General features: G+C 53.8%; 3 protein-coding genes across 10 annotated transcripts; 2 read left to right on the plus strand and 1 right to left on the minus strand.

Moving 5' to 3' along the window:
* Positions 1-5,327: 5,327 nt before the first annotated feature.
* On the plus strand, positions 5,328-25,585 carry LOC119112445 (uncharacterized). 7 transcript variants are annotated; one of them, XM_037236634.1, is made up of 3 exons: positions 5,330-5,387; positions 15,883-16,019; positions 16,810-25,585. In XM_037236634.1, exon 3 carries the CDS (start codon positions 16,816-16,818, stop codon positions 25,051-25,053), a length of 8,238 nt encoding a protein of 2,745 aa, XP_037092529.1. In that variant the 5' UTR covers positions 5,330-5,387; positions 15,883-16,019; positions 16,810-16,815; the 3' UTR covers positions 25,054-25,585. The 7 variants fall into 7 exon arrangements, with proteins under 7 accessions (XP_037092533.1, XP_037092529.1, XP_037092530.1 ...); XM_037236635.1 differs by lacking the exon at positions 5,330-5,387 and adding an exon at positions 6,049-6,291; XM_037236636.1 differs by lacking the exon at positions 5,330-5,387 and adding an exon at positions 10,533-10,704.
* Positions 25,586-26,228: 643 nt separating this feature from the next.
* Positions 26,229-33,836, minus strand: LOC119112259 (uncharacterized). 2 transcript variants are annotated; one of them, XM_037236362.1, is made up of 7 exons: positions 33,739-33,836; positions 33,493-33,574; positions 31,125-31,335; positions 30,637-30,709; positions 29,883-29,979; positions 29,394-29,505; positions 26,229-29,045 (listed from the first exon to the last, which is right to left on the minus strand). In XM_037236362.1, the coding sequence occupies exons 2-7, from the start codon at positions 33,556-33,558 to the stop codon at positions 28,993-28,995; spliced, it is 612 nt and encodes a 203-aa protein (XP_037092257.1). In that variant the 5' UTR covers positions 33,559-33,574; positions 33,739-33,836; the 3' UTR covers positions 26,229-28,992. The 2 variants fall into 2 exon arrangements, with proteins under 2 accessions (XP_037092257.1, XP_037092258.1); XM_037236363.1 differs by having other exon boundaries at positions 33,760-33,823.
* A 785-nt stretch (positions 33,837-34,621) lies between these two features.
* Positions 34,622-45,486, plus strand: LOC119111655 (uncharacterized). The gene is made up of 10 exons (XM_037235461.1): positions 34,622-34,709; positions 35,427-35,503; positions 36,394-36,494; positions 37,094-37,323; positions 37,679-37,869; positions 38,502-38,581; positions 39,781-39,926; positions 40,465-40,606; positions 41,025-41,138; positions 44,227-45,486. The coding sequence occupies exons 3-10, from the start codon at positions 36,417-36,419 to the stop codon at positions 44,485-44,487; spliced, it is 1,242 nt and encodes a 413-aa protein (XP_037091356.1). The 5' UTR covers positions 34,622-34,709; positions 35,427-35,503; positions 36,394-36,416; the 3' UTR covers positions 44,488-45,486.
* Positions 45,487-50,824: the final 5,338 nt, after the last annotated feature.

Genomic DNA, 50,824 nt, shown 5'->3' on the forward strand with positions numbered 1-50,824 from the left:
ACACACACACACACACACACCACACACACACACACACACACACACACACACACACACACCCCACCACACACACCCACACACACACACACACACACACACATATATATATATATATATATATATATATATATATATATATATATATATGGCTGGAATCGCTAGCCCCTTGCATTTCCCAATTTTGTTCGCGGGGACGTCAAAACATGTAGGACCCACGGCCCCCACAAATTGCATGTTATCATTGTGACAACCACACACAACAACGACACCATCCACCACACCACAACACACACACAACACACACACACACACACACACACCACACAACACCACACACACACACACACACACACACACACACACACCCCACAACACACACACACACACCCACACCACACACACCACATATATATACATAATATCATATATATATATATATATATATATATATATATATATATATATATATATATACGCCTTGGAGCTAACCTCAGGACACAGATGGATAATGATGCTAGTTATTCTACGACAGCAGAACAGTGTACGCGCGCCGCATGAATGATCCGGTCACTGATGCAAGGGCGCAGCATGCTTATCACGCTCTAATTCACTCCGAATAAAACCGCAAAGTTGTGCCTGTCACTTGCATGCTGTCGTGAGCCCCCGTGTCAATAGCTGAGTATGTGTCGTGCTGCCAGTCTCTTTCTGCGGTCACACATGCACAAGCTTTTGTTTGGTGGTTGTTCACCGATGCTTCCTTCATATTTGACTGCTAGCACTGGGTCTACTTGACAAACAGCAGCAACAAATTCTTGCCAGACTGTTGCCCACGCGGCACCTCTCCGAGCAGATAAGTGAGAATACGCGCACGAAAATAGTCGAATTCTGCTTCGCGCATGTGCAGACCGACCCCGTCGAGGCCGGGACAAAGCGGCACGGCATGTCTGCTCACCAGTGACCTTGCAAGGTCAGGGGAGGCACCGCGCTGTTCATTGCTCTACCTGTCCGCCGCTTGGGGAGGTGCAACTGCTCCTTATCAATTCATCGCTTTAGCTGCAACACGTGTGACGCTGGGTCCGTGCTGATGCAAGACCAGATGGAGCGTGAGTTGATATCGCCTCGCTGGGTCCTGGGAAGACTGTGACCGCACCGTGATGCTTATGAGGTCTATGAGCTGTGACTTGCCAATTTGTGATTTCTCCGTAGCTGAGAAGACCTCAAGCGTCCCTGCCACGATGTTGTCGAAGCTCGATACGTGATCTAGCATTTTCATGAATATCATTTCACTCGCCACGTTCATTTTTGACATTGGCTCGGAAGGTCCCGGGCACGCAGCGTTACAGCTGCATGCTCGGCCGGCCTTGTCGTCATCAGTGAAAACAGCTGGGTGCAGGCACCCGACGCCGACGATCTACAGGCGTGTCACTTTTTGCCGTTGTCCTCTCCTCGCTCTCCGACATACAGACAGAAAATGGTCAACACCCGTCAGTCATTCTTCCGTCTACACAAACGAACGCCTGTTGGTCTACTCCGGTCTACAGCTGCATTGTCCTGTTTCCTGAGGTTTTTTTGTCTGGGTACCTATATGGTACGACTAGAATCAAAATTTGAATGCTGGCAAATCTGGTAGTAGCTGTGCAATTTTGCTCAGAGTGCAGGTGTGGCTGTGGGCTGTAAGTCTTCGCACTAAAGAACCCGTGAGTAGCAGACTCGAAGATGGAACCGAAGTTCGGCACGCTAACGGCAGATGTCTGGTAAAACACCACATCGTTCAAAAGGCTTCCGTCCCTCTACACATCCCCAAATCACTGCACTTCTCCAGTTCCTGTTTTGTCACTAGATGGCAGGCAGCGTCAGCAGCCCGCTCGCCGACTGTTCCATCAGCTGACCGGGCCGGACCTAACGTCGGCTCTCAGGCCCAGCGCCTCCGTCGGCCAACGCGCGGCGCGCCGCCGTCTGTCGCGCTCGCACGCGCCGCCGCCGCCGGCTAATCACCTCCCCGCGCGCCGAGCCCAGCCGGTCGGCCCGCGCCGGTGCCGGCGCCGGCCGCCGGTCGTCACCTCCCCGCCGCCGCCGGCTGGTCGTCACCTCCGACGCCGGCCGTCGGTCGCCGCCGTCCGCTGCGCGCTGCACAGTCGCCGTTTATTTATATCCTGGCCTGCAGACGGCCGCTGCGCCGGCGAGAAGCCTGCTTCCGGAGTGGCGCCGCTAGAGGGCGCCTGTCGGCCGCTCTATTTTCGGCGGCGGCACCGGCGCCTATCGGTCGCCCCGCGTCCCCCACCACCAATACCTGCAGCCGCGGACAGACCACCCAGCCGGGAGCGCCCGCACCGAGTCGGACCGCATGGGGCCGTCAGTGACGTCACTAAGGCGACAAGACGAGGGGGCCGGTGGATGCGGCGCTTTGCATGGATGAGTACGGCCGGCTCGCTGGCTGCGGTGGCAGTTTGGCAGGTACATACAGCGCACGGTGCGGTTTTTGGAGCGGCCAACTGTGGACGGCTGGTCTGGGTTCGTACCCTCCCTCAAGGCTGAGCTCTGTGTGTCGTGAGGTGTCTGGCCTTGGCAGGCCACTGTCTTTTCCCATGTAACTCTGGCATAGCTCGTTACTTTCCGTGTTTGAATAAAGAAGATGAAGAGCAGCGAAACTAAGTGTGATTAGCCCGCAAGCAAAATCACTGGGACCCATGACAAAGAAAATTTGCTCAGCTTCACGTAAGCACACAGTTTGGAAATATCGCGTTGCGTACATGCCTATGCTTATGTTTGTGGCCGACCTGATGCAATTTAAACACAACATGCCGTTTTAATTTACATATGTCATCGCCGAACAATCTTAGAACTAAGAGAATGTCATCGCCATGTTCCAGTAACGCAAGTGGATGCGGATGATTGAAAATCCCCACCCTCAAAACAGTCGATTTACGATGCAAAAACCTGCACGCAAATTTGTCTACCAACATTCAGGATTTCATACGCGTATAATCCCACATGTCATCACCCTGATGAAATGTTTTCTGTGGCAGAACGCATTCAGATAATACCTGCATCGATAATGGGGTCAAGGAGCGGCAGTGGTGCCGTGGTATTTGTCGTCGCACCAGACAATGTGCATAACCTTCATATTCATGCACCAGACAACTCACATCGCATATCACCTAGCGGCATACATCAGATAGTACATACACACACGCATACACACACACACACACACACACACACACACACACACACACACACACACACACACACACACACACACACACACACACACACACACACACACACACACACACACACACACACGTACGCACGCAACCAGCGTACAGACAGACAGCGCAGCCAGCTGACACATACGCCAGACAGCTCACACGGCTAAAAGGCGCCAGACATGTCACACAGTCGGCACGAGAGGACTTCACGGGCTCGGCAAAATCATGGGTGGCAATACGGGACTGGTAGCAGGCTGGGTTGGGACAGATTTGGGAACGATTTTCGGTAAGGGTAAGGGCATGAGTAATAAGGTTCCTACGAAACATCGGGTAGGCACTACAGGGCATACTACACAATGTTACTGCTTGCACTTTAGCTCCGTTCAACATAGTTTTGCAATTATCAAAGTAAAAAGGCATCTTTGGGCACAAAGAGCATTTTTCCCGAAACTCTCCGATAATTTCAAACTAAAGTGCTTTGGGATGCAAACGGGTGGGGGACAGGTAGGTACAACTGATTAGGCCCAGGTAGTGGGTGGGTACAGGCACAGCCCCATGGGTAGCTCAGTTAGGGCACCATGCCGCTGCCTCCCAGACAGCTCATCCAGCCGACAAACGTCAGACAGCAGCTCACCCAGCCGACAAACATCAAACAGCATCTCAGCCAGCTGACAAACGTCAGACAGCAGCACCTCAGCCAGCCGACAAACGCCAGACACCACCTCAGCCAGCCGACAAACGCCAGACAGCAGCTCAGCCAGCCGACAAACGCCAGACAGCAGCTCAGAGAGCCAACAAGCACCAGGTAAGACAACATGCCACCGACTCCCAGACAGCTCACATAGCCGACACATACTATAACATACCGAGCCAACAAACACGGACGGCTGCCTGCACACACCGGCCAGTTCACTGAGCCGACACACGTCACTCACCGCGCCTGGCGGCGCGGCCGCCGGACTGGTGCGGCCCGGCGGCGGTCGTTGATCTGATGGCGCACAATGGGAATGACCTGGTGAAATCCCCACCCATTCCTGGCGGCGAATCCAGCCACGACAATGGGCATCCGACTCCTTACATGCACAGGCAGACCGGAACAGCGGTGCGTCCGCGGAATTCAGAGCGATGGCGGAGCGCTGGCGGTGAAATGGCTCGCGCCTCGATGAAGTAAAGGCACGATCTGAGGCAACCGCCCAGCTGGCATCGACGGCGCACGCGCCCCGCGCGTCGTGTCCCGTCTCGCCCCCCCCCCCCCAACCTGCCCTAAAACAGCGTGCCGACCGCTACACTGACCAACAATGATGGACGGTGTGTCGTACCTCCAGGGAACCTGTTGTTAGATTGTGTCACTGAGAAGAGCCAGAAAGATCCTGCCATTAAATTTTCGTTTGAATTCTCAGGGGCCGTTAATCTACTCCGGTGAGTAGATTGACGGTCCCTGAGGATGTCCCTGAGAACGCACGTACTTGCTTAATGGCAAGCGCGCGCGTTACTGAGCGGTACAAGATCGATGTAACAGCAGAGGGATCGTGGCAAGGCTAATCACTATACACTGATGCTGTTTACATGTCATCAGCCCATGAACTGAGCTACTGTCATTTGATCACCCGCTTGCCTTCAGCATAGCAGAAGTTATTGTCAGAGCAATTGCTGCTAACTAGCCTGATATCGACTCGGCATCGGCACCCCGCTGACGTAATCGACTTCCCAATGTTGACCTCGTGACCTGACCCAATCTGTATTTTCACCCGACCTACCCCTCGTCATTTTAACTCATTGGAGGCTGAACGACAGCGGGTCAAGTTGGAGGTCACGTGTAAACAGGGAGTGGCGTTCCTCCGCCCAGCCCCGTCGACACGGCTGACCTGTCCGGGCTGACCCGGTCCGGACCGGCCCGCCGCCCGGCCGGTCACCGTCGGCCGTCACTTCCGGCGGTGGTGACACGGCCCGTGCCCGGCGGCTGTAATTGGCGGGCGGCGGCGGCGGCGGCGGCGACGGCTGCGGCCGCGCGGCCACCAGTGCCAGGTGTGGAGGCCAGGCGGCCGGCGGTTCGCGCAGCCAGCCGGCAGGCGGCGCGGACAGCGGCGGCGACCGCGACGTACGGCGCACCGCGCCAGCAGCGGCCAACACCCGGCGGTCAGCGCTGACGAGAGGAGCGACGAGCGGCGCCGGCACGTGAGTCGGGACCGACAGCGGAGAGCGCAGCGCGCTGTGCGTGTCGGCGGGGTGCGACATACGAGGCGTGTGTGGTGCCGGAGCCGGCGGACGGGAACCGCGTGTCCCGCCATGTGTCCTGCACTGAGCTGTCGCGTCAGGCGTGGGTCTGGTGGAAACCTATGCGATCTCTTCGCACTAGCAGATGTACTTGCTGATGATCTGTCGATATGCCATGACCACTGAGCACGCATGCTAGTGGTATGCATGGTATACATGCTGACAGCACACATAGTGCACGGGACATTTTGCCATATCTGACACACGTTGCCGATAAATACACCTACGAAAGGAATTTGGTCGAGGCAGCACATGAAAGCAGCTCGTCCCATCCAAACTAACCGCCACGGAAAGCTCGCGACCCTAGACACATTCCCTAATCTGCCGTCTCATCGGCGCAAACCAGTCTACACCGCCGAAAAGTCTGTTAACAAAGCGTCTGTGCCACACTCCGTCTGTCAGCACGTCATGGCCACACTCCGTCTGTCAGCACGTCATGGCCACACTCCGTCTGTCAGCACGTCATGGTCGGGTGGGAAGCTTGCTCAGCTCGTGATCACGCCGCTATGTGCCGGCACGGCCCCGCTGAGCACGCCGATTCATGTCGCAAGCGAACCCGGCTGCATGGCCTCCGTTCGGTAGTGTGGCGCCTGCGCGCCGGCCGGCTGGTGTCATGGGGTCGTGCAGAAGGGGTTCGGGCGGCGCCCGTGCAGCTGCTCAGTTGCGCGCCGGGTTGTTGGTGTTGTGACTCACATGGGACAGAGACGCGCCCAGGACCCGTGAACAGGAGACATCGAGTGTCCAGTCGCGGACAATTGAGCGGTTCACGGATATTCAGTGAAACGTAAGATCGAGCAGTGCCCAGGTAACTGTGATTGAGTGATGTGATGTGCTGTGATGGCTGGATTTACTGTGATGAAGCTGGCACATCACCCTATGGCAGATTGCCGTCTATTCCAGGCCCTAGGCCATGTTAATCCGAATTCCGTTCAGTCCAAAATCTGCCAATACTGCGGTAACCATATTGGAGGAGAGAACAATGACACGATGCCAGCCGAGCCGACCTTGCCCTCAAAGCCTCATGGCTCCACCCACTGAGCCAACTGGGGTGGGCTAACAGACGGGAACATATTTGGAAAAGTGAGCGCTCTTAAATTAGCTCTCAGGTATGCTTATGGGGATTACCAAAACGCACGGACCATGTAGTCGTACCCCCGAGGTCAAAGAAACAAAAACGGCCGACATTGCATTCAGTGGCATTACAATGTCATTTCGGGATCGCACAAAAGAATGCTATCACCGGACTTGCTCCATCATCTGGATGCCAAGCGTGCGTCGAGCATTGTCCACGGAAAACGGCATCCGATTCAAATCCGAAAAAGCGTCATCTGCGCGCTTCGAAGCGCTCCTCCAGCCGCTGAGAGTCGCAGATATCCCAGATTACGCAGCTAACCCCGCCAATCGATATTCGGCTGGATAAGCCCGCGCCTATCGCATCGAAATGCGCACTTGTATGAGCCGGACGTGGTGCTCAGCTGTTTGCATTTGTTACCAATCGGTCCGATACCCGAGTTGCCATTTTTCACTTGATATGAGCCACTTGATGCGAATGCGTCATCGCTCGCGATTTCCCAAGGCTGTTTGATGTGTCAGCAGTAGTCTAAAGAGCCAGGATGACAAGATGGCAGCTTGTCCTTTCGGAGCGCAGCTTCATCCATTGTGTATGCCTCCCTGGCATGATGACCTTGGCCGTATATGTAGATAGGGTTTCACAAGGCCGGAAAGGGGTGGAAGAGGAAAGGGGTGGAAGGGGGGAAAGGGGTGGAAGCTTTGGAAAGGGGTGGAAGTTCGCAACGGAAAAGGGGTGGAAGTTTGTTTGAGGTTCCCACCAACATGGCTGGTCTCAAAGTGTTGCTTATGGCCCTGAAATTAGTCTTTTTTGTGAGCAGCCCACTCCTTCTACCGCATTAGTCCCAATTTATGTCAGCGGAGGCCTCATGTCTAGTCCAGGGGCCCTGGACTTTTTTGGAAACATTGCTAAAGCTCGTTTATCATTGTTGCAATACCATTTCTCCAGTAAGGTGTGCAATGCGAAATCGCCCCGTACGTAGTGAAAAAATTTTGGCCCAGGGGGTAACGGGCATGGACCCCTTGGCTCCCCTTGGCTACGTTCCTGAGCAAGGTGGGCTTTGCACACCCACCTCTTAAATGAAAGCGGGCGACGTCGCAACCCCTTCCTTTGGCTACGTCACTCAAGCTGGCTATCGTTGGACGATGACCCAGCTACCTCCAAACAAGCCTTACTGAATTAAACGCAGAGGTCGCAGCATCTGAAGATGACAGACAATCTGAAATGATGAAATTTCGCACATAGCACGTTTCATTCAAATTATTGTTAGTTCACTTAAGCTCGCTGTAAAGTCATTGGGCCCTACCAAAGAGGTTTCCTTTTTTGTGAACTCAGCAGGAGATTCCTATTCAAACCGTTATCTTTTCAAACGCAACGAATCCCAAGCAACCCAAATCCAGATGCACACGTCCGGATGCCGGTCGTTTAAGTGCGTACTAAAACACTGCCATAATGAAAACACCATTGTCATCTGCTCACCTCCCGTAGGACCCATGCAAAGGCCAAAACGCTGCGAAATTATTACATTGGGAATTGCAAACCTCTAGCAAAAACAAAAGCCAGAAAATGAACACAAGAGTATCCCTAGGTGTTCCACCTAACTGACTCGCGACCGATATGTTTGTAGACCCGGTGTTAATTATCTAGGCTTTAGAGCGCATCGACTGCGCTCATACCAATGAAGTGCACTATGGGACAGGGTGCAAATGGCGTGAATTATAAAAGAACATTGTCGACCTGAAAGATTCCGGAAGGTGAGCACAGTATTATGGTGAACAGTTTCAGGAGTACTTGCATAAAAAACAGTCATTTAGGTTCTAGGTCTAAGTTATCAAATTTGTCTCACCTTTACACCATCTGTAAAGCGCATCACGCCCGCGTTACGTGTTTTCTTCGCATGCCTACGTAGATACTCCCTTGGAATGTCAGATCCTTGGCAGTCCCATTTGGTACGCAATCGTCCAGCTTGAAGAGCATGAAGGGCGAGATGCTCGCCCATTCCCTCTGTACACCGCCTGCAGCTCCGTGGCACTCTTGCATGGTCCATTTCGCTGAGGCCCGCTTGTAACGTGTCCCACGTATTTTCAATGAGGTTCAGTGTAGGGCAGCTCCCGGGCCATACCGAATTTCTCCTTTCTGTTCCACCACCTTCACATGCGGACTTGTTTTGATATTATCCAGTCATAGTACCGCTATGCTGACATTGGTTTGAAGCCATGTGCGCGCTCCCCATCCCCTTTCGTAAAGCCTGAACACGCCTTTGTCCCCGTGCGTATCAACATTTTTCTCTAGGCACTGGATGAAGTGCACGCTTTTGCTTATAGATACCGGGCAGTATCTCTTGTATGTCTGCATTGGCGACCCGTACAGCACTCTGCACTGTATCGGAATTCCAAATATCGTATTCAAAGAAAGCACCAGTCACTACTTTAACGCGCGCTCGGGTAAATTTGCCCGCCCAAAACACGTTTACAGAACAATTTCCATCATCCACCATCAGCGTAGCCGCACCAAACTTTGCACAGCTGTAGGCAACTAAATGATAGATATTTCATATAAAAACATTGGATGTATCTTGTAAGGTTGCTGGCCGAGGAGAGGTCAGAGTCAGGCTGCGACTGTCAGCGAAGGCAATGTCTAGGAAATCGTTCAACATGATGCTACAACGGAGTGTCAGATAAAGCCATCCATCGCTGAAGTGGTTTCTTAGACAAACGGACAATTGAATTCAGGACTAAAACGATTTTAATTGATCTTGGGCCAGGTATGAAGATCAAACTAAGGTCAAAACCAGCCTGTTTTCACTAGATAGTTTGCTTTATGGGGTAGTTTCGGCTGCTAAATTTCGATTTTCGTGATAACAGGGACAAATACAGCATCTTTCATGGACTTTTTAAAGATCAGAGCAGGTAACTGGCCTAACATTACCCACAGCATCCTTTTGTCTTAGGAAAGTGCCGCCTGACATAATCGCTTATTGAATTTCAATAATCAAAATAATGTCGTAGGTTTTTGGTCACCATGACCTCTTTGAGATCAAAAAAGGTCAATGACTTAAACTGAGCAGCAAAATTATGCTTAGAACAGGTTTGTAGATTCAAGTCGATAGCAAGAGAAGGTCAAATCTCGCCAAAAAAACTGTCTCGCCAAATTTGACCGGATGTCCCTGCCAACACCGATAAACGAGACTGAACGACCCTTGCGCATGTCATGTGCCTGATCGTAGCAAAAAGTATTTCGGAAAAGTTAGAAGCTTGAATGACCTGCTCCAGCCCTTTCGGATAACCAAGGGAGCCTGCTCCGCCGTCCACTGTCGGGAATAGGGTTAAACGATGGAAAATTTGAAATTTCCACATTGCCAGGCGCGCACATAAAACAACAGATTGCTTCTCGTTGCCCGCACAACGAATGAGCTGTCAAAACGTGGTACAAATGGGCTGACAGCAAAAATACACGCCCTGGAAACGACCACACCTACATAGCTAATTGAGGCTGCACGATACCCGTAAGCGGCCGAACATCTCTTTCGGAGCCTGTGAGCGACGACCAACGGGCCGCCGGCCATGCGTGGTCAAAACTGATCGGCAGGCACGCCACAGCGCCGGAGGGGTGGTGTGGGACTCAGCCCGCCCGGTCCTCGTCACGGCCCGCTTTCGACAGATGGTCTGGGTAGCAGCGCCCGACGGCAGGGACCCAGGCGAGGGGCGTGTGTCGGTGTCATGGAGTTGACCGGTCCGGTCACGGTTGGTGCCTAGACTGGTTACGAGAACGCGGTACCGGTGGGACGCGAGGGCGCGAAGGCCTACTTAATAGGACGACTGATTTTATACGACGCCTGCCATCCCGGTGGGCCGGTGTCAGTGGTCACAAAGCCCGAATGCCCGACCTGCCAGTGCCCGTGCTGTTTAAGTCCCGCACGCCTCGGCCTGGGAGGTGCTGATCTGACCACGTGGTCAGCGGCGCAGCGTGGCGCCAGCTGACGGCGGCAGGCCTATTTTCAACCGCACGAGCCGGGGGGCTTGTGCGACGCCCAGCTGTGACGTCACACACGTCCGCTGAAGAGGCGGTCTGGAGGAGAGCGTTCGAGAGTCGGCCAGAAGTTAGCTGTGTGTATTTGAGCTTCCTCAAGAGACAGCACACCAGTTCAAGGTGAGGGAGTGCCAGCATATTCGTTTTCACTCCAGAAGAAACCTTGATCATATGTGTTTGGTGACCTTCAGGGGCGTATCCGGGTTTTATACCAACACAAGCCCACAGCCATGCATACAGTCTAGATGCATGTCTGGACATGACAGTGCGAATATGATGAAACGTGCTGTTTTCCTGTCTTCTGCCGACTTCGCCGATTGCCAGCGGGTTGAAGATCTGCTTTGACACTCAGGTGTAGATCTTGCTCAGCGAGCGAACATGGAAAGGTGGGACACACGATCACTGTCGACTGACAGTGCAGCACATTACACTCAGCCGTCTGGCCTAGCCGGTGTTTGCAAACCATTCTAGCAGCGTTCGCCACTGCCGACTAATCACGCCACGTGACACCCTGTGCCATAAGGTCAGGTCTCGGAGTCTTGCGCTGGCCACAAACGTCCATATATTTTCGTAACGGGCACGGATTTACGGGACGGAACAGAAAGCTTGGGTGCCGGGCCGCCTCGTTGGCACAGTTCCAATTCGCCCTACGGAAGCACCGGTTATTTTCTTTGGCAGACGAGGGCCTTTCTCAGTCCAGGAGAAGGTAAGAATATCTCGCGGTCATCGGTATTGCGGTACATAGGCTCAAGTTTCATGCACATCCAATCGCTGCAGCGGTTGTTTTACGAGGCAAAGATATGTTGAAGCCTGCCGACGTAACGCTAACAACATCGATAACAAAAATTTCAGCAACATAACAGGGTTCAAGATTCCACGGTTCGTCTAATCTAGCATTAGCATGCTTTCTTCTTCAATGATATGCTTGCGGTTGGCCCGGATCATTTCTTGTTATAGCAAAGCAGTGCATCAGCTCATTGTATGAAGCATTCACCGATAGCCCAAAGGCCCGGCAATGCGTGTCGTATTGTTCCGCGCGTCTCACTCGGCCCGGCAGGTCCGTGCCGCACAGGTGGTGCGGTCATTGGACGGAGCACGCCAGCGCTCCGGCTGCATGCGAGATTCTCATCGTGCAGACGCCCGTTGTGGGTTTGGCGGGCCTGTGTAGGTCTGTGCTTGTGTGAGACAGCCCGGCCCAGTCAGCGGCGCGACCCCTCCTGCCACGCCGATCGCTCCGTGACTCGGACTCAGGTTCGCGTGGCGGGTGCCGTGGCCATGTCGATACCCAGAAGCAGCCGTCCATCGGAGCGAGCCTGAGCCCGCCTCTGCCGCGCTTGGAGGCGGCAGAGAAGGGCAGCAACAGCCCCGCACTCCGTCTCGGGTCGGCCAGGGCTGATACATCAGGCCTGAGGCGCCAACGCCGGCGGCCAGTCAGCCGGGGCCCCGGGGTCGGAGGCCCGTCAGCCGGGGCCCGGGGTCGGAGGCCCTGCCGCTGACGCCGGGGCGCGCTGACGGACCACACACGAGCCAGCCGACCCAGACCGGCCGACTGACTGGACCAACCACGCCGCTCCTATCTCCTGGAGGTGACATCACCCGTCTATGATCGCGCTGACGTCATGGCATGAGTCACTGGGAGCCGGTACACGGCCGGCAGTTGCACGGTCACGGCCAGGTGTCCGTGGCGGGCCTGCAGCGGACTGCACACCGCTCAACCACAGCCAAGCACGGCCACGGTCAGGTGTCCGTGGCGGGCCTGCAGCGGACTGCACACCGCTCAACTAATGCCAAGCACGGCCACGGTCAGGTGTCCGTGGCGGACCTGTAGCGGACTGCACGCCGCTCAACCACAGCCAAGCCGCGCGGCGCGAGGCCCGCCGGCCAGGGACCTTGCCAAGAAACAGGGCGGACGGTAATAAAATAGCGAGCACTCGGGTAGAAAGCATAGTTCCATAACTTTTGGTTTATGCCGGGGTGCTTTGATTATTGGTTGGAAAGTATAGGGCTTGATTCTCAATCACCAGAACCGCTCAGAAGCCCTGGGATTTTTTTACCACGGTAGAGTGAACTTTCCTGCCATTTTTCCCGTTTAAGTGTCCGTGTGGGCTTAAGCTTTTTGTGACCAGGCGTGAGCGCTTTAACGTTCTGTGCCTTTGACCGGGGATTGTCTGGTCTATTGTCCGTCAAGGTCCTCCCTGACACCTGTCATGCAAAAGGCCCCCCAAAAAATTTTGGAGTGAAATTTTGGCGCGATTTCCTAACTGCCAATTGCTAGTCGACCCAGTCGATACAGACACGCGTAAGGAACACGGGCCATTGTGAAATGGGGTGGGGCGGACTTGGCTACTTTCATGGCACTGCTGACATATTTCATGGCCATTTTATGTCAGCTAACGTGCATCTGCCCAAGGTAGCACTGTTGCCTTTAAAGAAAGCTCGTCTTAGGCCTTACAGCTCCTCTGGCCTTGTAGCTCCTCTCATGCTGTTGGGACGCCTCCATATTTCGTATGGAAGCACAACAGATGACATCAAAACACTCAAAAGGGGTTCCGGCATTCGACAAGCATGCCCAGCCTGTGTCGGTGACAGCCCGCTGCCGAGCCGTTATCTCTCTTGAAACAACGCACTGGGGCGTTTACTTTAAACAAAGCTTACCTCACCTTACCTTACTTCTAACGACGCGCTTACCTCATTTCAAACAACACACACCCAGTTTCCGTATGTTGGATATGTGCCGCGAAAACAATGCGTGGTGTTGACTGGACTCTAAAATCAACACATCCTTTTTTGGGACGGTTGGACGCGACGTTGGAATACTTGACCCGCGCCAGCAGACGTCTGAATCTCTGGCGGGCAGAGCTGCTGACGCGTCCGGGCGCGGCATCGGCCCACGCCACACTCCCGCTCGGCACGGCGTCCGTCGGTTCGGGACCTGGCTCGTCATGCTTCGGACGGCCACCTGCAGCTTGATACCGGCCTAACAGCTTGGGCTTGGGGATAAATATTGCAGGTCATGCCAACACATGACTCAGTGAGGATAAATGTCTCGGGAATGCGAGTTACCAGCAATGAACGGCGGCCTATGCAGCACTCACGGTTATCGCGTTATCTTCCCCACATCACGGTATCAATGGCACACACGATGACATCACGTCCGTATCAAGCTCCACGTCTCTGCTCGCCTCTCGGATAGCCGCCACACCCTCAGCGGCCGAGTGGGTGCCGTAAAGTAGCGCGGTCCCAAGTGCTGTGCTATGACATTCAGCTATGAAGAAGACGTGCCCATTCATTTGCGTGTAACACATCATGGATGTAAGCAAAAAAGCAAAGCATGATGCATGCGATGATTGGTGCCGGCCGGTGACAACGACCGAGCTGGCACTACTAAGAAGGCTCTTGGCACATCGTTTCGGTAAAAGAAGGGACCGGGGCGCAGCGGCTGGTCCAGACTGGGGCCACCTACGGTCAATACTTCTACCGGAACATCGTGCACCACCTGGCAAGGTTAGCGCGGCCACCAGCTGACATTTGTCTGAGCGCCATGCATTTAGGCTGCACATGGCCTTAGTTTCCCCTTGCATGATTTGATAATATAGGTTTTACCGGGCTGACAGTGAAAATGCCTGTGCCCCGGCCACCGTTCCGAAGGATCATAAAGGTCGCTCACCAGAAGTCATCGCTGTTCAGAAGCGAGTGTGTACAAGGGAAGACGCATCTGTGCCTGTTTCAACCGCTGCTGTTCTTAAGAACGCGGTATATCACCCTGTATTCACATCATCGATGTTTGTACTGCTTATGAAAAGTAAGCAGGGGAAAGCAGTAAAACAGCAGTAAAATAGCAGTACACATGCAGCGCAACTTATCAACAAGGTCCCAAATTTTAATGAGGTTGGAGGTGCTACAGCATATTTTATTCGCTGATTTCTACAACCACCAGCATTTTCTGGTTCCAAGGGCAGCTTGTCAACCCCAAGTCCAACAGAATACTCCAACTCCAAGCCCCGAACAACATAAGTATTGGTCCTTTGGGACTTAGTGCTCAGCCGTCGCGCTCACGCTAGGGACAACACTTCCCAGCATTATTGCAGTGTTAGGCGAAAGCTCCTGTATAAAAAATAAAGAAGAGAATGTTGAGAATATCTCAAAATTTTCCACAGGCTTAATCCCAGAACAATGTATCAGAAGACACAGTAAAGTTTATCATGGCCAGCTTCTTCGCCTTCGCAGGTAGGTGGGAGTTGGCACGTCCCCCGCTGCCGTCGCACGCAATGTGCTAGAGCACAGATCACCAGAAAAAAAATAAAGTAAAAGCCCTGCACATGATCTCATACTTGTGAGCTCTTGTGAGCCCCTTGTGAAGATGGTTATTGATTGCTTTTAATTGAGCACGATTGGATGATCGATCGATAGTTTTTTATCCCATTTTGCGGTTGAATAGCATCCAAATGCCACCGTGGTCTTTATTTGCAGAAAAATACACTAGACACGGTTGAGTAACGCGTGGGCTAACTTATCCTTGCCACCTTGAATAAACGGTAACTTCATCCACACAGTCTGTTTATTCAACGACTGTCTATGTCGTCTTATTACTCCTGCGACTTCTTTGCGAATCTAATGTTTTGTTAAACCGGGAGCTTGCGGCACAATCGGGAGGCTTCACTCATGGCGCCTTGCATCCGTCCTCATGGAAAATGAAATTCAGTACAATACACGTCTACGTTCGAAGATACACAACCTATTTGTAATTCATCTGCTTTCTTAGAAGCCATGATGGGTTTGACATTGTAGTGAAGTATGATGGGAACGGCCTAAGTTTTTTTAAAGATGTAGTCCGAGCCTTTTGATGGAATGCATTTCTGGGATGAGCGTCCATGCAAAACAGTGCTCGTTAAGTGAGACCTGACTCGATGGTAGAAATCCGGGTGAACGGTAGAACTCTGCGGTGAAAGCTTGATCTACCGTAATGCTTTGGCACGGTCCATTCTACCCTCTGACGTTAAGTGACCGTTGCGTGACGACTGCCACCGGCCACAGGCGACGTCAGTCGGAGACGAAGGGCGGGCGCCTGAAGCGTCTCGCATCCATCTCGCCACAGGTGTGTGAATCGGAAGGCAGGCGCTCTAACCAGCCGCGCTTTTGGGACGTACCAACTTATAGTGCGGGACGGGACCTTTTACAGCGTAGTTGGTAGGTATATCTTACATTCTGCTTGTGCTTTAGCCGCTCTGGCCACTCTGGTTGTACCACAAAAAGGGTGTTGAGGAATGGAATGAACGCATTTTGTGCCCTGTGTTTCAGAGTGACAGAAATACTGGGTGGTGTTGATTGACTTCTGCGAAAAAATCCAACCAAGAAGACAGCTTTGAAACGTCAAGTTTCCTATCATAGCCAAGTTGTTTATGACGCTGTTGATCATTTCATCTTAGTATACTGAAGTAAGTTATTTTCAACACGAGAACTCTAAACTCATTGCCCGAGAACACTAAGATGCAGGACCTATCTTGGTGATATAGACTTTCAACACCTTTTAAGGCGTTGGTCAACCTATACTTTGTAAGACGGCCACCGAAGAGCCCAATTCGGTCACCAGCCTTAACCTACTATGCCCTTTCAGCTGTCGACATAGTTGTCGAGAAGGTCGCGCATGTTTGGTTTCACTGTTGTATGTGGGTATATCGTGGCAGTGTATGTGATAATTTTCTTTGGGGAGCCTGGTGTGTTGGATCAAGAAGACTGGATTATTTGTGTATGTATACAAAGAGGAGCTTTATAGACCCTTCATATAACAAGCATGACCCGAGTCGGTCGAACTGTGATCTACTCGTCCGTACCTTCAGACAGTAATCATTCTGCGCCTGGTTATGTGTTACTATCGTATTATTATCTGGCAAGACTGTGTCACCTGGCAGGAAAATCCTCCCTTCCTTGTCCGTGCGTGAACAGGCGGAGATAATCAGGGGACACGGTCCGCGCATGCAGTGACGGTCAGCAGCCTTGTCTGTGTTTGCACCGGCTGGCACCAGTGGGACCACTCATACCGCTCTCCTCTGCGGCCGCAGGCTGTGATGTTTACTGGGTTTGACTATGCGTTGCCAGGGCAACAAGTCAGCAAGCGTCCAACTATGTCCTCCGATGTCCGCAGGCTGCAGTGGTAGGTGGGCCCGTATGTTATTGGAGAGACTGGGGTCGGCAGGATTCTGACCCCCTTTCTCCACTCGTCGGCAGGCAACGATGGGTCGGCGCCAGCGCGGCATCACCGACACACTGCCGCAGACAGTGCGTCGGAACAATGCTAAGAACGAGCGGAAGACGATGGCGGCCCTGGCCGAGAACATCTGGTCGTCGGTCGAGTCGGGCCGAGAACGGCGGCTCAGGCTGGCCTGCGAGCGGCACTACGGCCTGGGGGGCCAGCCACGGGTCCCAAGCAAATTGAATGAGACAGCACTTTCGAGCAAGTCCGCTGATGAAATCCCGGCCTCCAGCCAGCCGGCCGAAGTCACAGCACCCAGCCAGGCGAGAGATGAGGTTTTGGCACTCTGCCAGCCAGTTGACAAAACGTCAACAACCAGTCATCCGACGGATGAAGTCCCAGCAGCAAGTCATCCGACGGATGAAATCCCAGCAGCTAACCTGTCACTTGATAAAATACCGGCGCCTGGGACGCCGACTCCGGAAACCCTATCACCCACACAGCTAAGTCATGAAATTCCGGCACCCAGCCAGCTGCTGGATAAAGTACCAGCGCTAAGCCAGGGTGAACAGCCACATGAGCCCATAGAGCTGAGTGAACAGCCCACTGAAGCTCCGGTGTCAAGTGGGCAGATCTTCGCAGCTCCGGCGCAAGGTGAGGAGCCCGCTGAACCTCTCTCACCAAATGAGTACGCGAGCGAAACCCTGTTGCCAGATGCCAAGGTTCCAGAATCGAGGGAGCAGACTGCTGAAGACCTCATGAAGGGTGCAAAGTCTGCCGCAACCTTGATACCAAATGGTCAGTCCACTGACACCCCTGTGCGGAACACGCAACCTGATGAACCCACCGTGCAGAGTCAGCAGCCTGCCGAAACCCCATCGCCAAGTAAGCAGCCGCTTGAAGTGCCGGTAAAAAGTGAGTGGACCCCGCTTGAAGCAGCGGTACCAAGTGAGAAGCCTGTTGAGGTGCTAACATCGAGTGACCAGCTTGTTAAAGTCCCGGCACCAAGTGAGCCCCCAGCTAAAGCCGTAGGCCCAGACGAGCTGCCTGCTGAAGCGCCGGTGTTTATTGAAAAACCTCTCGAAGATTTGCTACCAAGTGGACAACTTCCTGAGGCCCCCGTACCAAGTGTGCGGCCGACCGAAATCCTGACACCAAGTGAGCAGCCTACCGGAGTCCCGGTAATAAGTGAGCAGCTGGTTGAAACTCTCATACCAAGTGAACAGGCCGTCGAAGTCCCGGTACAACATGAACAGCCCTGTGGAGCCTCGGCACCGAATGAACCGCCTACTGAAGCCTCGGCACCACCTGAAGCGTTTACACCGAGTGAGCAGCCCGGTGAAACCACAACACCAGACGAACAACCCCCTGAGACTCCGACACCGAGTAAGCAATCATTTGAAGCCCTGATACCATGCGAGCAGCTTGTTAAAGTCATGTCATCAGATGAGCAGTCTGTTAAAGTCCCGTCATCAGATGAGCAGTCTGTTAAAGTCTCGTCATCAGATGAGCAGTCTGTTAAAGTCCTGTCACCAGATGAGCAGTCTGTTAAAGTCCCGTCATCAGATGAGCAGCCCGCTGAAGGTCCGGTACGAAATGAAAAGCCATCTGAAGCACCGGTACAGACTGAGCAGGTGGTTACTGCTACGCCGGCAACTGAAGACGCTGAAATGCAGAGTACTGACGTACGTGGCCATACCTCAAAGAAGAAGAGCAAGAAGGCAAAGCATTCCGCTAGCCAGCAAGATCCTCCTGTTCAAGATAAAACGATTCCGCAAAACGAACTCGCTAAGGATCAAAAGCATGGAGAGAAGGTGAAGGGAGAAAAGAGACACAAACGCCATAAAGGCAGGCGGAAGACGTCTGAAGAAGAGCCCGACATTCCTGTCACCCCGACACAGGGGGGCGAAATGGGTGCACCACTAGTGACCGATGTTGCGGCAGTATCTTTGGAACCTTGCACTACAGGTCGGAGTCAGGCAGTAACCGACCAATGTAGCCCAAGTAACGGTATCACATCAACGCCCAGCCCTGCAGGGATCCACTCAAATGGTCTGAGTACAGACTGTGCTTCTCCGGAGCCCAATGCGCTGGAAGTTACGGGCGACCAGTGGACAACTGTAGAGACGAAGAAGGGAAAGCGAAGGAGAAAGCGCAGCGAACGGAAAGGTGAGCCGGAAACGGTCACTCAAGGACAAGAACAGACGCTTGATGCCCCATGTGACGACGGGCTTCAGACAGAAGTGAAGACAGAAGACGCAACGACGCAACCCAGTTTAACGACAGTACCCCTGTCAAACGTCGATGGGTCGCTAAATGCACAGTTTCCTCCAAATGGTACGCCCAACGGAAAGCCGCAAGGAATGGAAGAAGAAATGTCAGGGCATGCCAATGAGCACTTGTGCACGCCAATGACTTCTGTGCACGCCGCGACGGGGGCCGTCTTAGAGGGCACTGTGCCTTCAGAAAAGGGAGTCCAGGAACCAAATGTGACCGCCGGAACAGCAAAGGATGCGCTTGAACAACTGATGTCGTCGGTGAGCAACCTAAGGGAGCAGTTCAAGGGGGCTCTCGAGGCCAAAAACAAAAGAAAACAAGAATCATCGACAGCGGCCGAAAGTGCGATCACTCGAGTGGAACCTGAAACAAAACCAGCAGGCATTTGTGGTGAGGCGCTGGAACCTGCAAGAGATGTCTTCGACCTATTGCTGTCATCTGGAGATGATCTAAACCAGGGTTTTGAGGAATCGTTTACGTTCGAGGAGCCAGCAGCAACCGAGCCTGTCATTCAGAGCACGATGACTGAAGCTTCCGAAGCAGAAAAGGTCTTTTCAGAACAAAACACGGGAAAGAACGAGAACACAGCGCATGACTTCGATTGTCTAACGATACAAGGAGATAATCGGACCGAGGGCCTTGCTCCTGCTTCTGAAAAGGAAGAAATCGCACAAGCCGGTGATGAATACGATAGGCGAGCCATCAAGGAGAAGGCAGAAGCCGCACCAGATGCATTTGATCTGCTTATGTCAGCTGACGACGCCCTGGGGGAGGGTTTCAAGGACGCTTTTGAATCGGACGACTCGCCAGTTCCAGACTGGAGAAGCACAGATGCCACAACAGTAGAAACCAAAGGACAGTTGATCCACGAAATGGGTAAGATGGATACCGCACCAAACGGTACACCGCCGTCAGCTGGGAATGATTCGGGACAGGAGTTCGAGGATGCTTTCCAATCCAAAGATCCACCAATCGAGGAAGTGCACATAAGGGAGACGGAGGCAGATCAAAAATTGGAATCAAAACAGGAATCCACCAAAAAGCCAAGGATGGAAGAAGCCACGCTAGACGTCTTTGACCTCTTGACGTCAGGTGGAGATGACTTGGAGGAGGGATTCAAAGAGGCTTTTGAGTCCGAAAACACATTAAACAAGGAGCCGAAAACAGCAGACAACGTAGCCGAACTTATTGGTTCTGACGTGTTTCCAACAGAGGAAATGGCTGTAACAGAACCAGATATCATTGATCTCCCGACGTCTGTTGGAAAGGACCTGAACGAGGGATTCACTGATGCTTTTGAATCCGAGAAGGCGTCAATCAAGGAAACAAAAGTAGTGGATGCCACGTCCGATTCCAAGGATTCCACAGCGCCGCCAATTGAGGTGCACGATGAGAAAACAGAGGATGTTTTTGATCTCCTAATGTCAGCCGGTGATGACTTGGAGGAGGGATTCAAAGATGCATTCGAGTCCGGTGACGCGTCAATCCAAGTCTCAAAAGTGGCATGTGCCACAACGGATGCTTTCGCCAATGAAACGCCACTAACGGGGCAACTGGAAGATCCAAAAGCCGTACCAGACGCTTTCGATCTGCTGTTGTCAGCTGGAGACGATCTGGAGGAAGGGTTCAAAAATGCCTTTGAATCCGAAGACCAGGAAAAGAAAGCGGCGGAGACCACAGCCACAGCCGAGAAAATTGTGGAGGCGACGGACCCTAAAGACGGTATCTTGAATGTGGTGCCAACTCTGGACGTCGATCAAGTTCCAAAAGTGGCATGTGCCACAGCGGATGCTTTCGCCAATGAGAAGCCACTAAGTGAGCAACTGGAAGATCCAAAAGCCGTACCAGACGCTTTCGATCTGCTGTTGTCAGCTGGAGACGATCTGGAGGAAGGGTTCAAAAATGCCTTTGAATCCGAAGACCAGGAAAAGAAAGCGGCGGAAACCACAGCCACGGCCGAGGGAATTGTGGAGGCGACGGACCCTAAAGACGGTATCTTGAATGTGGTGCCAGCTCTGGACGTCGATCTGGACAGCGAATGCAGATACCTCAAGGCCGAAGGACAGCCGACTAATAAAGCCTCAAAAGCTCCAGAAGAGACAGCAGATGCAGACGCTACTGCCAAAAACGGCAAACTTGGTGACAAGGCTCCGCCAGATACAACTCCGGTGCCGATAGAAGGGCCTCATCTGTCTCAAGAGCAACCTACTGGGCAGGCGGGAGATCCTGCACGACCAACGCTGGACGTTAGTAAGTCAGGTCGAAAGGAGAAAAACAAAGGCACAAGACCTAAGGCAAAGAAGGAAACAAGGCGTGTCCAGAAAGACGAATCTCGTATCAGCAAAGAACTAGCAGGCGAAGATCAGCAAGATTCACCAGATACAAGCGAAGCGAGCGCAGATCAAGCGAGTGAGAAGCACGAGCACGAGCCAGGAGAAAAGGTGAAAACAGAGGAAAACGTGGCATCAAAACCAGATCGCTCCTTAGCAGAAGCGCTGGACATACAGGGTCACTGGTGGTTCGAAAAGGCTGTATACGACGCGGCTGAAGCACGACATTACGAGGCGCTATCACGGCGAACTGGTTCCGATTGCACGGCTACCAGCGACGAGTCTTTGATCCCATCGAACACGTCAAACGAACACGCGGGGTCCGACAAACCCGAACACGACCCCGCCGCGCCAAAACACGACGAGAGTTTGGCGCGCAGCAGTAGCCACGGCAGCAACAAAAGTTTTCCATTGTACGAAGGCTGTTGTGAACATTTCAGCGCAGAGGACGAGGAAGCAAGCGGCGACGAGGTCGTTCTCTGTGAGGAAGACGTCTCTCAGGAAGTCTGGATCGAGAGCAAGTTATACAAGGACACCCATGCGACAAAGAACGCGGAGACGCCGGCTGAAGTGTCTCACAGACCACCAGACAGCGCCACAGCCGTGGACCACACACTCTGTTCAGCTCGCCTGTCTGCCGACCCGACAGCCGTTGCCGAGCCGCTGACCGTCGTCCCCTCGGAGCTCAGCGTGAACGCAAGTGGGCCGCCGCGCGCGTCACCGTCGCCGCCGTCGGACGGCACGCGATCACGGCGCAGCACGTTCAACTCGGCCACCTCGCCCCTGTCGCCGCCGGCGGAGCTGGACGACGTCTACTTCGAGGACGTGGTGCTGGCGGGCAGGCAGAGTGACGTCACCATGGCGGCGCTGCCCGGCTTCACCGCCTCACCGCTCAGCGAGGGGTTGGCGCCGGGCGAACAGCTCGACAGCCTGCGCACCGAGCCCGACCTGGACCTGAGCGAGCCGGGGACGGCCGACACCCTGGACGAGGGTGACGAGGGCGGCGAGCACCCTTTCTCCTACGACAGCCCGCCTGGCCGCGAGCAGCGGCCGGCGGCGCATGGCGAGCTGGCGTCGCTGGTACCGAGCGACGGGCTGCAAAAGCCAGCTGCAGGGTTTCAGGAGCTGATCCTGACGGCGGAGGTGCCGGCGACAGAGCTGAAGACAGACATAATCTTTCCGGAGCTGGACAAGGGTGTGACGAAAGTTGCGTTGGTCTCGGAGATTCCGACACCAGGTATTCGCACAGAAATACCTCCCGTGTCTCTCCCCGCGGAAGCAGAAGCGCTGTCACAGACTCTGAATCCGACACTGATACCGGCTGCAGACATACCAAAGTCCCCTATGTCCACAGAAATACCTCCCGTGTCTCTGGGTGTAGATGTAAATTCAGCTCAGGCTGCACGAGAACCAGAGCCAGTCCGGACGGCAGAAACACTGGCGTCGAAGGAGGCTTCCGAAAAAGCCGCTACGTCCGTAACTGCCGGGCTGACAACACCAGCTCAGGCAGCCCGTGACCTAGCGCCGGTGTTGGCATCAACCCCAATCCAAGGCGGCGCCAGGAGCACTCCCACCACCTCCGACAAAACGGAAGAGCGTCACGTCCACAATGTGTGTGAGTCATCGCCGATGCACGCAAACAATGACGAACGACGTAGTCAAGAGAAAGAAGAAGGTGCGAGGGACAACAACCAGCCAGTGACAAGCTTAGGAGCAGATGACCCCAAAGGAAATGAGATAAATGGTAAACTAGGTCTAAACGAGGATGGCACAGCATCGCCGAAAGACTCCGACGAGGACGCCCTAAAGTTTACTAGTCAGAACGCACCTCGCTCCCCCGTCGCCATTAAAAGGTTAAACAGGAGGAAGAAGCCACGAACCGGAGGAAACAGGAATGATGCAGCTTGGCGTGAGAGGCGGACATCCGCAGAGGAAGTTACATCGCTTCAAGCTGAAGGAGATACCACGAATAATGACCCTACGGGAACTGCAGCAGCTCCAAAAAAGTCACGGCAAGACGTTACCACATTCGCCAGGACGCCATCTACCGACGGATCTGACGGCACGCAGTCGTCCAACACCTCCCATACAACCGTCATCCAATCTGAAGCTAAAAATGGTGTCGTCGACTCCAGTGAGATCATCCAAACCACCAGCCGACAGGCGGCCAACAATCCGGCCCCAGTTCAGCCAGAGTCGTCGGCGGCCGTGAGCCCCGGCCCATCGTCGGAGTCGGGTACGCGGCCGCGGCCGGTCGGGAGCTCCCGGCCCGTGCTGGCCGACCGCACGCTCTTCTTGCCCAGTGACGAGGGACGCACGTACGCCTCGCTAATGCAGCAGGGCGCCGACATGCAGCCAGCTCGGCCCGTCTTCCAGGCGCACGCCTGTCACGTCTGCAAGCGGCTGCACACCAAGCAGCACCGGCTCAAGTCGTGCGGCAACTGCCGGCTGGTGGCCTACTGCTCGGCCGAGCACCAACGCGCGCACTGGCCGCTGCACCGTGCCCTCTGCAAGGTCATCACTAAGCGCATGCGACACCTCGGTACCGACCACCTGTACCGGGAGGCGCTGAATGTGGCCAGCCCCGAGCAGTGGAAGAAGATTCGCTTCAAGCACATGGCCGTGTGCGAGGAGATGCTTGACCGCCCAATGGAGGCCTACGAAAAGGAGATGTTCCTGTACCCACGCGCCTGCGACACGTGCCACGAGACGAACCCGGACAAGCTGCACACTTGCACCAGCTGCCACTCTGTCAGCTTCTGCAACGAAACTCACCTGCGTAAGAACCACGGCAAGTTCTGCAAGGACCTGCGCATGCTGCTCGACATCCATAGTCATCAGAACATGCACGGCGTGTGCGACCCGTCCCTGCCCGACACCGTGCTGACGACGTACGAGCCGCTGCCACCGCACATCCGCGAGTTCCTCGTGGTCGGCCTGCTGGGGCCGCAGCGCGCCTTCAGCATGGGCGCCGTCGAGCTGGCCGTTCTCTCCGACTGCGCCTCGTACCCGCTGTCGCTGCTGTACGCGCTGCAGAACATCCCCACCACGCCCGAGGGCCACATCAGCCAGCTGACCGAGCTGACCGTGCACGTGGTCGGCGCCGAGTTCGCCACCGACTGCGACCCGATCGCGCGCTGGGACGTCTTCCTGCTGAACGTGCTGCCGCGGCTGCGCCGGCTGCACGTGGTGTTCGTGGGGCCCGAGCTGGAGGTACCCGGCAGCCGACCGGGCGTCACTGAGCAGGACTTCACGTGCGCGCCGTGCCGCGCCGCCGGCAAGCGCTTCACGTGCGAGTTTCAGCCGAGCACATCCTACCACACGTACTGCCGCAGCCCGCAGTTCCGGCCGCCGCACGCCATCTGCGCCTTTAACGCTGGTCTGCACCGCTTCGCCGGCCACGAGCGGCGCGACACGTGGCGCGAGACACTGCCCTACCTCGTGCCCGACGGCGTGCCGCTCGTGCTGACCGGCTACACGCTGCTCGAGTGTCCGCAGGACGTGGCACGCATCCAGCTGGAGCAGAAGGTGGACGTACTGCTGCCGCCGATGAAGAACCCATACCGCAGCACGCGCCCGCAGCAGAACTTCCTCAGCGAGCACGAGGCGCCGGTTGTGTTCAAGAACCAGTACGTGGCCTGCCTGACGGCCGCCGCCAGGGCCAGGAAGTAGCACCCATGGTGTCATGCCTGGCGGGGGCATGGTGAGACAACGCGGCGGTCTCAGTCCGGGTGTCCGGGACCAGGCGGCCTCGGCGGTCGGCTGGTGGTAGACACGACGTCTCTGAGACGAGGCCACGGCCGCGCTCCGATCAGCGGCGGTGTCGTGCTGTGCGGTGAATCATGGCGCGGTGCTGCGTTAGCGGTTCTTGTGGTTCTAGGCCAAGGGCGAAAACTGGACTGAAAAGCCCGAAGCCTTTGAACATGTCGGGTACTTCAGCCGCGGCACGCGTTTGTGCTCATCAGGGACGAGGGAGCGCCCGAATCCAGTCGCACATCAATCCAGACTGAACCGTTCCCTGCACTGGCGATGGGAGAGTGGTGCCTGCGAAGTCCGTAGGACAGAGTCCATGCTTCTGAATCTGTCAGCTGTGAAAACGTGCACTCGGAACCATGGGAGCGCGGATCAACGTATTCGGGGTCAAGTAGCTGTGAAAAGTCATTGCGTGTGGTCGCGTGCCTTACTCAATAAACGTCAAACTGCTGTTGTTGAAAAATACCACACTGTCGCCAAACTGCACGTCAGGTGCTGTTTGCGGAGACATGTCCCGGGTGGAGGTTCAGGGTCACGCACCCCAACCGGTCTATTCACACTGCAAAAGCCTGACGTGAAGCGGGAGCAGTCAGCAGGTGCAAGCTTGTAACTGACATCAACCGCAACTACTGTTCCTGAGAACGTTTATCAGGCACGCGAACAATGCTGCAGCACCCACCACACAGTTCGTGCAATTTTCAATAAGTTTCCCCCTCCTTCGGCGTAACAAAAATACACTGGGTGCCGGTTTCTTACCCATCCGTGCCCGATGAGAGGCCCGACCCACGCAAGCGTCTACCCGGTGAAGCGGACACAGCTGCACGCTTTATGCAGAAAACCCGCATCATTGCTGCCATCTCTTGACTACCCATGTCCAAAATGGCACGTTCTCCTCCACCTTCCCAAATTGAATGCATCTGAGCAAACTGTAGATCGTACGTTCAGTTATCCTATCAGATAGCCTCGAAGCATCGCTTGTTGGAAATCAATTTTTTCTTCCTGATTTCTGGTCGACTGATTTTGTCCATGTCTGATTTCAAGTCAGCCCACAGGGGAACATGACTAACTGGTGTCCCGAGCAAACAGCAGGCACATCCTATGCAGTATATATTCAGCAAGGAAGTTTGAAAACATGCCGCGCCGGCAGTTCCACGAGCTTTTTCGTCGCATCCACTTACGTAACGTCGAATGACTTCACACAAAACGCCGCCATTGTGATTGCACAACTGCTCGTGCCCTCATCAATTGATCACACACTCGTGGTATTAAAAAAAAACAGGCACTTCCTTCACACCCACTCAGACGCCCCGCAATGGACAAACATAGATAAAAGCTGCAGATGAGCGAAAGGATAAGGTGGACAGCAAACCACCAATCAGTAAGTAGAATCAGAGTACCAGCAGACAGCCTCCCACCGCAGTCCTGCCCCCAAACCACAGCGGCAAAGGCGCCCGGCGAAGAAACCCAGGTGGGCTTTGGTGTCCTGCTTCCGACGTTCAAGGCAGGCTTCCTTTCATGGTTTGAGGCAAGGTTCCCACAGCTGAGCGCATTTGGGTATGAGTCCATTCAAACCGCTGCGCTTATGCTTACTGTGAGCCAGGCGAATTCCAATGAGTTGCGTAACGCTCTAGTGACAGCAGACGACCAACGTGCAGTCAGCACTGCAATCTTACAGAGCATACAAAAGTTAACCTCCACTGCCCCTTAAAACAATCAGAGCATACGAGAGTTAACCATTCACTGACGCTTAAAACTAGTGTCTACTAAGTCCATAGCTACTCCGTTGAAGGCCAGGCGGCAAGTCGGAAGTCACGGCCGGCTCCTGGCCATTCGTTAAGTGGTCCTGCCACGCCTACTGTAGCGATTTGATGAAAGCCGTTACTCATTTCATCAGCAACCCACGAGCCATGGCGTGGCTTTTTGCGTCGAAGCTCCCATGTCGCTTCACGGCAGATGGATGATCTAGGAGAAATACCGCTACAAGCCAGAGCTCAGTCCAGCATATATGTATACACAGCGACCACGCCTTGCCAAGTCGATATTCCTTAAAACGCAATATGGCAAAGGTCTGTATGTACCATGGCGGTACATTTCCTTCCAAGACTAAGTTCCATGAAAGCATATTGAACAAAACATTCGGTGGGGGCAACAGCCAATTGCACACCATATTTTCGAATGTCTCAACACTGTTAGAAGTGGACCACAATGTTTCATGAATTCCATGTCTGTACAGGGAAAGCCGGCAACATTTTTGGAAATTACACATAAGAAACTGACAACTGGAGATGCAACTGACAAAGCAAAAAATAGCCGGATATACGCCGCCAAACATGGATAACACTTGCAGTCACGGTAGAGCAAGACAGCTGCTCTACGCGATACAAAACCTACCAAAATACAAGATTACTAATAAAAACACACTAGTTACAGACATCACGCATTCAACGCAAGCTCAGCATCGTGTCTCGTATGCGACACTGAAAGTTACCCAGAACTCCTTATCTGTAACATTGCCATCACGGTACTGTACAAAGCGAGTCATTGCGGTAGCTAACCATAAACGTTATAGCCTGCACGGACGAAGAGTATACTCGGCATACTTAGCAATCGATTCACTTGTAAGGCAGTGAGATAGGTCAAAATGACCTTGAAACATACTCCTCATGTCTCCTGACCTTCAAATCAGGTCTCCCAGGTCACAACTAACACTTACCATAGCGTCAAGGACCTACAAGAGTAGCTGTGAGTTTGCACACTGGCCTCTTCAATGCCTCAGTTTTCCGTCAAATTTTGACAGTGCCTTCACTCCCTCGTGACTCCCGCGGTTACAAAACGGTTACAACACGGTTACAACACGGGCACACCCCGCGCCCCAGCTGCTCACTGCCTTTTCCCTGTTCCATCACCGCTGACCGTCGATCGTGACCTTCACAACGGGTACCCGTATATCTATGACGGGAGGCCAGCGTCCTGCCGCCGGTGAGCTCGGTCCTGTTCTGATCCCGCACGCCGCAGTGCTACCCAGCCCAGTCCGCCCCAGAACACGCAACGACCTCCCTCCCGTCCCCCGCCCGCCCGCGCCGCCGGGGCCGCAGATTGACGGTACCGTCAGAGACCCACTCAGTCTGGAGAGGTCCCCGCCGCGCCTCCGAGACCGCAGGCTGGCGGTACCGTCAGAGACCCATTCAGTCTGGGGCTGTCCCCGCCGCGTCTCCGAGACCGCAGGCTGGCGGTACCGGCAGAGACCCACTCAGTCTGGAGCGGTCCCCGCCGCGCCTCCGAGACCGCAGGCTGGCGGTACCGTCAGAGACCCACTTGGACCGTCAGAGACTCACTCAGATCATCAGAGACCCACCCGGACCGTCAGAGACTCACTCAGATCATCAGAGACTCACTCAGATCATCAGAGACCCACCCGGACCGTAAGAGACCCATTCAGATTGTCAGAGACTCACTCAGATCATCAGAGACCTACCCAGACCGTCAGAGACCCACTCGGACCGTCAGAAACTCACTCAGATCATCAGAGACCCACCCGGACCGTCAGAGACCCACTCGGACCATCAGAGACCCGCTCAGACCGTTAGAGACCCATTCGGCCCGCGCTGGGGCGGTCCCCGCGGCGCCGCTCAGACCCCGGACTGACGGTACCATCAGAGATCCACTCGGCCCGCGCTGGAGCGATCCTCGTCGCTCGCCAGCCGTGCCCCGTGAGCCGACAGGAGCTCGAGGGCTGGCTGTCCGCGGTCACAACGCCGCTCACCGCCCGGCGTCACGACCGACCGAGTCTTGAGACAGCGCCACCGTCCGTGCCGCGGTAGGTTCTCGGGCCGGTGGAGCCCAGCAGTCGACCCCCTTTCAGTGGTCGTCGCTGTCACTCAGCGCCAGGTCGTCCAGGTTGAAACCCAGGGCTGCAACCACGTGCAAACACAGGTAACACGCAGCTGTGTGAGTCGGGCGTCGAGACATCGGTTCAACTAGCCCAGACGTCAGCCAGCTCCGCAACGCAGTGTGGTTCTCGAAGTAATGCGTTCATAAACAGGTGTAACGACAGGACGGCTGCGACACAAACACGAAAAGCATCTAACTCACGGTCCAAAACGTTCGTGATGACAATAGCAATGGCAGAGTCACGGGAACGGACGAAACCACCAGCTTAACACGCTATGGTAAACAGCGAAGGGAGACAGGAGGGGCGCGAGGTACCACAGCCCCCCTGCCCCGCTGACGCCTCGCCGGCTTCATGGCGCACCACTCACGCTCTGTGACGGCGGTGGGCGCCGGCGGGGTGCGCTGAGTCACTTCAGCCGGAAAGTGGTCGTCCACGCACGCCAGAGGCGACGTGCCGAACACCAGCGGCCTGCCCGGAGTCTGCACCGCACACAGGTCAGTCAGACCTCAGTCGGAGCGGACGTGGCGCCGTGTCCGTCGGAGCAGCGCGCGCGCAGACCTCCGTCAGGGCACGGTTCGAGCAGGGCACGGACACAAGACGACCAAACCACGGTCCGAGCCGAACCCGGGCGCACGACGGTCAGGCCACCGTGATAGCATCAGCCGAGTGCCAGCCAAGTGCGCCAATAAGTCCCGGACAATGCCGAGGCACTGGGAGTGTAAAAGTGGGTAAATCAGGCAAGACTACAACAGTTGAAACACAAGACCGTCCCAAGACTTTCTGCTAGCACACGCAGCAAACTGTCCCGCCGCGTGCCCCCGCGCCAGTCAGATGGGATCACGTGCTGGTGCCTCACCGTCTCCCTCCTACGGGCATCCTCTAAGCCGATGACGCGCCGCTCTAGCTGGGTTAGCCGCCAGACCAAGTCATCCCTGGCTACCGTACCAGGCTCACTGGGCGTCCCAGGTGCGATGTGAGAAACGGAGTCAGCACGCAGGCCGATACAACACACACGAACAAAGAGGACGGTGTTGGTCACGGTAAAGGAAAATCCTCGCACGTGCCGTTGGTCTCACGTCTGACCCACAGCACTGTCCATGGCAATGTCACATTTTCGCAACTGATCGCAGGACGACAGCCAGGGGGTCTACCAGATGAGGTAACGTTGAAAACCTAGAAGAAGGCATCAGGGAATCCCCGCTAACACCCGCATCTGGACAATGCTGAACGCGTATCCAGTCGCAACTGAGTTGTTATAGCCTAACAACAGTGTTCACATGTGGACAGACAAAAGCCTCAAGCCACATAGGTGGTGCCAGGTGCCAGCATCTCCGGGAAGAGAGACGTGACTGCGATGCGCACACATCCGGACGATGTACCAAGCATGCCAGGTGTCCTATGGGGTGCGCATCTGCAGACTGTTTTTCTCATCAGCCAGCACACCTTGCACGATTTTCCGCTTGCGCCCTGTAACGATCAAGGTGCGACGACCTCGCGTCGGCCGACCGAGGTCATGCTCACGCAGCGCTGGCGGCCCAACGACCGGGCAAAGGGGGCAATGGAGACACCAGTGGACAAAGAGACGCTCCCAGAGTCTGGAGTGCGCTCACCGCTGTCTGTTCCGCTCCGTCTCGGTGGCAGGTGGCATTTTGCGCAGGTCACGGCGCAGCCTGCTCAGCTCACCTGCAGGGAGGGTGACGACGTGTCAAACATCACTCGCTGAAGCCTCAGTCCACATCACGGCAGGCGGCGCGGTATATTCTCGGGCGGCCCAGGGCCACTCATGAGCTGATGCTCTGTGTTGGAGGCATGTTAACGCCCGCAGACGCTGCTGCATGGCAGGTCCGCACGAAAGAGTGTAAGCGCTGGCGACAGCAGGTGTGTCCGCAGCGTCCCCTCTCGGGCCGAACCATCGCTTACCGCGGATGTATTTGGACTCGAGCCTCTGGCGCCGCTAATGATAGCAGGTGTGTCCGCAGCGTCCCATCTCGGGCCGGACCAACGCTTACCGCGGATGTACTCGGACTCGAGCTCCTGGCGCCGCTAATGACAGCAGGTGTGTCCGCAGCGTCCCCTCTCGGGCCGGACCATCGCTTACCGCGGATGTATTCGGACTCGAGCTCCTGGCGCCGCTGCATGCCGTGGATGCGCTTGATCTCGCCAGCCTGCTGCTGCAGCAGCGCATGCAGCTCGGCCAGGCCGGGGGCGGCCGGGCCCGCCGGCGGCGTCACAGCGGCCATGGCCACGCGGTCGGCGCGGCCCGGCGTCGATCCACCGCCCGTCGAGCAGTGCGACAGCATGACACGTGACTGAAACAGCCCGGTCCAGCTCCGCAACCAGCTCTAGACCGACTGGAGCATACAGCAGGGATGCAGGGATGCACAGGTGCGAGCACTGACGCTGGATTGATATTTGGCAAGCTGATAAAGGCTAAGCTGCAAGGAAATGATCTGACTGAAAAAACAGAACGTTTCTGGCAAGCATACCCCATTAAAATGGAATGCATATTTAGTGATGTGTGGATACTGCCTTGAACAATGATCAATGATGACTGGGAACCACAAAATGCATTTGACCATTATGGGGCTCACAAACACACCAGCAATGGAGACATTTTGTTATTACATCTTATAAAACCTGAGGCAAAATAATAATCAGCAGTAGCAAATTTTCACACTATAATGAATCTACTTGCTTAGCATAAGACTACATCAGGAAACCTCAAATGTCTACATTAAGAAATGTGTTTCACATTAAGGGTTTCAGATGGGACAATAACTTGCATGCTTAAAGTTCATCCCAAAAGGCAGATGAGGTACCACTGTCACATGACAATGAATTTAATATTTGTTCAATTCCACTCAAACCAATTCAAATGTACTTGAAACTAATTAATGTGATCCCAATTCAAGAGCATATTGCAGACTTCTGAGAAGTCAAAGATCTGGCTGCATCAAATGTCTGAGGTGCTCAAACAGTCTCAAGAGCATCTACAAATTATGTTTAGTATAGTACAATTAGTAGCATACTGTACAGATTTGTTCATGTCAAGGAATGCATTTAATATCTATACAATATCTAGATGCCTAGCATCTGTGCTAGAGTGGTAAATTTGCAGGACAGGTAAGCTCCTCTGCAGTGTTAATAGATGTCAAGGCTATGTCCACCCAATGTCCAACCGGACTGCCCACTTACATACAATATGACCATTATAAACCTTCGCTTCTATTCTTTAGTTTAAGCAGTCCACTCTGATGAGTTCCAGAAGGCCAGTCAAGTTTAATGATTAACAAAATTGTTGATTGCCATGTCATCTACTATTGTTGGTTATCAAAACAGTCACTTCAACTGTTCAGGAACTGGTCACTATATACCTGCTTACAGTAAATCAATGTTAATTCAGGTTATCTAAGCAGCAGAAATCAAATAATACTTAACACTGTATTCAATGCTACAGATCCAAATGATGCTTAATATAGAGAAAATTGGTGATACTTGATACCATTTGAATTTAGATCAAACCAGGTGCAAGTCCAGTCAAAATATGCTGGTTTTCCAATTACCAATCCAATTCATGTGAAAGTGAGGTGTAAGTATTAGGACAGGGACAGACATTAAGGGCCAAGGCCAGCTGTGCAGCCAAGAGGAAGAGCTTTGGGGCCATGGCTTCCTTAGAGGTAGCAAGGGCCCAAGTGTAAACTACAACCACTGAGCTGGACAACTATAAACATTGGTGTGTTGAACCTTAAGTATGCAGGCAGAACTCAGGTCAGGCCAACTTGTGCTAAATTTTCAATTGGTTTTGCTCGAAAAATATTTTGGAATTATTTTGTATGGCATGAATCATGCATCTGACCTCTCAGTTTGATGTAAGATGCAGCCTAATTTCAGTAGTTCAAGCCAATTTTTCAAGGAATTGTGATGTCAAAGGCAATTTCAGGAAAAATGTCATGCAAACATCTATCAAAACCATGGTATGTAAATTCAGCACAGTTGGTCTGCCTTAGCTTGCTCACTTGGGTGTGAGAATCAGAGCACCAAGTCACATAGGCATCCACCCCAAAGGATGTATTTTCAACAAACTTGCACAGGGGACAATGACCATCAACTTTTTTACAATTCACAATCTTTGCAGGCTGTACCATTTCTTCATTACAAAGGCAGGCCCTGAGGCCACCAGACATGACATTCTGAACCTGCAAACTTTCATGAATAAAAAACAGCACCTAAGCAACACAAGGGGCCCACTTGAAATCAGGGTGATCAGTCTGGGACCCACTTTGGTCAGAAGCTCCCCACCTAAGAAAAATTATGGCCACACCAATGACCATAACCACATCAAGAATGCAAATCTTCACCCATGCCAGCACAGATCTGCAGGTTCATAAGTGAGCATTTTGAAGCATTTCAACAAGGCAACTATGATAATCAAATGTGAATCATTCAGCTTTTTTAATCATGCTTACCTTAACCTTTTCTAGATTGGCATCAGTATCTCTAATGATATTATTAAACTTCTTCTCCCAGTCCATTCTTCAAACTGAAACACTGTGTTATACGATTATACTCACACTCTACCCTACCTACCAAAGAAATCAAAGATGCACGAATACAATTATCATCATAAGATAGGAAGCTCCGGCTCCAGTCCAAACGATCCAGCGAGGAATGCCCAAAAGCATGGGCATCCTCCGAAATTACAGTGTAATCACACGAGAACTTGATTTCTTAACAATATATGTGACGCCCATATAGCGTCGCGTCTTTGTTATTAAACAGCGTCTCTAGATGGCCTTGCCGCAACGAAACACATGCGCCTATACGAACCAAGGACTCTGTATACGGCATAAATCGTCAAACGATTTGTTTACATTAGGAGTGCCGCCACCATATGACGTCAATAAGAGTCCCTCGACGTAGCGTAACGAGGTAGCACAGCGAGAGCATTTGATGGCGACTAAGATATCGACCACCATGCATGCATTATAAAATTCGGAGTCGTTGACAACAAGCACCGTGATTGATTTCAGCTTTGCTCAGTACAGCCAGGTCATCTCTCAAAATAGTGGTAGAGGCCTATACATTTTAAGCGCTGCAGTGGTCTCATAAAACTCTGAGCATGCCAGTCTGGTTTGGAGCAGGTGCCCCTTGGGAAGACATCCGGAGGCATCCGAAGCCCACGCGGCCCAAGCCCACGCCTGCGTTTTGAACTGGGAACATATACTTAGTGTAGCAGTCCGGTGGCTGCCAGACATGGCTGACTCGCATTTTGGTCAGAGTGGACAATGAAATGATATGGCTAAGAATGGACATATGGAACGCATCGGGGCTCGAGCCCACGCCAATGGGTTGCAACACCTCTGTGGGCTACGCGTCAGGCTGCCCAGTCTATAATGCAGGTCTTTCGACATCGGGACTGCGTGCATCATGTGTCACAGCCAAATTCTGGCTGAGGACGTGCTCACTAAATGTTTAAAAGCCCAGTGACTTATACTCAGTGACGTCACAAGCCGAATTGCTTGCAACATAAAGCCGTCATGGCGTTCGCTGTAAAGACTGAACCTTGCGGGCTGCCTTGCGTGCTCAGTTGATTCCCAGGGCAGCACCGCTGATTAGGTGTTCCATCGCCCTGGTGGATTCCTCGTTCATTTGCGGGGGTTGAGGAGTTCGGGAGGGGGTCCGGGTGAGTTCTGAGACATGTGCTGGCCTGAGTTGGCGTGATGACTGATTACAATGCTGTTGTGGCGTTACTGTGAGGGGTGCGTATTGTTTCGTTGGGCTGAAGTCGCGGATCTTTCCTTATGACATTGAGCACTACTCAAACCCGTTCTTTAAGTTCGGACACAATGAATGGTGGATCGGTACGTGTGGTGGCTGCACGTTGCAGCTTGTAGGCCATTTACAAGGATTTAATGGGATGATTTGTGCGATGCATTTTTCTGTTGTAGCAAAGACAATTCTGGTTGGAAAATTATTTTTGGGACCACCCATGAGTTTTTACACATTTTGGCTTATTTTCAGTCTGTCTCCTAACACTGACTACTGCTAGTGGAACCCACCATCCCCCTTATTGTACTGTGTTAATTGTAATTTTCCTGAAAGATATCTCATTGTCCCCCAATAGGGCTAGAGGTGTGAAACAAAGATAAGTGTGTTACTTATCAGAGGAAACCACCACAAGCTGGCTTTAAGGGCTTCGTACATTGAGAGCAGTGCTCAGCTTGATTTGCAACTTTTCGTGAGATTAATGCCATGCTGTCCAAATCAGACCCTCTCCTTGTTACACTTACTCTATGTGTCACCAAATGCCCTTTCTGTGTGAACCACTCCATGTGTAACATGATATATGGATGACCCTTAATCCTGGTGTGGAGGTGATAATGGAGCAACCTGTTTGTAGAGAATAACATTTCACAAGAAGGAATGCTGGGCAGAGATGAACATATTTTTCAGTTTAAGACCATCCTTCGATTGAAGGTAGGGAGGGGTTATTGGTGTGATGGAGTTACAGAAGAAATACTAGTTGCAACTTTGTGGAGGAAACCTACTCTGCAAGCTTCATGAATGCAATTTCTATGTGTTTTACCAGAGACAGATACATTTGTGAGCTGGTGCTGAGTTGTGAATCTGTTGAAGCCTGTGGCTGCATTAGGGGTAGGAATGGCAAGCATCATTGTTTCTTTGTGTCTTTCCATTAATTGCTGCAGGCCCAGATGTGTACCAAATGCAGGAAGTATTGTACATGGCTTTATTCCTCTCACCACAGTTGCCTGTCTGGTGTTGAGCATTATTGATGTACCTGGCCACACTTTTAAGTGTGCCTTCCTGTATGACCACTTGATGCACCCTGAAGCTCAAATCAAGGCTTAAATAGGCTCTCCATTTTTATTTTTATTGTTTTATGTATTTTTCACATAGTTATTCTTAGAATATCAAATGATAATAATACTTTATCTATGATATATCATAAAAACATGAATGCATAGCAGATATATTTCAGACTTGGTCATTGATTGTTATCCATCTCGACAAAAACTAAAAATGGCAATAGGCAATGCACATGGTACAAACTTAGAGAGCATAAACAAAAAAACAGCCCCATCTGGAGCAAATGAACAAAAAGTGCATATCACAACTGCGTAACTTTAAGTCATTGTAAATGCCAAGGTGACCTGATGATGAAAGTTAAGCCTAGTATTTGGCTGACTTTGCTGTATTTTCATGCCACCATACTATGCCATCATTTAGACAATCAAACTAATTTTGCACCCAAAACCTGGCTGTTAAGGTGTAGCTCGGTTTAGGGCATGTTGTTGATGTTGAAGTATGTATGTATTATGTCTAATGCACTTCTTTCATTTCCACAGCTGCATGATAAAGTTATGCCAGCATGGCTGGTGTAAGAGAAGTCTATAGAGCAGGATGGTTGAAGAAAATTACCTCAGATGATAAAAAGAAAGCATTCAAGGTGAACTTGTTGTGTGCATTTCTCTCCAGCTTTTAACTGGTGTTCTTGTAACAAGCCCTTGAGTGGAAATATTGGTGTTGTCACTGGGCTACTATTGGATGCATGACAGATGAATATGATATTTAGTTTCCAAGCAATCAAATGGCAGTGGCATTTCCAGGCTATCAAAATAATACTGAGCTGAAAAAACACAGTTGTATCAAAATGAAAATGATTGTGAACTAGTAATAATTCTTAGCATTATGGATTTTCAATATTGTTTGCCAGTACCAACTGGTCAAGACTATTAAAACAAAGGGACAGAAACAAGTCCAGTTGGCTGAATTACTGTCCATTGTCTGGGCGCTCGTGTCTCGGTCGCCGTGCGGCTGTCCAGAGGCTCGTGCCTCGGTCGTCGTGCGGCTGTCCAGAGGTTCGTGCCACGGTCGCCGTGCGGCTGTCCAGAGGCTCGTGCCTCGGTCGCCGTGCAGCTGTCCAGAGGTTCGTGCCTCGGTCTCCGTGCAGCTGTCCAGAGGCTCGTGTCTCGGTCGCCGCGCAGCTGTCCAGAGGTCCGTGCCTCGGCCTCCGTGCGGCTCATATGGTGCCGGCCGCTGCTGCAGAGCCCGCGCATCCAGAAGGTGTGGCTGGTGTTCTGCGTGCACGACGAGCGGAGTCCGTTTCTGGAGCAGTATGACTCGCGGCAGCTGGCCGCCGGCCACCAGCCCGACTTCGCCTACCCACTGGCCGAGTGTTTCCACGTGTCGGCCAGCATCCGCGCCACGCTGGAGGAGGAGCACGAGTTCGTGGTCACGCTGCGCCAGGACGTGGTCAAGTTCTCGTCATCCCGACAGTGAGCTGGGGCCAGGGCAGTCCGAGACCGTCGTGGGGCCGGTCATGGATGGGTGTGTGTGTTTGGAACTTGGCGTGCGTGATGGAAATGTGTGTAGGTTAAGTGTGGGTGCTGGCCCATTCGTAAATCGGAATCTCTGTGTGTCCTCCTATCACTGAATGTACTCAAGCTTCTTTAGCTTGTTCAAACCTGTCTTGATTGGCAACACATGAATGGCTGGTGATAGATTTGTGAGCTGTTTTTCATGGCTCATCGTTATATCATGACTGGTGTTCTATGTATCGTGCTATTGTGTGTGGTGCTGACTAGCTCTGACATCTCGGGGCACCCTCTCTTACGGAACGAAAAATTTCAGGGAGGTGATCAATGATTGGATATCAATTTTGCGGAACCAGCTTCATGAGCTTAAAGTGCTGGAGTCCAAGTCCAACCTGTACTCGCGGGCGCCACGGCAGCTGGTGCAGTTTGGTCTTCAGCGTGATCCGAACTCGCCTCTGCCGCCGCCGCCGCCGCTGCCAGTGCTCAACACGACCCTGCTGCAGTCTGGTGAGACTCCACCCCTTCTGACACCACAGGGATGGGCAGTAGGGAGGTGACCAGCATTACCATGGGAGGGGAAACAACGAACTTGCTGCACAATACCTTATCAAATTTAGTTACTATGGCTGTGAATGGTTTCAGTGCCTGTTGCAGTTTACATATTTCTGAAAATCTGTCCACCAAGATCTTGACTCAATATTTTTGCGCTGCAAACACACCGCAAAGTAGGCAGCAAGGTATGATTATAATTTTAGTCGTCGGGTCCAGATGTAGGTTGGAAAGGCGCGTCTTTTAACAGTTTGAGTCGTGTTTGCGAAAATAGCTCCATACCTCCTGTCCCCTCTTGCTATGCTGTTAAAAGCTTTTTTTGCTTTGTATAATATATCGCATTTTGGAACAGTGTAACTGGTGGTTTGTTTTGCTGTTCTTCGGCAATACTATTTGAGACCATACTGAAGTTTGCATTGTGTACGTGAAGCTCGTAACCTTTGAATGCGAAACATAGCTCATTACATAACTTGCTTTGTGGACATTCGCCATTAGAATTGTGTTGAATAGCATCCAAACAAAGCGTGCTGCCTTGCGTTGTTCACGCCCGCCTCAGCGGCGGTCTGAGGGCGTGGTGCCGTGCTCCGCAGCGCCCCCGCGTCCGCGAGCGCCATCCCCGCCGACAGCCACCTCCGAGGATGTACACTCCGAGTCGCCCAGCGCTGCGCCGGCCGGCGACGGCACGCCACCGGCCGAGCCGGCTGTGCCGCGTCGCGCGGCGCCGTCGGTGCCGGTGACGGTGCGCGCAGCGCCCGTTACGCCGCCGGCCTCGCCGCCCGGCCGCTGGGAGCGCTTCTACACGCCGCCCACCACGCCGCCGCCGACGCCGCCGGCGGTGCCGCCGGGCGCCGGCCCCGCGGCAGCCGGCGGCGACGAAGGGTCGCGGCACGTGACTGTGATAAGCGTGGGCGGGGCGCTGCGGCTGACCGTGCCGGACACGCCGGGCGCCGCCGCCGAGACGGCCGCCACGGCCCGGCCGCCGGCCGCGCCACAGCAGACGCTCTCCGAGTGGCGCGCCGACCGGCAGCTGTTCGGGCCGGCGCCGGCGCGCGCCGCCGCCGGCCTGTACGAGCGGCTGAGCGAGGCGAGCAGCGCGGCGACGGCGGCAGCCGGCCGCCAGCCGTGCGCGACGACGCCGCGGCCGCACGCCAGCGTGCAGCGCTCGCACAGCTCGGTGCCGCAGCAGCGGCCGGTGCCGCGACCGCTGCTGCAGCGGCAGACCAGCGACACCAGCCTCCACAGCCGCAGCGGCGCCGCCGGTGGCGAGCGGCGGCCGTCCGCGGCACCCGCCGGCCGGGTCAGTACGGCGCCAGACAGGCATTCCCCACACCTGGGTGCAGGGCTCTAGTCACAGTCGGATGGGCAACGACAGGTCTGGCTGAGCTAACAGGAAGGTGCTTAGGGCAGCCTGGGTTTCGTGATAATGATGAGGATGGCTACTTAAGTTTTGTGTGCTGAATTTCATGTGAACTTGTGGATCATTGTGCGCAGTAAATGAAACAGTTTTGAAGGCTGGTGTCATCATGTAGCCATTCATGTAGTGTCCGTGAGTAGTATCATATAGTAGTAGTATATAGTAGTATATAGTAGTATATAGTAGTACATGTAGTGTCCCACCTGCTGATTGGCTGGCATGCCCTGCCTCATGCGCTCCCTTTGTCCTTGTCGCGCTCTCGTCCGTCCGCCACTGGCACGAGCCGTGGCTTCTCTCGCGACCCCTGATCGGCATCTCAGGTGGTGCCCGCCGGCCCCTGGTCGGCTTCACGCAGTTACCGCCGTCTCCGCCTAACGTAGCTCGTGCACCGTAGCGACGCCCTTTGCCTGGCGCCCGCTCCCTAGTGCGCTGACCGTGTGCCCACGACGCCGCAGGAGGGTGGCCGGCAGCTGGGCCTGCGCGAGCACCAGGTGCTGGCACTGCGGCGCGAGATCGCGCACCGGCCCGGCGTGCGGCTGGTGCTGCCGCGCCGCACGCTCAGCGGCGCGCTGGCGCTGGCAGACGGCTTCGGCGCTGTCTGGTGCGTACCGCTCGGCCTGGGCAGACGCGGCCAGCCACAAGGGTGTCACCGCGGTCCGGGCAACCCCCCCCCCCCCCCACAGGGGCGTCACCCCCGCGCGGGAGACGGAGGAGCGCCACGGAATGTGGTGTGGTTTGGTGGGTCCCGTGCTGCCGAGAGATGCTGGACAGGGCGGGGTGCTGATGGTATCTGCGGGGGGCGATGGAAGCGTAACATGGTGAGTATCACGGGATTGCGGTGGGATCCTTTGCTGCTAATCAAGTAAGATCTGATGTGTAATGTTTTCACTGGACTGTGAAAGTAAACCAGTCTCTGTCGGGATGCGGGGTAAGGAGGTATGTGGTGAAACTCTGGAGTTGATTTGAGATAGTCCTATCCTGTATGTGCAGAGTATCTCGTAATATTGAGCCTCGGATGCGCCATGCTTTCTGTCATGTGGCGGGATTAAGCGCTCGTGGGCTGCCCCGCTGTGACGTGTCCTGTGCCGCCTACGCGCCGTGGTAACCTCGGTGACCTCGGTCCGGTGTTCTCCTTCCAGGCTCTGCGGCTGGCGGTGGAAGGAGCAGCCGACGCTGTCCTGCGCGCTGCACGTGGGCGACCGGGTGGCCTCTGTGGGCGGCGTGGCTGTGACCTCGGCTGCCGAGTTCTCCCGGCTCGTGAAGCAGCAGCAGGCGCCCGTGGTACGGATCGGGCCGGGCGGGGCCGGGCCGGGCCGGGCCGGACGACGGTGGGCGGGCCGGGCTGCCGATGTCACGTCCCCGCGTCGCCCGGTGTCATGTCGGCTGCGGGGCAGCTGCTGAGTCAGCCGCTCCTTGGCACGTCTTCCTGTCTGGGCCAGGCTGTTATTGCTAGTGTGACCCGTCGTATGCGGATGACAGTTGAGTGCGTGGTGTGACACTGCCGTTGGCTTTATGTCATAAAGGGCGTTTCATTATGCCCTCGTCTCGAAACCAGGTTCTGAAACGAGTAACGCTTCTACGGCACGCGGTTGGAACCAGGAAACAACCGTTAAGTCGTCAATTACCTGCAGATGTTGCTACGTGAGCAGTTTGATAAACGCTGCCGTCGCTGACATGGGGCGTCATCATCTGCCGTCAGACGGAGCTGGTGGTGCAGCGGATGCCGCACGCCATGGTGGTCTCGATGAGGCGTGAGACGGAGGGACAGGAGCTGGGTCTGCTCAGGGACGGCGGCACCGGGGAGGTCCTCCAGGTCAGTCAGGGCGCCTCATGGGTCGCGAAGGGACAGGAGCTGGGCCTGTTCAGGGACGGCGGCACCGGCGAGGTCCCCCAGGTGAGTCAGGGCGCCTCATGGGTCGCGGAGGGACAGGAGCTGGGTCTGCTCAGGGACGGCGGCTGGGTCGTCTGAGGAGCCGGAGTACCGCTTCCGATGGGGAGCACATCTTTGCTTCGGTGGTAGAAAGAAGGTTGTTGCAGCTATAGCTTGCTGCATGTGGTAGAAAATGAATTCGCCATAATGAGTGACAGGCTTTGGTCTTGGAAAATGTGCTGTCAATGACTTGAAGCAAGGAAAGAAACTAAAGCGATATAATCGTAACATCGTGCCCTGAATGTTTAAACGCACCTTCCCCGAATATCCTAGGTTAGTTTCGTGCTCCTCTGGTCTGGTATTAGTGGAAAACTGTTGCCGGTTATGAAGCAGGCCAAAGACGTGATATGACAGGGCTCAGATGGTTTGCGTCAGAACCTACATGGTCCATTTCCAAAGGTGCGATAAAATAAAGGGGTTCTGGGGAGCATCCCTTATCTAGACCTATAGATACACGCACATACATGCACGCACACGCGCGTACACACGCACGCACGCACGCACGCACGCACGCACGTCCGCGCGCAAGCATGCGTGGAGACGCAAACCAACCAGACCGTCCCACCGCGTTAGAAAGGTCCGGTTCTGTGTCGGCCGGAAGCCAGCTGTTTAAAATGGCATGACGTCGAAGTCAAAGCCGAAGCCTGCCGTAGCAAATGACTCAAAGCCGAAGCCGAATCCGAAGTCATTGGAGGAAACTGCGGTTTCGCGAAGACGACGCCGGACCAGAGCCGGCCTCGTGCCTGTGTGTGGCTGGTGTGGGATGAGCGTGTTTTGCGGCACTGGGTGAAATGGTGATAAGGGTGTGTGCCGGCAGTCAGATGCGTGGTGGTCAGCCTCTGCTAATTAAGGCGAAGGTCAGTTTACATACGACACCGGATTAAGACAGCGTTGTAAAAACGACTGCCAGACGGGCACGCGACTTGAGAAAAGGCAGATGTTGCCAAATTTGGTTGCAACATGTTCTCATATATATATATATATATATATATATATATATATATATATGGCTATGGTTATATATGGCTATGGCTATATATATATATATATATATATATATATATATATATATATATGACGATGGCTAGCCATCTTAACGTCTGCCTGTCGGTCGCAGCTCTGTCAGACCTTTTGTCAGTCTGTCCAAGGCTATGAGTTCTGTCGGATCTGTCGGTCCCATTACCTTGTATCCAAGGAAACTAGCTGAATTAGTCCGACTTACAGCCAGCCAATTTTCAAGGAATTCTGTTCTTGACTTAGCACGCAACTGCCGCATCAATGGATCTCCACCCGTCGAATTCTCGTGAAAGTTGAAAGTCTCGTGAAAGCTTTTCCAAGCCATTGATCAAGCCCGATCAAACTCAGTGGTGTGGCTTGCCAAAGCTATTATGGCGATGCGCTCGTCCGGCGGAGATTCTACGTGACGTCACGAAACATAGAACGTTGGCGTGCCGCAAATGCAACTTTAAATTCCACAGCGGCCCCTTTTGGGGCACTGTTGCTGGGCAACCATATATGTGTGACGTAAACACGGTTTAATCACTTGCATCATGTTTTCATTTCGTCCTAGTTCACTTCCATGCCATATGTCATTGATTGGTTCGTTCGTATGGTTTTATTACTTTCACGGACACTCACAGCCATTCGAGCTCCCGAATTAGTACCACAACCGCAACAATTACTATTTGTTGCGTCCTGAGTTCGTGGTTAACACTGGCTGTCATGGTCTCGTTATTGAGTCGAAGTTGGCAACTGTCTGGGTCATGTGACTTAAAACCCAGGCTGTGCGAACCACGTTTTCATCAAGAGGAACCGGTCCGGTACAGATCACGTGCTTACGTTTACCAGTGTGACTCATAATGTTTCTGAGTGGAAACAGCTGAGTCAGATGAAGTATTATGTCGAAAAGAAATGCACTCGTTGGTCACACGCTGCCCCGTTCTAGCATGTCATGTACACCTGAACGACCCTGTTCGGCCCAATTACCGATTTCGATGTTAGTCAATGTAAGTCGGACGGTCGTCTGCCATCGAGTCGGATGTCATTGCAGATGCAAAACAATTAAAAATGCGAAGCGTCCGTAGGAAAGAAAATTTGTATTGTGTAGTGGTAGGGTCAATGAAGGCCGGACTCATTCCGTGGCAAATGCCACATGTCTTTGGCTGGTGTCAGCTGACTCCCAGGCACCACGGCAGTCGGGACGGGCGTGAATTGCCCTCCGTTGTGTCCGTAACAAAACGCGGTGTGAATCAGATACTACTGAACCTTATCACGTTTAATCCGACGTGTTACAAAAACGAGGCATTCGAAAAAGTCTGAGACAATGGTTTGAAAGATGTAAAGTACAGAATGATCAAATCGAAACATTTGACTATGTCAAATCAATTTCAGATCGCCACACAGCGAAACTTCGCGCGTTGAAAAGAAACATAAGATCGCCACTGAATGGTGTCAAGTTGTCAGTTTACGTCAGTCTGATGCAACTATAGGGACATTTGAAGGTCTTTGCGTTGGTCGGTCGGAAGAGATGGGCATTGAAGCACTGGTCATGTGAAAATTCAACTGGGCCTGTGATCATCCGTATTGGGATGCTCCATTCCATCAGGCTTCGTCCAAGTCAAAAGAAATGAAGACCAAAATCTCTGTTTCTAACAGATTTGGCGTGTAGTGATGTAGTGACGCGCACAAGAGATGCATGATTTAACATGGATTTAAAGTAAGCAGTATGAAAGCACAAGCTTACCTCTTGTGTATTTCAGATGATGTGCCGCCACGCTTTGTGCCAGACCGTTTGCGACGCCGCCACGCTGGCGCCGTGTCTTGCGCTTGGCAATTATCCGCTGTGTGTGTGCGCACGAGGCCGCGCTGTGTTGGCCCGCTGGCGCCGCCCGCTGCGCACCGCCCGCTATTCGCCGCCCGCTGACGCCGCCCGCTGACACCGTCCGTTGACGCCGCCCGCTGTGCGTCGCAGGTGCTGCCGGACGGTCTGGCGGCCGGGCACGGCCTGCCGGCCCGCTCCGGCTCGGCCGACGGCCTCTCCCTCTGCAACTGGTACATCACCGAGGTCAACAGCCGCGCCGTCAGCCTCTTCAGCAAGGGCGGCGAGCTGGGCAGCCGTCTGGCGGCGGTGGGTCGTGACATCAGCCTGGTGGTGCAGCCGGCCGACCTCGTGCGCCTGATGAAGCGACAGCTAAAGACGATCCGCGGCTACAAACAATACGTGGTGCAGTAGTGAATCCGGTTCGCGCCGCGGGGTCGGCTTACGTGGTGCAGTAGTGAGTCCGGTCTGTGCCGCGGCGTCGGCTTACCGGCTTACGTGGTGCAGTAATGGGCCTGGTCTACGCCGCGGGGTCGGCTTACGTGATGCAGTTGTGGACCTGGTCTGCACCGCAGGGTCGGCTTACGTGGTGCAGTAGTGGACTCGGCCTGCGCCGCGGGATCGGCTTATGTGGTGCAGAAATGAGTCCGGTCTGCGCAGCGGGGTCGGCTTACGTGGTGCAGTAGTGGGCCCGGTCTGCGCCGCGGGGTCGGCTTATGTGGTGCAGAAATGAGTCCGGTCTGCGCCGCGGGGTCGGCCTACGTGGTGCAGTAGTGAGTCCGGTCTGCGCCGCGGAGTCGGCCTACGTGGTGCAGTAGTGAGTTCGGTCTGTGCCGCGGGGTCGGCTTACGTGGTGCAGTAGTGGGTCCGGTCTGCGCCGTGGGGTCGGCTCTCGGAGACAACGACTGGGGCGGCGCGCGGCGACGGGGGAGGGCTGCTGGGGGGGCTTGTCGCCCTCTCCAGTGGCAGCGGCAGCGGCGCGTTGTGATCTGTTCGGTATCACCTGTGGCGCATGGGACACGACAACGAAGACAGCGGCGTGCCGCGGGTGGGGACCGCGGCGGCCCCGCGCACCGACCGCGGCGGCCACGGAGATGAGATGTGCTTTCGTAGTTGATTAATGAATCGGCTCGGCTCACTGCGCGATGCTGGAGGTTGATATCTCGTGTAGGGGCAGGGCATCGAAGCTGGGGCAATGAGTGCATTTCTATGCGTTTTCTGCAACGTTCACATCGACAATAGATGCTCGATCTCGACATGGACGACGTCTGCATGCCTGGCCTTGCAATGCTTAGGGTACGTAGCCAACATGCACGGTATGGTTGTGTGTTATGGTGTTTCCGTGAATCGGTAGCTTTGTTAACTTTTTACCGACTATCATGATATGAACTTGCTACTCGTTGGACAATATAACAGGTGATTTTTAACGGATGTGAATGTGATGGATCTGAAAGTATGGTATTTCTTGCTTTTGAAAGCACGCAGCAGCCACGCAACTACCCCGTTTATCAGTAAGTGGAGCTGCCTATAAACGGGGTATTCAGCTAGATGCTTATGGCCAGTAATCCCAGGTATGAGATAACTGGCCATCATTATCATCAGTGTTTCATGAACTTTCGGGGATTTCCCTTTGATGGATCAAATGAATCAAATGGATGGGTGGATCAAGTTATCACTCCGCTTCCGAACCCAACAACAAAACGCGATGAACATTAGCTCTGCGTTTGTTACCGCTTGCTGTATACAGGATCATTCAGGCAGCTGAGGCGTGCATAGAAGTGATCTTCACAGCGATGGTATTCGAACAACACGAGTCAAATCATCGCTGTCCGAAGGCTCCACGTTCGTGAGAACACTCCCTTGCTTTGGGAAATTGTAGCAGAACGGTACTTTGGGCTTAGTGCATGTAGCGCATGGTAGTGCGTGCAGCTGGAGCACTTTCCAGTCGGCGTTTACCTGCACGCGCTTCCTGGACGGTTTTCCGCAGTCAGACCTGACTCGGCTGCATCGCAGTCCCGTCGCTGAGACCCCGTTTTCCCTTGGGTGACTTCCACCCCGTCGGGAACGCCTGTCTTACATTACGTATTCTACGTACAAGCTGGCGGGCTTTGGGAATCTGACGTGTGTCTCAAGCTACCTGTCGAATTTCTCGCAGAGATAGATATTTGGGTTGGACGCGTCAGCAGCCTGTCACCCGTTGCCTCAGTCTGTCAGATGCCTCTCGGCGCGTGTGGTCCCGCATTCGGAGTCACGTGCACGCTGCGCTGGTGGGCTGTACCGCGCCATAGGCAGGATTTTGACAACCATAATCCATGTAGTTCGTTTACCTGGCAGCGTTCGGATTTGTTGGGATTTGAACGTTGCGTTCATGCTACAGGGGCGCAAAATGATGCTTGGTTTGTAATTGGGTGTAGTTCTGAGTTGTTTTACACCCTGGCGATACGGTTGGTGACAGCCTGTCCAACAAAGTGTTACGCTATCAGTTGGAACGTAAACTTTTGCCCCGCGAACTCCTGAACCTAGCCTCTGATTTTCCGCCTCGGGCTGTACATAATCTCAATCTTTCGCCACCTACAGACCGTGATGCCAATACAATCCTCCTCCGAAGTATTTAAGCTGTTCTTTAATCCTCTGACCTGTTTGGAGTCATTTATAGATCCGGTGAAAACTTCCCTAGGGTCTTCTACACTTCTTCGGAAGTGGCTTTATATATCTCGTGATGGCTGCTATGCGGCTACTGGCTGCTTTCTGGCGGGCTGCGCGGGACTCAAAGTAGCAAATAACCGCGTGAGATTGGCGCGCTTGCGCGGGGAAGCTTTAGTTTGCAATGTTGCGTGACCTGGCGGCAACCAGCGATGAGACGATTTTGGCAGTGCAACGTGGCGGCTGGCTCCAAGCTTCGACGCCGCGTGGACACATTGCGATGTGGGCTATACCCGATCGATGGTCGTTCGTATGAGAAGGCCAGCCGTGGATCTGGTGCACCCGCGCATCGTCATGAAGGACGTTTGCGTGCGGTGCTGGGTCGGGTACATGTCCACCCAGCACTGCCGTGGCCTGGTTTTTCTGGCCCGGCCATATCAATGCAAAGCGCTATCACAACTGGAACAACAAACCTAATTGGCACGGCCTAATTGGCATCATGGCACGTCATGATGTCAGCCGCTTACGCCACATACTGCGTCCATCAAGGCAGGCGGCGTACCACTGCTCCGGTGAGGTAAAGGCCACTGTTGTGCCTCGCTCTGTAACTGTGACGCTATGGTGGAGCAGTAGGTTGTCTCCTTCCTTTGTGTAAGTTCTCTCCGAACATAAGAAGGGTTCTAAAATATTGTATTACTGTTCCCTGAAGGTCTTCATACCAAATATTGATATTTTCTGCCGGCGACTTCGTCGCGTTACGGCCAGCGTAGTCGAAAATCGGGAGCATAGCAGAGAGCGCTGTTACGGCGATTCCGTCCGTTCAGCAATGTCTGGTAAAAATTGCACACCTGATGTGTCGGAATAGACATTCAAATAAGCGGGATAGGCCGGGGTTTGAACCTGTACTCCGGCACACCGTCAATCATTTTGGTGCTGTATTTTGCCACGAACGCATTTCATCACCGATTCGCCGACCATTTGTTAAGCTTAATTTCATAATTTTACGGTCGTTAAATTTCAAACTTCGGACTCTACAGGTCACGCGCACATTGGAACGAGATTCGGTGGCATCGATTTGTTCGGAGAGCTAGTTTTAGAACTGGCCAGTTCGTAAGCTAGCACTGCATCACCCTGTGCCGGAACACCCTGCGTGTCAGCTGGAGTCCATGCTCCGCACCAGGTTTTGCAGTGTGGCCAGCTGCAGTGGTGTGCAGGACGAGCCGTCACTGGTGTTCAGCTCCACCACGACACCGCTGACTTGTCTCCGGTACGGTGCCACGAGAGTCGCAGTGTGGTACAGCCGTTCGTGGCGCAAGGTTAGCTGGGAGGCGCTTTGCCTCGATGTTCTTCAGGCTGACTGGAGTCCAGTTTACCGAAGCGAGGAAGCGGAGCAGAAAGTGACCGAGTGCATGCGCGTGCGGTGGAGTGTGGTGGACTGCCCCCTAAAAACCGTACCTCCCCGTCGTCGTTGCCATTGTCCATGGCTTGAGGACTGCCCCGGCCGGCGACGCGTGATGCGGCGGCGCGAAGACGCGTACACAGTATGCCGCGGATCTGGGGCCAAAACCGACCTATCGGCTTACCGACGCCTTCGGAACAACTTCGGAACTTCGGTGAGAGGCCACTTTGCGAGATCGAGGCGTGGTTTCTTATGCGATGCGATGCTCACCGACCGTGCTGATTTCTGACGAAGACTTGTGAACTCCGCTTTCCAGCCAGCGAAGGAAGGCAGGAGTGCCACTGAGGACCTGCCCATAGAAAAGGCTGACGAATTTGACCGGAACTTCGCTTTCATCAGCACACGCATCACTGCCGAACAGGCAGCGGACAGTCTTTGTCGTCCTCCTCCACCGAGGCCACCATGCGTGACCATTGCTAGTCTAAGACTGCATGCGACGACTTTACCCAAACTGCCAAGAGCTATGAGCGAACTGGCATCATCCAGGGCGGTGAGACTTAACAGCAAGCACTGCATGCCTTACTTAAATGTTTCTCTGTTTTCGGACCAGGTTTGCTTTACCTCATCACCACTTCTGTCGTCTCTTGCATTTTTGCTGCTCCCTGGAAGGTTGCCTCTGTTATCCCTCTCCACAAATCTGGCCCATGTGGCATCGCTAGTAATTTCAAACCTCTATCAACTTTGCCTGTAGTGTCCAAAATACGTGAGAAGGTCGCGGGCATGCAGCTGTCGCCCCACATCGTTGCCCACGATCTTTTAGGTCCATCACAGGACGTTTATAGGCCTTGCCACTCAATGAAGGACGTCCTGGTCGACGACGTTGGGTGAGCGTTGCGTCGGATCGACGTCATGCGCATCGTCGCCGTCGCCTCCATTGATCTAAGCCGTGCCTTTGATACCGTTGACCATGACGGCCTTCTGGCAAGGCTGCAGTGGTATGACGTTGAACCGAAGTGGTTTGAGACCTACCTTGCTGGTCGGCGACGGGTGGTGAGAAATGGTCGTCGCTCTCTCTCTCTCTCTCTCTCTCTCTCTCTCCTTCTCTCTCTCTCTTCTCTCTCTCTCTCTCTCTTCTCACTCTCTCTCTCTCACTCTCTCTCTCTCTCTCTCTTCTCTCTCTCTCTCTCTTCTCTTCTCTCTCCTCTCTCTCTCTATCTCTCTCTCTCTCTCTCTTCCTCTCTCTCTCTCTCGCTCTCTCTCTCTCTCTCTCTCTCCTCTCTCTCCTCTCTCTCTCTCTCTCTCTCTCTCTCTCTCTCTCTCTCTCTCTCTCTCTCTCTCTCTCTCTCGCTCCTCCACTGATTCACGGTGTCCCTCAGGGATCTTTGGTCGGCCCTATCCTCTTCAGCATCTTCACGAACGACCCTTTATTGCACCCCCTGACGGACGTCTAATGTCTTATGCGGACGACACCCAACCGCTAGACTTCGCTCATCCAGACCAACCATCCGTTTTACAATCCCGACAGAAGGAAATAATTCAGGTGGTTCAATCCTACTTCACTTCTAACTCCCTTAAAATTAATCTCACCAAAACAACTCCTGTCCTTCTTGGCACTCCGCCATCCCTGAAGAAAACTTCATCTTGTCACCTTGACATTGCGGGACACAAATGTAAGCGTTTCGCTGTCCGTGAGCATGCTAAGGGTTGCTACTGGAGGTATCCTTGTCTAGGAAACGCACATATCCCATGTTGTCAAAAAGTGCAACTCCATCATTTTCTGCTCGTATGCAATTCGTCACCACCCAACGCTCAAGGTTCGTTAACTTCTCATACGGTTCCACGTTCTCCTTCATCGTCTGCACTGTCTTGGTCTGGGGTGGAGTTGCGGCGTGTCACCAAAACAGAGTGCACGGGGCGATAAACTATGCAGCCGGAATCGCCGCCGATGCCCGTCGGCGAGATTCAAAGGCGGCGACTGCTCAAGCGTAGGTTTGACGCGGTGTTAGTGACTTACCATGGCGGCCCCGCTGCATTCAGGGCCTCAAATGTCTGACGGGCTCCAGTGGCGATCCAGTCCCCGTTCATCCCACGCGCCGCTGTATGCCAGCGTGCCACCCGAGCAGCAGCGGCGAGCGCCCTTGATCTCCCAATTTCTTGCCTGTCGCTGGCACGCAGGGCTTGTTCGTATTGCGCGGCCTCATCCCGGAGCCGCCTGCCGCCGGCCATCACCGGCTCTCACACCCGTAGCGTGTTTCGTGCCAGGCTAAAGGATTTGGACGGGCCCGATGTGTAATCGTTGCTTGCTTGCCGTTGGGTAACATGTGACGACGGTTCATACCTGCATTACATTTTGTTTTTGACAAGGTCGTGTGAAAGCCCGAATAGTTGATAACACGCGAATGTGGTCGCGTTGTTGGCGTGTTTTAATATCACATTCATCCTACTTTTGTATTTGTACTGAAACAAGCAGGAAGTCACTTGTTGGAATGATTCGTGAATGCAATGAATTGTTTCCGCCGCAGTCACCAACATCATCAAGCGGTCTACAACAGCCTGATACACCAGCCGATGGAGGGACCGGCCAGGGTACACCAGCCGATGAGGGACCGGTCTGGGTACACCAACCGATGGGGGACCGGCCGGGGTACACCAGCCGATGAGGGACCGGCCGGGGTACGCCAACCGATGGGGGACCGGTCGGGGTACGCC

Source organism: Pollicipes pollicipes, unplaced genomic scaffold, assembly GCF_011947565.3.
Source record: "Pollicipes pollicipes isolate AB1234 unplaced genomic scaffold, Ppol_2.1 Scaffold_7261;HRSCAF=8764_pilon_pilon_pilon, whole genome shotgun sequence".
In the NCBI taxonomy this organism is placed as follows: domain Eukaryota; kingdom Metazoa; phylum Arthropoda; class Thecostraca; order Pollicipedomorpha; family Pollicipedidae; genus Pollicipes; species Pollicipes pollicipes.

What these genes read in the sequence shown, in the direction of transcription:
- LOC119111655 (XM_037235461.1), top strand. Translation starts at nt 36,417, where the DNA reads ATGGCTGGTGTAAGAGAAGTCTATAGAGCAGGATGGTTGAAGAAAATT. An exon ending in ATAAAAAGAAAGCATTCAAG is followed by an intron (nt 36,495 to 37,093) that starts GTGAACTTGTTG and finishes CCGCTGCTGCAG; the next exon opens with AGCCCGCGCATCCAGAAGGT. An exon ending in AGTCGCCCAGCGCTGCGCCG is followed by an intron (nt 38,582 to 39,780) that starts GCCGGCGACGGC and finishes ACGACGCCGCAG; the next exon opens with GAGGGTGGCCGGCAGCTGGG.
- LOC119112259 (XM_037236362.1), bottom strand. Translation starts at nt 33,558, where the DNA reads ATGGACTGGGAGAAGAAGTTTAATAATATCATTAGAGATACTGATGCC. An exon ending in ACGGAGCGGAACAGACAGCG is followed by an intron (nt 29,980 to 30,636) that starts GTGAGCGCACTC and finishes TGGGACGCCCAG; the next exon opens with TGAGCCTGGTACGGTAGCCA. An exon ending in ATGCCCGTAGGAGGGAGACG is followed by an intron (nt 29,506 to 29,882) that starts GTGAGGCACCAG and finishes TGTGCGGTGCAG; the next exon opens with ACTCCGGGCAGGCCGCTGGT.
- LOC119112445 (XM_037236638.1), top strand. Translation starts at nt 16,816, where the DNA reads ATGGGTCGGCGCCAGCGCGGCATCACCGACACACTGCCGCAGACAGTG.